This window comes from Phragmites australis, chromosome 15 (genome assembly GCF_958298935.1).
Source record: "Phragmites australis chromosome 15, lpPhrAust1.1, whole genome shotgun sequence".
Taxonomy (NCBI): Eukaryota; Viridiplantae; Streptophyta; class Magnoliopsida; order Poales; family Poaceae; genus Phragmites; species Phragmites australis.
Genome location: NC_084935.1, coordinates 12,696,258 through 12,767,201, shown reverse-complemented (window position 1 = coordinate 12,767,201; position 70,944 = coordinate 12,696,258). Strand labels below are relative to the sequence as shown.

At 46.1% G+C, this 70,944-nt stretch overlaps 4 protein-coding genes across 5 annotated transcripts; 2 read left to right on the top strand and 2 right to left on the bottom strand.

Annotated features, from left to right (window-relative positions):
* Positions 1–11,838: 11,838 nt before the first annotated feature.
* Positions 11,839–16,446, bottom strand: LOC133893229 (uncharacterized). The gene is made up of 4 exons (XM_062334204.1): positions 15,966–16,446; positions 14,443–15,222; positions 13,767–13,814; positions 11,839–13,686 (listed from the first exon to the last, which is right to left on the bottom strand). Exons 1-4 carry the CDS (start codon positions 16,176–16,178, stop codon positions 12,520–12,522), a joined length of 2,208 nt encoding a protein of 735 aa, XP_062190188.1. The 5' UTR covers positions 16,179–16,446; the 3' UTR covers positions 11,839–12,519.
* An 8,106-nt stretch (positions 16,447–24,552) lies between these two features.
* Positions 24,553–51,781, top strand: LOC133893228 (protein GRIP-like). Of its 2 annotated transcripts, none has more exons than XM_062334202.1 (21): positions 24,553–25,211; positions 27,065–27,180; positions 27,464–27,633; positions 27,933–28,026; positions 28,514–28,600; positions 28,690–28,770; positions 29,017–29,142; positions 44,086–44,194; positions 44,270–44,349; positions 45,187–45,315; positions 45,397–45,497; positions 47,645–47,778; positions 47,867–47,964; positions 48,050–48,169; positions 48,611–48,638; positions 48,749–48,801; positions 49,131–49,202; positions 49,293–49,340; positions 50,362–50,467; positions 50,549–50,607; positions 51,352–51,781. In XM_062334202.1, the coding sequence occupies exons 1-21, from the start codon at positions 24,776–24,778 to the stop codon at positions 51,463–51,465; spliced, it is 2,361 nt and encodes a 786-aa protein (XP_062190186.1). In that variant the 5' UTR covers positions 24,553–24,775; the 3' UTR covers positions 51,466–51,781. The 2 variants fall into 2 exon arrangements, with proteins under 2 accessions (XP_062190186.1, XP_062190187.1); XM_062334203.1 differs by having other exon boundaries at positions 25,079–25,211; positions 27,051–27,180.
* A 5,452-nt stretch (positions 51,782–57,233) lies between these two features.
* LOC133893114 (uncharacterized) lies at positions 57,234–59,009 on the top strand. The gene is made up of 2 exons (XM_062334078.1): positions 57,234–57,594; positions 57,971–59,009. The coding sequence occupies exons 1-2, from the start codon at positions 57,486–57,488 to the stop codon at positions 58,660–58,662; spliced, it is 801 nt and encodes a 266-aa protein (XP_062190062.1). The 5' UTR covers positions 57,234–57,485; the 3' UTR covers positions 58,663–59,009.
* An 8,651-nt stretch (positions 59,010–67,660) lies between these two features.
* LOC133893260 (uncharacterized protein At4g14100-like) lies at positions 67,661–69,070 on the bottom strand. The gene is made up of 2 exons (XM_062334241.1): positions 68,502–69,070; positions 67,661–68,026 (listed from the first exon to the last, which is right to left on the bottom strand). The coding sequence occupies exons 1-2, from the start codon at positions 69,007–69,009 to the stop codon at positions 67,818–67,820; spliced, it is 717 nt and encodes a 238-aa protein (XP_062190225.1). The 5' UTR covers positions 69,010–69,070; the 3' UTR covers positions 67,661–67,817.
* Positions 69,071–70,944: the final 1,874 nt, after the last annotated feature.

Genomic DNA, 70,944 nt, shown 5'->3' with positions numbered 1-70,944 from the left:
GGAAGAAGAGCAAAAGAGAAATAAAGACCCTGAGCAAAAGAAGAGGGAGATCGAGCTAGAGATAGAAGCGCACGAGGCACGCATGCCGCGGTGCGATTGCAGTAAAATAGCACACCAGAAATCATTCCTGCTTGCCACAGTTGCTTGGTACTGATGTGGGTGCATGACATCCTACCATGCTACGAATTTTATCTAATTCTTCCCTCAAACAATATGACAAGCCCAGGTGCAAGTACGAATGATACGCGAACATCAACTACAGCTACCAAGAGGTTTAGGCAATGAGTCACGCGGATGTTGAACGACTGAAGATGAGGCTACAGGAACTCAATGAAGAGTGGTAGGATAAGTACCTCACTACATGCGGTAACATGTAGTTTCCTAAACAGTACGTGTGCGGCCTACCGGTTGTGTCGGGGCCTGTGGCACATGGACTGGCACAAGGATACATGTGCAACAAGCCCTACCCCTATGGATGCGACTTCCAAGAGATCCACTGGAAATATCTAGATGAGTAGCCTCCATCTTTTCTACCAACTCAGTAGATATTTTCTTGCACTTGTCAGTCTATCTTTCCATAAGGCATGATTCGTTTTGCAATGGGGTGCTACATACCATTGTAACTTATTGTAGATTATGTACGAGTAGGGTACGAGTCGGTGCATATTGCCTTATGTTCCATAGCCACAGATAGGCAATGAATGTTTACGATGACCCTTATATATGATGTACTTCACTTTCATCAATGAAATAGCCGGGATTTATCATTCTACCAATACATTTTTTATAAGCCCAATTCTTTCGTAAGATTCCCTACCTTACATGCAGAGATAATAATAACTCCTTGCTGAATTTTTACAGAATGAAATGATCACACTAAGCAACAGCTTTCACATGGTATCTCTGCCAAGCATCAATGCCACAACTTCTTTAAATTCCACAGGGAATCCTATGCTCCAACCTCAAGCAAGCCCTACTGCAACTCAATCCATACACCAACTCCCATCCACTATAAATAACTCCATCCTTATCCATAGATAGACCACTCCTTCCTCAACTCTCTCAATTGCAATGTCTTCCTCAGCTCCACCAAGTCCACTCAAAAAATATTGGAGGATTTTCATCCCCTAGGGGGTCGAACCGCTGATGTGCTTCTATGGTGACCCTTGTAGGCTTCACAAGTCTTAGGATATCTCCTGCACCTATGGCCTACGCTTCTTCATGTATCCTCCCAACGCTACTTCACTAAAAAAAATTACTCAAACAATTTTACATCAACTAAATAAAGAAATATCGATAAAATTACATCAAATCAATATTATAAAAAAAATAAACCACACCATGATACCGTTTGGACAACTTTTTGAACAACAAACATTTTCGGTCGTTCAACAACAGCGTGCATCATTGCTTTAACCTACGTGTAGCCTTTAGTTGCTGTTTTCAAAAAAGTTTATCTTCTTTTATAGGATGCACATTAAGTTCTAGCTGTGCCTCATTAAATACATGATACTCTCCTAATTATTAATAATAATATTTCATTAAATACATGATATTCTCCTAATTATTAATAAAAATCAATTAAAAGAGATAGTTGTCGATCTGTAGGAAAAAGGAGTGCCAATAGGCTTGTCGGCCTTCCGTTTGTCGATAGGCTTGTTGGTTGTCCGCTACCGCGACACCATTATCGGTGTCTACCCGGATACCTGTTGGCACGCGGAATGCCGACAGGCCTTTGATCCGCATTCCACGTGCCGACAGGCCCTCGGGCCCAATACCACGTAGGCTTTTGACATGCGGAATATCGACATGTCTCTTGTCATTATTCCGCGTGCCGACAGATACCTATTCTTGCAATTTATTGAATTTAGCTATTATTTTGCAATTTTCCAATAAAATAACATTATTAAAAAATTCGCTTCCATCTACGCAGAGACCGAATTCCATAAAAATGACGCTATTGCGATGACACCAGATTGTCCAGCAGGCGATGATGATGATCTCTCCGAATATTTTTGAACCAAAACTTTGGCACCCAGCCATATGCATATCTGATGTGTAGGAAGCATTAGCACCATTGAGTGAAGGGGCAATTGAAGATTAAGTGGGCCAGCATTTCTTTTGTTTGAGTGTTGCATAACAAACAAAAATAATCTAGGACCATTCCTTTCCTTCATAGGAGATTGTGTGTATTTAATCTGTCTTTCATTAGTAACTAGAAGAACTTTTGCTCCTGCAGCACGATGATGAGGACATCCCTTCCATTGATACAACCATGCCTATTGCACAGCAGGGACCAATGACTCGAGCTCGAGCATGCCGAATCAATTATCAGGTAAAGTCGTTCCTTGCTGTCCAAACAAGTTCCTCTCTGAATGGGGTACTACTAAAGCCTTGTGATGATTTTCTTATGCATAGAAACTTGGGAGACGAACCAGCTGGACACAAGAGTAACCAAGGTAAGCATCAGGTGGATGCTGGTGTAAACAAGAAGATGATCGGACCAAACGTCCAGACTGCACGTTCAGACCTCCAAGCATCACCATTTTGATTTGTCCATATATCTCTGCTCCGGAAGGTGATTGGGGCCTATGAGCACTTGTTGGAAAGATCGCATCATCTACTTTCATATGGATCCAACACCAGCATCAGATTCCATAAGAGCTGCTCAGAATCAGCGAAAGAAAGTTCGGACCTCTAGACTGCACGTTCGGACCTCCAGGCATCATCATTTTGATTTGTCCATAATTCTCTACTCCAGAAGGTGATTGGGGCCCATGAGCACTTGTTGGAAAGATCTCATCATCTACTTTCATATGGATCCAACACCAGCATCAGACTCCACCAGAGATGCTCAGAATCGACGAAAGAACATTCAGACCTCCAGCCATGGGCCTTGGTCCTTGTATCCCGTAGAGCCCACTAGGGGCCCATTCTAAGTTAGGGTTTCTTTCCCCCCCCCCCCACGCCTCCAGGCTGCCTCCTATGTATAAATAGCGCCAGCAGCCACCAGGAAGAAGGTTGGGTTTTGTTTAGATGCAAGATAGCTTCAGCTTCTTCCTTGTACACACGTGTGTCGGCTAGACCACCTGTTTTACTCGATTCAGAACCCTAACTTCGTGTGTATCGATTTCATCCTTGGCAAGGTCTATGCACTGTTTGCTTGTCAACTTGTTCTTGCTTGTTCTTCGATTTGCTAGCAGGTTCAAGATTGTTCTTGGCACGGCAAGAACAGCAACAAATCAGAGTCGGTGTAACTGTCGCTAAGGCGCAGCGCCCCTGTTGGTCGTTGTAGTTGGGCAACACAACGTCGAATCCACCCTAAATCGAGTTATCCCCTCTCACTGAAAGATCAGGACTAGCCCCTGCCTTATCCTGTGGTAATCAGAGCAAGGTTAATCGGTGAGAGTTTTACCCATTCTTTACTTTAACTATAGTCCAAAAATTCCAAAAATAGGTTAGAATCGAAATCCCAAAAACAAATTTTAGCCTTTGCTGTTCTGCTTAGTTCTTGCTTGTTGAGTTTTCAGTTGCATCGTTTGGTCAAGTTGCTGGTTCTTAGTGTCTAATCCATTAGAGTTTCAAGTTTTGCTCACATTTTGGTCACCATCGTTACCACCAGATCCACCTCCAACACCACCACCACCACCACCACCAGAACCGCCGCCATCTTTTCCCCCATATACACCTCCGCTGCCACCGCAAACACCTATTCATTCTTAGTTTTTCATATCGGTCCAAACAGCCACCCAAATAGCAGATCCATTGGGCTACTCTTTTGGTTGTTCTAACTTGTGGACAGGTCCAAACATACCAAGACACCGAACCAAACACTCTCTCTTTGTTCAAAACTGAGTATTCTTACTTGAGAGAGAGAGAGAGAGAGAGAGAGAGAGAGAGAGAAAGTGTATATATGTATTGACTTTCTAATATCCTTGTGAAAAGTTTTCAGATTTGAGCTAGTTGTGCAAAAACAAAAAAAAGAAAGAAAAAAAATCAAAAAAAAGAGGGAAAAGGAAAAGAAAAAGAGGAGAAAAGAAAGAAGGGGTTCTTGCTGCCATTTTCCTTGTACTCCTTGGTTACTTTTATGTGTGACAACGCTTGTGTTCAGGCTCGCGTCTCTAGCACGGATTAGCCTAGGACCAGCACGGTACCATCGTTGAACGTTTATTCAATTTGCATCGACTAACGTGGTTCCAGCTGTACCTTGAATTTTCTTGCAGCCACCTATAGCCTCACAAATTTATCTACAACGTCACAGGTTTGTGCTTGCTGCCACCTTTTGTTGTTGTTCTTGCCGGCTGCCAACACCATCTGCAAAAGCGTGGTAAGAAAGAACATGTAAGAACTTGGTTGTACAAGTCTGAGGGAGAGATGGAGTGATGTCACCTAGTTCCACTAGTTGATAGGCTTAATTTCTTGTGAATTCTTTGTTGCATACTAACCATGTTAGGAGATGCGGATTATACATCTCAATATTCACCGCGTACGAGAGGCATCCTACAACACTTTGAATGCCAAGTGAGGGTGCATGCTGAACACCTTGATGAGGATGTTTGGGTCACCAATGAACGCCTTGGCCAATTGGAGACGGCTCAGATTGACACCAACACCAAGCTGGCCTTGTTGGAGAGCTCTCTTGGGGCTGTTAACATTTCTCTTGCAGGTATCATGGATCGATTGGAGAGGATGGACCAGAATGGTCGTGATGGTTCAGGACCACGCAACAGCAACAACCACAACACCGTGGGCAGCGTCGCGGGTGAGGATGACGTAGAATATTCTGCGGACACTGAGCTTGATGAAGAGGTAAATGGTAATCAACGCAGGCAATAACGCCGCAACCGCCACGGTACAGGCGCTCACCAACCACGACGAGAGGTACGTGCTGATGACTCTTTTGGCAAGATCAAGTTTACCATACCCTCTTTTGATGGAAAGTATAATCCTGACACATACCTCACTTGGGAATTAGCTATTGATCAAAAATTTACTTGCCATGAATTTTCTGAGGAAAAATGTGTTAGGGCTGCCACTAGTGAGTTTACTGATTTCGCTTCTGTTTGGTGGAGTGAGTACCATTGTAAGAACCCAAATAATATTCCACAAACTTGGGAAGCCTTGAAACGAGTCATGCGGGCTAGATTTGTTCCTTCATATCATGCATGTGATTTATTACATAAATTGCAGCAACTAAGACAAGGCACTAAATCTGTAGAAGAGTATTATCAAGAGTTGCAAATGGGCATGCTTTGTTGTGGTTTAGAGGAGAATGAGGACGCTGCTATGGCCAGATTTATGGGTGGGTTGAACCGGGAGATTCAGGACATTTTAGCTTATAAAGAATATAATTCAGTCACTCGTTTGTTTCATCTTGCTTGCAACGCTGAAAGAGAAGTGCAAGGACGACGAGCTAGCATGAGAACTAACATCCCTGCAGGTCGTGCTAGCTCTTGGATGCCTTCCATCACTGTTGCAACATCGACCCGAACAGCTGCACCATCCTCCTCGAGCAAGCCGCGTCCCTCCACAACAAATTCTGCACCATGTCCAACTGAACCAACAAGAGGGGCAGCAGCCACGCCTGCTAAGAGTTCGTCATCGGCACCATTGGGACGCACAAGGGACATTCAGTGCCTACGCTGCAAGGGCTATGGTCATGTGCGCAAGGACTGCCCAAGCACATGTGTTCTGGTCGTGTGAGCAGATGGTGGGTATTCCTCTGCTAGTGATTTAGATGAAGAAATATATGCTTTGCTTGCAGCTAACAATGCAGGGGAAGATGATGTACATCACCAAGATGCAGAGCACATTAGGGCCGAAGATGCAGAGCACTATGAAAGCCTTGTAATGCAGCGAGTGCTAAGCGCACAAATGGAGAGGGCTGAACAAAATCAGCGACACACCTTGTTTCAGACCAAGTGTGTGATCCAGGAGCGTTCTTGCCTCGTGATCATTGATGGAGGGAGCTGCAACAACTTGGCAAGTGTTGAAATGGTGGAGAAGCTTGCATTGGACACACGGCCACACCCGCAGCCTTACTACATTCAGTGGCTCAACAGTAGTGGCAAGGTGAAGGTAACACGGTTGGTAAGAGTTAACTTTGTCATTGGTTCTTATCATAATTATATTGACTGTGATGTTGTGCCTATGCAAGCATGCTCTATGTTGTTAGGTAGACCATGGCAACATGATAAAGATTCCTTGCATTTTGGAAATCAAATCAGTACTCATTTGTGCATAATGGCAAGAAACTTGTGTTGCATCCTATGTTGCCTGAGGCCATTTTGAAAGATGAAATTGCTAGAGCTAGCAAACTCAAAAGTCTTGAGAATGCTAAGACTGAAAATCATATTGTGGCAACTGAACTTGAGAAACATAAAAAGAAAAACATCAAATCTGTTCATGGTAATAAGAATGAGATTAAGCTGAAAGGATCTTGTTTCATTGCTACTAAATCTGATTTGGAGGAAATTGATGCTAGCACTGTTGTTTGCTATGCTTTGGTGTGCAAAGAACCATTGTTTCCACTCGAAGATATCTCTACTTCTTTTCCTCCTACTATCACTAACCTTTTGCAAGAGTACACTGATGTTTTTCCAAAGGAGGTGCCACCGGGGCTCCCACCAATTCGAGGGATTGAGCACCAGATTGACCTCATTCCCGGGGCCTCCTTGCCCAATCGTGTGCCATACAGGACTAACCCGGAAGAAACTAAAGAGATTTAGCGCCAAGTGCAAGAATTGCTTGAAAAAGGTTATGTGCGTGAATCTCTTAGCCCCTGTGCTGTTCCCGTGCTTTTAGTTCCTAAGAAAGATGTAATATGAAACAGGGGTTCCCGATCTTCCGAAAGGTTCTGGTAACTCTCGATTTGGTGGAAACGAGACACAAGTCGATCCGGCTTCCGAACAACACGATCCGAAACCCCGCAATCGCAGCACCACGTCTCCTCTGGTTATCAACCGGCGTTGCACGGTTGACCTCGCCAAGAAGGCTAAAATCCTTGCCTGCGAATCGAAGAACACAAGCAAGAACAAGGAAGAATGCAACCAAATTGCAGATGAATGATTAATCTCACGAGTTGGGGTCTCACAAACCGACGAAACGGCGAAACTGTTCTTGACAGAATAATCTAAGCAAAACCCGCCGTAATGAGAGCGGCGGTGGCTGATAATAAGGGTCTAGGGTCGTCACACCCCCTGGTCACGCCCCCCTAATGGGCTCAACGACGATACACGGCCCAACGGACCAAAAACGGTGACGCAGCACCGGGATAGATTCTGGATGCTGACTTGTTTCGATGTTTCCCGTTGACTCAGAAGGAATTTGAACCTCAAACCAACTCCATTGGTTTCCTTATGAAATTATCTTTCCAACCATATGTGAATCGTCGAAAACGGAGTCCGGATACGTCCTGGGCGTCCGTTTTACTGCTCGCTGGTCCTGGAGGTCGAGGCTGATTCGGACTCGAGTTGGACTGGACCTCCTGCTGTTGTTGGACGTCCTAGCTGCTCCTCCACGCCTCCAAGCCTTCCTCTATGTGTCTCCTTGTCCTCTCCATAATTCCTAAGCAACACATAATCATTAGGTAGTAATCTATTCTCAAAATTATATAAAGAGTTGCTTAGGAACGAGCTCACATCTAAATTTAATTGTCGTGCGCGAGCTCTTGTGATTGGACCTTGAAAGTTCAATGGAGGATCATTGTATGTATCCGAGGGAGTGATGTCCTCATCAAGATGGATCATGGCGCATATGTGTAGATTGCCGAGCAATTAATAATATTACAATCAGATATCATCACCCTATCCCTAGGCTAGATGGTATGCTTGATGAACTAAGTGGCTCAATTGTGTTCTCTAAAATTGATTTGCGTAGTGGTTACCACCAGATTCGCATGAAGTTAGGAGATGAATGGAAAACAGCATTTAAAACTAAATTTGATCTATATGAGTGGTTAGTCATGCCTTTTGGTCTCACTAATGCACCCAGTACTTTCATGAGATTAATGAATGAAGTTTTACGTGCCTTCATTGGCAGATTTGTGGTGGTATATTTTGATGATATTCTCATATATAGCAGATCACTAGAGGATCATCTTGATCATTTGCGTGCTGTTTTCGATGCTCTACGTGATGCACGTTTGTTTGGTAACCTTGAGAAGTGCACATTTTGCACAGATCGAGTCTCTTTTCTTGGCTATGTTGTGACCCCGCAGGGAATTGAAGTTGATCAAGCCAAAGTTGAAGCCATACACAGCTGGCCGGTTCCCACAACGGTCACACAAGTGAGAAGCTTTCTCGGACTTGCTGGATTCTATCGTCGTTTTGTGAAGGATTTCAGCATCATTGCAGCCCCACTGCACGAACTCACCAAGAAGGGTGTGCCATTCACTTGGGCTGCAGCACACAAAAACGCCTTCAACACATTGAAAGATAAGTTAACACATGCACCTTTGCTCCAACTTCCTGATTTCAATAAAACTTTTGAGCTTGAATGTGATGCTAGTGGAATTGGTTTGGGAGGTGTGTTGTTACAAGAGGGGAAACCTGTAGCATATTTCAGCGAGAAGTTGAGTGGGCCTAATTTGAACTATTCTACTTATGATAAGGAATTGTTTGCTCTAGTTTGAACTTTGGAAACATGGCAGCATTATTTATGGCCCAAAGAATTTGTTATACATTCTGATCATGAGTCTTTGAAACACATCCGAAGTCAAGCAAAACTGAACCGTAGACATGCCAAGTGGGTTGAATTTATTGAGTCTTTTCCCTATGTCATCAAACAAAAAAAAGGGAAGGCAAATGTCATTGCTGATGCTTTGTCTAGGCGTTACACCATGCTTTCACAACTTGACTTCAAAATATTTGGTTTGGAAACAATTAAAGAACAATATGCACATGATGATGATTTCAAAGATGTGTTGCTGAATTGCAAGGAGGGTAGAACATGGAACAAATTCGTCCTCACTAACGGGTTTGTGTTTAGGGCTAACAAGCTATGCATTCCGGCTAGCTCCGTGCGTATGTTATTATTATAGGAAGTGCATGGAGGAGAGCTGATGGGACACTTTGGTGTGAAGAAAATGGAGGACATACTTGCTGGTCATTTTTTTTTTGGCCCAAGATGAGGAGAGACGTGGAGAGGTTTTTTGCTCGCTGCACAACATGTCAAAAAGCTAAGTCACGCCTTAATCCTCACAATTTGTATATGCATCTACCTGTTCCTAGTGCACCATGGGAGGATATTTCTATGGACTTTGTTCTATGACTGCCTAGAACAAAGAAGGGGAGGGATAGTGTCTTTGTTGTTGTGGACAGTTTTTCAAAGATGGCACACTTCATATCATGTCATAAGAGTGATAATGCTACACATGTTGCTGATTTGTTCTTTTGGGAGATTGTTCGTTTGCATGGTATGCCAAATATCATTGTTTCGGATCGTGATGCAAAATTTCTTAGTTATTTTGGGAGAACTTTGTGGGCTAAGTTGGGGACTAAGCTTTTATTTTCCACTACTTGTCATCCCTAAACTGATGGGCAAACTGAGGTTGTGAATAGAACTTTGTCTACCATGCTTAGGACTGTTTTGAAAACGAATATAAAAATGTGGGAAGAGTGCTTGCCTCATGTTGAGTTTGCTTATAATCGTTCACAGCATTCTACTACTAAGAAATGCCCTTTTGAGATTGTTTGTGGGTTTGTGCCTCGTGCTCCTATTGATCTTTTGCCTCTTCCAACCTCGAAGAGGATGAATTTTGATGCTAAACGACATGCTGAATTAATGATAAAACTGCATGAGATCACTAGAAAGAACATAGAGTGCATGAATGCTAAGTATAAACTTGCTAGTAGCAAAGGAAAGAAACATGTCACTTTTGAACCGGGTGATTTGGTTTGGTTGCATTTGAGAAAGGATAGGTTCCCTAATTTGAGAAAGTCTAAGTTGCTTCCTAGAGCTGATGGACCATTCAAAGTGCTAGAAAGGATTAATGAAAATGCATACAAGCTTGAGCTGCATGCAGATTTTGGGGTTAGCCCCACCTTTAACGTTGCAGATTTACAGCCATACGTGGGAGAAGAGGATGAACTTGAGTCGAGGATGACTCCAATGCAAGAAGGGGAGGATGATGAGGACATCCCTTCCATTGATACAACCATGACTATTGCATAACAAGGACCAATGACTCAAGCTCGAGCACGCCGAATCAATTATCAGGTAAAGTTATTCCTTGCTGTCCAAACAAGTTCCTCTCCAAATGGGGTACTACTAAAGCCTTGTGATGATTTTCTTATGCTTAGAAACTTGAGAGACGAACCAGCTGGACACAAAAGTAACCAAGGTAACCATCAGGTGGATGCTGGTGTAAACAAGAAGATGATCGGACCAAACGTCCAGACTGCACGTTCGGACCTCCAGGCATCACCATTTTGATTTGTCCATAATTCTCTGCTCCGGAAGGTGATTGGGGCCTATGAGCACTTGTTGGAAAGATCTCATCATCTACTTTCATATGGATCCAACACCAGCATCAGATTCCATCAAAGCTGCTCAGAATCGGCGAAAGAACGTTCGGACCTCCAGGCATCACCATTTTGATTTGTCCATAATTCTCTGCTCTGGAAGGTGATTGGGGCCCATGAGCACTTGTTGGAAAGATCTCATCATCTACTTTCATATGGATCCAACACCAGCATCAGACTCCATCAGAGCTGCTCAGAATCGGCGAAAGAACATTCGGACCTCCAACCATGGGCATTGGTCCTTGTATCCCGTAGAGCCCACTAGGGGCCCATTCTAAGTTAGGGTTTCTTCGCCCCCCCCCCCCCTCCCCCCGGCCTCCTGGCTGCCTCCTATGTATAAGTAGCACCAGCAGCCACTAAGAAGAAGGTTGGGTTTTGTTTCGATGCAAGATAGCTTCAGCTTCTTCCTTGTAAACACGTGTGTCGGCTAGACCACCTGTTTTACTCGATTCAGAACCCCAACTTCGTGTATATCGATTTCATCCTTGGCAAAGTTTGTGCACTGTTTGCTTATCAACTTGTTCTTTCTTGTTCTTCGATTTGCTAGCAGGTTCAAGGTTGTTCTTGGCACGGCAAGAACAGCAACAAATCGGAGTCGGTGTAACTGTCGCTAAGACGCATCGCTCCTATTGGTCGTTGTAGTCGGGCAACACAACATCGAATCCACCCTAAATCGAGTTATCCCCTCTCACCGAAAGATCAGGACCAGCCCCTGCCTTATCATGACGACTTCCACATCCATCTATAAAATGGTGAGGTTTGGCAGACACAGATCAAGCATTTGTAAGTTTTCTTGGATGTGAAGTCCTCAGAATCCCAGATGTAGGACCACTCGTCTTGGGCTCCTTGCTGAATATTCATACTCAGTAAGAGGGTGGACAGCTCTTGAAGTTGGGAGGAGGCAGTAACAGATAATGGGAGACCAAAGTTCAGATATGCATCCTGCCTCATAAAAATCACTGAGAAAATTCTGATCACTTGCAAAGGAGAAAAACTGATGGAGTCTCAATTGCAAGATACCAAAATCCCAAACATCTATCCAAAAAGCTGCCTAACATTTTGTTTTGTGATGCAAAATAATAGCATAAAACAGTGACACCTCAGTTGTTATACTATGATGTCAGAGCCGATACAATATCCTTCCATTAAACGTCTCCACGCACACACATTACCAACAACAATGCCCAAGAGGTAGGTTTAAGATAATTTACGTCAAGACTGAAGAGTGCATGCTGAAGTTAAAATCTGCAACTAAAACAAAATGGTTAGAGAAATAGAGCAAAGCACACGGCCATTTTTCAAAGAATCCGAGCTAAAAGTTTATGTCAATTTGATTGCTGTTCACTACAAAAAGAATCATCAAAGAAAAGTTTATACAACACATTATGTTCCCAGTTTTTACATGCAATCTCACAAGAAGAAACCAAACAAAAATGTCAACCCCCAGCTCCGACAAATGATGATTCGTGTTAGATATAGACCAATCTTTTTTTTTTCTCGGATAGCAGAGTATCAGCAGAAACAAAAGAGTACTGTTGTGTGACTGGTCAGAATACAATTATTCCCTTCCAGTGCATCCACCACATTAGGAACAGGAATCTTCTGTTACTACTGCACGTACACATTCCCGAAGAGACCTCCATATTTAGCCACCAAAAGTACAAAAGAATGTTATGTAATTTTGAGTGTCAATCTGTGAACACTAATCCATTTTGCTCCATGGGTAGAGTGTATATAAGAAATATGTACCTCCGTGTACATTCTGTGGGCAAACACAAAACTTTTTACAGTTGGTAGGAATACAGATATTCGAGAGCACCAGCTGGTACCTGCCAGGTCCTCAATGTGTAGGCAGGCTGGCTCCAGATAAGAGTTATTAACCTGAGTAATCAAATCAATAGTATATATCTAATGTAAAAGAATATGCCTCTCCACGGTAAATAGATATCCAAGCCGGTGAAAACAGGTATTTTGGTCAGCATTAGCATGGGCTCTATCACCGATATCTCCCGATTTGCACTTTACCCATGCTGCTCTCCAACCTCTGTATACTTGCAGCAACACGACCAATGTTTGGTTTGGTATCAACAACATTATCATCGCTGCTGGTGACACTTCCAGTATTAGTCTGTACATCAGCGTTTTTGGTGTCACTGTTGGCATCAGTCCCAGCGTTGGGCTTTACAACAATATTGATGGCATCATTGTTCTTAATGTTTCCACTGTTTGGCTTTATGTTCATACTCTTGCCACCACCCACAGTGGCAATACTTCTAGTGCTGGGCTTCATATCTGAATTATTGGCATCACTATTGGCAATGCCTCCAGAGTTGCACTTCGCATCGAAGTTCTTGATATAAGAATTGACAACGCTTCTAATGCTGCACTTCACATCTCTGTTGAGAACACTGGAAGTGGTGATGTCCACATTACTACTCTTGTCATCTCTGCTGGTGATGCTGCCAGTGTTGGGCTTTATATCAATAGTTTTGGCATTTCTGGTGCTCCCAGTGTCCAGCTTTGCGTTAGAGCTTTTGGCATCACTGTTGGCGATGCTTCCAATGTGAGGCTTTGTATCAGAATTATTGACATCTCTGTTAACAATGGATCCAATGTTCATATTTACATCAGCATTTTTGGCAAGTCTGTTGATAATGCTTCTGGTATTAGGCTGTACATCGGCATTTTTGGAATGTCTGTTGGCAATGCTTCCGATATTGGGCTGTACATCAGCATTCGTGGAAACATTGTTGGCAATGCTTGCAGTGTTGCATTTTGCATCACCACTTTTGTCACAGTTGCCAGTGAGGTTTCCAATGTTGTGTGTCACATCAATATTCTTACAGTCACTGCTGGTGACGATTCCTGTGCTGTGTGTCAGATCAACATTCTTGGGACCAGTGTTGTTAAGAGCCCCACAAGTCTTATCATCATTGTGTTGAAGCCATGGATGCTGTAGGCATTGTGCAGCTGTCGGCCTCTTCTCTGGTGCAAAGTCAAGTAAAGGGCAAAGGAAATTGGCAAATTCCTGGGCATCAGATTCAGAAATTCTGTATTTGTCAACAAGGATGCGCTCGACAGATGAGAATTTCAGCCTTCTTATCCGCTTTAAATCTCCATGGCGGTCAAAATACTCCTTTGACCGTGTTCCCATGGTAGCAATCTGAGCTCATTGAAAAAATTATGCAGGTTAGTTTGATATTTCAGAAACAAAGGATTGATTAGAAAAAAAATTGGCCATACTTTTTTTGGCATCTTGCCAAGGAGCTCCATCATTAAAGCCAAGTGATCCTGCAATGAAGAACCCTCAGTCCTCAATCAAATATATAAAGGTCTACAAGCTAATAATTCAACTGCCAAGGATCCGCTCAATAGAACATCCAAAATTCGCAAAGCTTGGCGCTCATTCTCCTAATGTTCATGAAAATGCTAGAATGCCAATTGCAAATAAAATTTTAATGTCTATTTTGGAACTGGCATTTCAGAACATTGTAGATTAATCTCATTTGTCCAAAAGTTGAGACGACTAGTAACTATTTATCAGTTAGCTTGGCGTAATCCAATTATCTGAAAGGTTTTCCTAACATTTTTTGGGTTTCATATTATTTCTCAAGCAGTGTGTTGGTGCTATTCGGGGTAAACAGGAGTTATATAACTCTTTCCTATGCCAGCTCCAAAGTCTAATGCTAAGTATATCATGCTGATGATGACTACCTTCTGATGTTAGGCATACTCATCTTACAGATGATATCATGCATGTCCCAGTCAATCCTTACTTCTGTTATGCTAACTCTACCTACCTCGTATAGTTTTACTTCATTATATTTATAAAGTTCTCTGGCTGGAATGCACTACATAACTGAAGCCAACTCAAAGAGCAATATCAAATATCAAGAGACATGAGAAATGTAATTCCTACCTCATCTTCGCTGTATCCATGGCCTTCCTTGGGTGTAAATAGCATTTCGCCTGTGGCAAGCTCAAAAGCAATGCACGCAAGCGACCACACATCAACCGAAAACGAATATGCTGCACCTAGAATGATCTCTGGTGCCCGGTACTGCCTTGTCTGAATGAAATCTGTATACTGCTTGTCACCCCAACAAGCATTCCCAAAGTCCACAATCTTGCACGTCAGATCAATCCCATCCAAGCTCCTTTCCGAGCGTGAAGATTCTGCAACTGATTTTCTTCTTTCAGCAAGCTTTGCAAGCACTCTCCTTGCTCTCATCTTTAGTTTCTTCTCAATAGGGTTGAGACCAACTTCTCCATTAGGATTCCCCTCAGGCCTCTCAAGGTTGGGTTTAAGCCCAGAGCGTATGGGGTCCTTCAAGGGGTCAATTGTTGAAACAAGGAGAACATTCTCAAGCTTCAAATCTGAATGGATGATACCAAGCTCACTGTGCAAGTAATCAAGACCTACCAAAATGGATCTGCATATTTGCCTCACCCTATCGAACCCAATGCCATTGTACCGGTTGTACTGTACCAGCTTAAGCAAGCTATCTCCCAGGAACTCAAAGACAAGGCAGATATGCTGCCCATTCGGCCCTGTGTGCTTGAAGTGATCCATCAACTGAATGATGCATTTACAATTGGAAGGGTCCCTCTTGGTGATCTCTGACAGGAACTCGATTTCATGAAGAGCAGCCTGCGCAAACTCGGGCGCACTCTTTTGAATCTTGAGAGCCACATATTTCTGCAGAGAAGAGAGTACAATTATGAGCATGAGTACATGATATCAAAACTCTAGCCATGCTTATTTTTTGCTAATAACATAATTTCTTGTAAAAGAAACCTCCCAACTGTGATTCCCCAGAGCAATGATTACAGGTATCCTTGCAGTAAACTCTAAGCCACATTGTGAATAAAAAAAAGAGGGCAAGCATTAAAAGAACTGCACCCAAGACTAGCAACCGAATTTACTTTTGTATTGTACTAGAAGATAAACCAAAACTTTAATTTGGCATCATTTAAATGAAAGCCAACATGATTAGCCACCATTTCAGTCCAGCGTGTAAAACCTGAGCCAACCTGATTGCTCCGTCATGAAAAGCTAGAGACTTTCCGACGGCAGCAGAAACGGATGAACAAAAATCCCAAATGGGGAAAAGGACAGATTGAATCCTTGCTCTAGTGAAACGAAACCTACATAATCCGACAGCTCGCCCGCCCCATCGCAATCTCAAGCCCATTCCCCTCGCGTGGTGCCCACGGGCAGGGCGCGCGCCAACCCCGCGAGGCGGCAGCGACCCCCGTGATCCGATCAAGCGATCAATCTCCGCTAATCGACAAAGCGCGAGATCTACGGCGGCAATTGCATTGCTCGGAGGACAGGATCGCGGCAAGAGGCGATCTTGGTCGCCGGGGAGGGTCGGAGCGATCACAGCGATATCGGCCGGATCAGGGGAAGGGGAGGAGGAGGGAGGGCACCTAACCCACCTGTGATTGGACATCGAAGGCGAGCCAGACGGTGGAGAAGTTGCCCCAGCCGAGTTTCCACTGGGCGACGTAGCGGCCTGCGGCGAACTGGTCCCCGGGGCGGACGGCATGGTAGCCGCCCTTGCGGTAGCCGTCGACGCCCTCGTCCTCCTCCTCCTCTTCCACGTCCTCGTCGCCCGACAGCGACGGCGACAGCGACGGCACCCGCGACATCCTCCTCCTCGGTTCCTCCTCCTATACGGCTACCACAAGGGATCCGGGGTGGGCCCCGCGTCGGTCTCCGGCGATCCCACCGGCGGCGAGCGCGTCCACCTGGGCCAATAGGGTTGGGAATCGCGGAGGGAGATGATGGCGGGTTTGGTTTGGTTTACTATTTTTCCAGGTGGTGGGGTGGGAGGGATCATCCCCGGAGGAGAGACAGAAGAGAGAGAAGACGCGGGGAGCTTTCCCACGTCGATCCTCCTATTTTGGATGTATTGCATGTGCACCCACGACGACAGCTTCGCACCACCTCGTGCCACTTCCTGATCGACCTGTTCTTCTCAACTTTCTTTTCCTTTTGAAACAATCAAGCTGCAGGGCGAAAGAGAGGTAGTTGATCATGGACATCTTGCTCAAAATTTGTGCCTTCTCACTCTTTAAAAATCTATATAGATTCTCTTTTAAATCTAATGGGACAGCACGAGACTCGGTGCTATGGACATGATCCTAGCATGACACGGCCCAAGAGCTAGACGAGCTGAGCCAGCACAGCACGTCTAGTTGGGTGGTGCCTTGGCCAACGTCGCGGCAAGAAGTGCTGTCTAGCTGGGTGGTGCCTTGGCCAACGTCGCGGCAAGACGTGTCGGTATAGCTGAGCACGGCTAGGCTCGACACGGCCTGTTTAGAGTTATTGGGCACACGACTAGCATGCCAGGCACGAGTAGCCCAGCTGGGTCGGCAGGGGCACAACCTGTTAACGGGTTAAACAGGTTATGCTCGGCCCGTTTAAACCATTAACTCAAAAAATTTAAATATTCTAGCCATTATTTTGACTGTTTGAGCTCCAAAAAATTTAAAAAATTACAAAATTTACCATATTTCATCTATAAATAGAACACTCTCTCATTCCACACCAGCAACAAAATTTACTCTCTTATTTCCTCCTCTCATTCTTCTCTTAAAGTTCTTATGAAATTACGATAATTTAGCAAAATTAATCTGAATTGTTAAAAAAATCCAAAAAAAATCAGTACCGTCATCCTGCTATTTTGAAAAAAAAAACATGGTGATTTTTTCATAGATGTTCTTTCTATTTTTCTCCATTCTTTATAATGTTATTATTTCTTTTTTTAACTCCGAATATTTAAAAAAATTAGTGTCATTAAACATTGGTCATGTACAGCGATCATGATGATACATCCATACATCATGATTTTATTCTTCAATGACTCACAGGTGAAGAAGGACGTGTGTGTTGCAAGTGAAGAAGGACCCGATGATGAACCTTCAGCATGCTTCACACGCACTAGCATCTCTATCGTCAGACTTTACAAGTGCACACACGTGAATAAGCACTGGCTCCAAAAGATCAAGAGGCACTACTTCCAAAGTTTGGTAAAATTTTAATAGAATTTACGTAGAGGAAGACCAGATAAGTGTCAGGTATGATAGAATCTTGCTACTTCGTCGTCTACTTCTGAACTTTCTTTTTCTTTTGAAACAGTCAGCTGCAGGGCAAAAGAGAGGTAGCTAATCATGGACATCTTGCTCAAAATTTATGTGCCTTCTCACTCTTTTAAAATCTATATAGATTCTCTCCCTCATTTTGATCTGCCCTGCAATCTATACGTGGAACCCTGAGTATTGCTTTAAATTCGAGCAGGACTTCTGCTAGTCATTGAAGTGGAGAAAGAGGTATAAATAGAAGTCAAAAGAGTATACACACTGCTGGCAAAGGAATGGGGAATGAACATGATTGTCAACTATAAGAAAAGACTTACGCAGAACTGCTAGATGTGCCCAAGCAACTTCTTGCGTGGCCAAAATAGCTAAAAGGAGTCCAGGTGAGTCACTTTGTTTGTGTAACATTTGGACAAAGGCTCCCAAGAACATACAATAACAATTGTGGCTTCAATCACCGTAACTGGGCAATGGTGATCGTCGAAAACAAGAGATAGCGGCGATGAATCTACCAGTCGGTAACGAGTGCTCGCAAAAGAGGTGCAGATAGACATGGCACAAGGCGACTGTGAAGGACATTGATGGTGGTGAACATGATGGGGAGCCAATGTGGAAACACCTATAAGACCATCCCAATCATATTTTCTTTATTTCGTTCTCTTCTCGATTTGGATTTTGAAAGGGAGTTTGTGAGAGGATGGAAAGAGGAGGAAGTAAAATAAAAGCACACAGGAGATGAATGAATATGGTTTGGATTTTGAAATTGCTCTATCTCGGAACATCGAATCGATGGCAATGATAGTGCATTTAGCTATATTTGCGAGCAGAAAAGTTATTCACTTAAAGAATGTTGCTTTATTTGGATTGGCGACCATACCATTGTCGGTCTCGATCGACCAGAATTTAACCAAATTCAAAGGCTACACAAAGTTGCTCACCTTTAATACTATGGAGTATGGACGAGTGATGCCTTCTTCGGAAAGCTAAACTATATCATAGTTTTATCTAGTAGTGCTAAGATGGACTTAATCCGTGATATATAGAAAAGGAGGAGGTGCTATATGTGATAAATAGCAAGAGCTGTTGCGTTAGAATTCAAGTCAGGTTGGTGCCTCCTGTGCACCTTTTTTGCCACTTCATCATCCTCCAACGTTGTGGATTTGGTAGATTCTTTGCAGCTGTGAACAGTGCAGGCAATCCATCATTTGCTGCGCGGTACTCATCTCAACAATCAACATTCAACCCTAGTGTTCCTCATGCAATTGATTCGTGAATGCTATCCACAATATATTTTAATTTTTTATTTTCATTTTTTGTGCAAAACGTTTACCAAATTTTCTCCATATTGGTTGGAAGTCTTTTTTTTTTGGAACTTAACTAATTAGCCGCTCTTCTCTGAATTCACGATAGCCATGCTATTGCCTTTCGCCATCAGGTTGAGGGAGTCTACCATGCCTATTGTTAGGAAATTTGAAGTTTGCAATTGAGTGTAAGTCTGTCTCGATCTTTTAAAAGATTCGATTCTATCTTTTAAGAGTTTTTGATACTATATATACAAAGCAGAACCTCTCATTGTAAAAGACAGATGAATAAAGAATAAGTTATTTTTCTCCTACATTATGTCTCTTTTGTAATTGTTCTCTCTAGGGATCGCGAACTACATCTAGTAGCAGCGGTTTCTCAACATGTTATCAGTATAAGACTCTGCCAGAGACAAGTTAGAAAATCGAATCACCTCGCTTGCAAGGATTGAAAGGTACGATCAATTCGATGCGATACTCGATGCTACTGTTTATTTTGCGTCAAAATATATGAGAATCACATGAACAGTAGCAAGTTTGCATAAACAGTAGTGAGTTCGTATGAATATCATCGTAGTATCTCATCTTGCATGAATAGTAGCATCCAATTCCTTTAATCGCAACGAACACGGGAAAGCATCAAGGCGTGAACATGGCTGGTGAGGCCCGCAACCCCCACCTCGTCACTGGTCGGTACCGACGGTCACCATCTCTGCACAGATCAGAATATACATGGCATCTCGCTGACATACCAGCCGATGGTTTTTCCCCACTAGTGCTCGCCGCACAGCCACCATGTCGTCAGTCGAATTCGGCGGCCGCCCTCAAGCGCAGTATGCGGTGGCTTGAATGCCATTGCCACAGATCAAAAGAAAAGAAAAAAAGAAAAGGGGATACCACCGGCATGAAGCCGACGGCCTTCTAGCACCCGCGTCGCCCAAAGCAGCGCCACCGCTGCCGCGCTAGCCGACTGCAACCCATCACTTGCCCGAAGCCATCGGGCCACCGTAGCCCTATAGATCCGTCACTCCACCCGAAGCGACGCCGCTGCCCGCCATGCGACCGTCCGTGCCACCCGAAGTGCGCACTGCTGTGCCGCACGCGTTGCCCGAAGCAGCATCGCAGCCTCATCGGAGCACCGCACCACCACCTAGTGTCTTGCCGGCACTGACACCACTGGACCCCAACGACCCACGCTGGCGTCGCCCCCACACAGGCGTTGAGCGCAACAGGCCACTAGTCTGAGTGGCGGCTAGGGTTTTGGAAACCCTAGCCACCCACCCCCTGCTTATGAGAAGCGAGCGAGCCAAATGGGCTGGGCCGGCCCAAGTAGGCCGACCCAATAAAGAAAATCCGGTGAAAATAAAAAAAAAAACTAAAATTTTGCATTTAGACCCTTGGATTTTTCATGTTAATTGAGCCAAATCCCTAAATTTTGTATTTAGGCCCCTGATTGTTCTAAAAATTATCCGGAGGCTCTGTTTTTCGCATAGAAGTACCTCTAGAATTTGAATTTTGTATCTATTTTAGCAATTATGTGGTACTTAATTATATTATCATTGTTTCTATGCTATTAATTATTTTTTTACTGTTTAAATTGCCTGTTATGTGTTTAAATTCAGTAAAATTTGAATAATAGCATAGAAAATATTGAAAATTTGCAGTAATCCTATTTAGCAACATCATGCGATTTTATTAGTAGTAATGCTTACATTATTAAATATGTAGATGACTGGCATCACGAATAAGGAGTTCGCTGAGCTTAGTACAGATGACCGCAACTATCTCACTTAGGCGCCAGATGTCTAGATTGTACTTGGAGCGAAAAGGTTTCGTGCTGCCATTAGCCTAGGAACAAATAGTGCAATGGTTCCTATGGAGGATGAGAATGATCAAGCACTTCATTTTCTCTGCTACTATCTCTCCCACATTTTGAAGGATGAGTACATGACAATGATCAGCGCTAAGGCACTATAGGACACATTGCAGGAGCATTTTGACCGATTTAAGTACACCATCAAAGCTCTTGCAGAGTAAGAATGAGTCCGGCTCTGTTTCTATGACTTCAAGCATGTCAGAGAGTACAACTCCGCGCTGCGCCGTATTTGCACACTCATGTATCTCTATGGGAAAGAGATCACAGAAGAGGAGAAATTTGAGAAGGCTCTCTCCACTTTCCACCCAAATGCGGTAGAATCCGCAGGCAATCATCGTCAATCAAAATACAATAAGTGTTCTGAGCTAATTGATGTGTTGCAGCTTCATGAAGTTCATGACGAAGTTGTAAACAAGAACTTCTTATCCTAGCTGCAAGGAAAGAGCAGTGGCTAGAAGTCAATCATAGCTGTTTCAAAGCACGCAAGAACCGCAATAAGAAGCGGAGGAAGGGAGAAAGAAAAGCGGTAGCAGACAAGGTCAAGCCTGGTGATGGTAATGGCAAGACAAAGAAAGAACTCAAGGCATATGGTGAACAGAATCAAACATGCTATAAGTGCGGTGTTTGGGACCATTGGTCTCGAATCTGCAAAGCACCAAAGCATGTTGTGAAGGCATACTGAAAGAAGAAGAAGAACAACAACAACAACAACAACAACAAGAACAACAAGAAGAAGTTGAAGAAGAAGAAGAAGAAGCAGCCAGAAGCACACCTCACCATTGCAGTAGGGATGAAAATGGACAAAGCAATAGCAGTTGGGGGGAACATCTCATATAGAAGTTGATGATGCTCCCACACTATCAGTAAAAGACCGCCAAATGAAGGATGTAGAGGTCTCTAATTTGCCCTCCTCCACTGCCATAGAAGATGTCATGAAGGATGAAGCAGAAAAAAAAGGCCATTGAAGAAGAAGTGATCGGATATTTCGCAGACTCTATCTAGAATTAGAGTGATTAGCCATTTAATTAGTTGCTAAATTTAAGAGGATTGAATGAATAAATGTAAACTCTAGAAGACTAAGCTTAGCTGCAAACAATATTTTTTCGATGGTTAATAAAGCATTGAGTCTTGTTGCTACTTCCTCGCATGTGAATGATTGATTGCTTTTATTTATATAATGTTTGTGGCACTCATATGGAGGAAGTGTGTATTGTGGATAATGAAATCATAAACACCATCTTAAAAGAAAAGATGTATTTTTAGTCTATTAGAAACAGCTCTGGAAAAGTAAATAATATCAATGTAGTGATAAATGCGTAGTAGGTTCTGGAAGAGCCATAACCATACTACCTATGGGAACTACTTTGCACATCAAAGAAGCATTTTTATATCATGAATCTACAAGAAATCTTTTAAATTTTAAAGATATTCACGATAACGGTTTCCATGTAGAAACTGATGAAGAAGATAGTAGGAAACACCTACTAATCACTAAGCGTGATAGTGAAATGAAAATACTAGAAAAACTTCTCTCCATAAGCAGTGGTTTATACTACACTCACATTAAAGTACTTAAAGTGTTCACTACCTTAAAGACTGTGTTTTGTAGTACATAATTATTCTCCATATGGCATGATAGATTAGGTCACACTGGTCTTAGAATGATGAGTAACATAATTACTAATTCGGAAGGTCATAGAATAAATGTGAAGAATTTTTCAAATCATGGAGATTTTGTATGCTCCATATATGCTACTGTGAAATTAATATAAGATCGTCTACCTTAAGGTACACGATAAAATCCTAGCATTTCTGGACCAAATATAGGGGGATATTTGTGGTCCTATTCAGCTGCTTTCTGGTCCATTTCAGTACTTTATGGTATTGATAGATGTATCCTCGAAATAGTCGCATGTATGTCTATTATCTACCCACAATCACGCATTTACAAAATTGATCTCGCAGATCATACAAATCAAGAATAATTTTCTAGATCATCTCATGAAATCTATTAGAATGGACAACGCTGAAGAATTTACTTCTAAAGTATTCGATGATTATTGCACTGGTATGAGAATTAAAGTTGAACATTTCGTACCACACGTCCACACTTAGAATGGACTAGCTGAATCACTGATAAAATAATAAAATTCATTGCTAGACCTTTGTTGCATCACTATAAATTGCCTGCTACATATTAGGAACATGCAGTCTTACATGCGGCAACTCTCATTAATTATAGACCATCCTCATATAACATCCATTCACCTATGCAACTAGTGCAAGGGGTAATTCCGAAGATTTTCTATTTATGCAAATTTAGATGTATGGTTTATGTGCCAATACCACCGCTACAATGAACAACTATGGGACATTTGCGAAAAGTTGAAATATATGTCGGTTATGAGACTGCATCCATAGTCTGATACTTAGAACCAACAACTGGGAATCTGCATACGACCTACTTCGCTAACTGTATTTTTGATGAAAATAATTTTTCGTCATTAGGGGGAAGAAATATACCATTGGATGAAAAATATCGGGAAATTATTTGGCAGGTCGAAGGAATTGAGGCACATGACCCTCGCACTAGTGAAGCAAATGACGCAGTACATAAAATTATCGATTTGCAGAAATTAGAAAATGATCTACCTGATCATTTTTGTGATTTGAAGAGCGTGACTATGTCGCATGTGCCTACACGCAATACATCGGAGAGGGTGGAAGTACCAAAAGAAGGTACCCCTCATCTTGTCCTAGGAGCTCAAAAAATAATAAAAGGACAAGAAATTTAGTTTCTCAAGTCCCAAATAGCCGGAGACATCTGACAAAAAAGAAAAATGAGAGTTTACCACAGCCGATCACAAAATACCCCAAAGGAAAAAGCCAGTTGAGACCTGACGATTGTATGGAACCTAAGGAAGTAGGCATGCCGAATTTGAATCTTCCCACACTGGAAGAAATCAGTAAAAATGCGTGCACTAAAATTCACACTGTTAAACTAAAGAACCTTGCTCCAAAAGTAATAAATTATGAAGGACAAGATGTAGAAACACCTGAAAGTGCAATCCATGATAAAATAACAATAAGCTATGTAAATTCATGGGAATTATATGAAATATTTTGGGTGGATTGTGATCTTTTCCTCTTAGATAAGTTTTCCTGAAGTTTCTCATGTTAAGGTTGTTAACGAGCCAATTCATATGACCATGTCGTGAGCTATGTATTCTTTCTTTTAATTTTTTGAGAGTTTTAATGAGATATATGCAATTAGTGAGAAGTGCTTAAGAGGAAGTGTTAGGAAACCTGAAGTTTGCAATCGAATATGCGCCCGTCTCGATCTCTTGAAAGATCCAATTTTATCTTTTATTGGTTTTTGAGATTATATAAGATAAAACTTCTCATTATAAAAATAAATAAAAAAATAAACAGTTTTTCTTCTATATTATATCTCCTTTATAATTATTCTCATTAAAGATCATTAAACTCCACCTGATAGGAGTTTCTCAACACCTATAGCCTTACCTATCTGCTCTATCTGCTAGAGGGAAGAACTCGTTCATGGATTTGATTGGACTTCCAGGAGGATGCGTGCAAATGGAATTTGAGCTCTTTCCTTGCAAAATTTGAGGTGGCCTCGGGATTCACCTCCAATTGCACTAACCGTTGCATCCATCTCACGCCACTGCCACAACGCCACCTGACCATCGGGCCCATCTGTCATCCACACTTGGCACGGCCGTGGCCCCCCTTCCCTTCCAGTTCCTCGTCTCTCTCCTCCTCACCACGCCACCGACGGCGACCACCTCTCTCTGTCTCTCTCTCCCCTCCTCCGCCTTCACTGAGGCCATCCGAGATCCGGGTTTCGTTCGCCAGGTAAACCCTATTACAGTCCCCCTTTCCCCCCAATCCGACCTAACCCTCCGGGTCCGGTCCCTCGAGAGGAGCAGATTCGGATCCGGCTCGGCGGGATGGATCCCGAAGAGAGCGCCGCGCCGGCGCCGAACCATGGGGAGGAGACGAGTTCGCCACCGTTGGAAGAAGAGCAGGCGCCGCCGGTGCAGGAAGTGTCAGCGGGGGAGGGCAGTCAGGTGAGCAGGGGCGAGGCGGCGGGGCGGGCCCACGAGGAGGAGGAGCTCACGCGGCAGGTCATGGAGCTCGGCCTCCAGAACGAGTACCTCAGGTCCCAGATCTCCGGCGCCCGGCCGTCGGGCGGCGCGGGGGGCACCGCGGATGAGGGGTCGGAGCTCGTGAGTGGCTTGAAGCAGCAGGTCGAGAGGCTGAGCAGGGAGGTGCGGGAACAGCGGCAGACGCGAGAGGCAGCGGAGGCGGCCCTGGAGCACGTCAACGTGGCCTACGCCGAGGCCGACGGCAAGGTCCAGGAGCTCACTGCCAAGCTTGCACAAGGTTAGCCGCTACTGCCCCTTGAGCTTCCTCCTTTCAAGCTACGTTGTTGCTCGCTGACAACTGATGAACTGGGAATCATCGGGGTGTGTTCGACTGCCGCATCTCGCTGCTCTAGGACTGGAACAAGTGTGATAGCTCTTGTACTGTTGTTAAGCTGATGTCTTTTCTCTTCCTAGTTTGCCACATTGTAGGTAAGAAACTGTCCTTCCTGCTTGTTGCCAGCTGAAAACTAAACCGAACTGAAAATGCCTATCTTTATGTAGCAATAAGGATGCATCCTCACTGCAATTAAGTTAAAGATTAGTCTTGCAAATAATTTAGATCATCTAACATCATTGTCGGTAGAAGGTAGTGCATTTGCCATCAAACTTGTTTCTTTGTCCATATTGTTGGAACAACTTCTCCTCCAGATGTATAACTGGGATGACGTAGCAAAATACAAGATGGAAAAGTACCTATACCTATCACATTGACTACAGACTGTTGATTTTAGAAAACAGCGTTACATAGGGGAGCAAATCCATTCAGCAGACATATTTAGGTTGGAATATCCAGTCGCACATATCCAGCGGACAGACCTCTCATGGAAGACATTTTAGGGGTGAAAAGGGGTTAATTTAAAAGTTCAAAACTCATATTTCATTTCAAAGTGCTAGTCTGCTGGACGATTGTTACAGACGATGTCTGCTGTGGCCAATTTGACTAACTTAGACAGGCAAGACCAAATAACCAATTTATCGTTGACTGTCTTAGAGCTTCCGTTACTGTTTGAAAGGAGGACAAATACTCTCTGCGCTACATTTCTCTAGTCCTCTTGTTATTAGTTGTGTCCACCTTTTGTTCTTGTTCTATGTTTCTAGTCTCTTCAGCAGAACAGTGGCAGTGGCAGATCCGGAAACTTGACTCTGGGTGCGCACAAAAGTTTTCTATCTGCTGTGGCAGACTCATAAATTGATCATTGAGATGGATATATGGCATGCATCATCCAAAACTATCTGTACTGAAATTGAACTGAACCACAGAGCTTGATAGTTTTTACAAAATTTAGGATTTTGTTTTTTCCCGAACTGTTTATGGAAACTCAGTAAGCTCTCCAAATGCCAACACAAACCACTTCGGATATCTTAATGTGTTTTGGTTGTAATAGCTACATAAGGCCTTTTTTTTGTTGTTGGTGATGATCTGAAGTGGCTGATTTATTTTGAAACATAAGTTTACCCTTTTAGATTGAGAAATAATCAATATTGCTATTTAATAATTCTTATCATTACAATGAAATAACTGATCAAGGATTAAGTACTTGTTTCATGACTCATAAGTTTCCATGAAAATATACAAAAGCAAGACATAAATTATAGTCCTGAGAGAGCACGTTGACTTGTGCGTGAGATAGTAGAGGGAGCACTCTGGGCACATGCAAGTAAAAGGTGGTCTAGTTCAGTAGTTCATTATAAAATAAATCCTCAGCACTTTGACTATTGGAAAGAAGGTCCAACACTGAGAAAAGACTGCAAATGCAATAACGATTGGTAGTGAATTGTTAGTTTGTAGTTTCTTTTTCCTGTGTGCTGCTATTCCATCTAGATCTGCCAATGGATAGTGGTACAATGCAATCACTTCTAAATTTGCGGTTGAATCTTTAATTAGGAAAAGTTTGTGTAAATCTTTAAGCTTCATATTGCGATTATTTTTTTGGATTGATGCCAAATTTTAAATCTGGTATTGCGGTAGGTTAGCTTGATCAGAGTACACCTTGTTATAACATTATAGTATGTGATACAACCCGGTCCTTGGTACTACATTTTTGTTTGTTTGTTTTAGAATCTAATTCATCATTAGTTCCATGTTTGTAGCTCAACGGAAAATGGAAGAAGAACTAAAAGAACGAGATGACAAATATGTTGAGCTGGATACCAAGTTCCAGAGGCTTCACAAGCGTGCAAAACAACGTATACAAGATATACAGAAGGTAACCACTAACCAGTTTGTGTTGTCCTACCTGTACATTAACTTGGGACTAATAAATCTTTTACTTCACTGGATTGGTCTTCTCCCTAAGTATAAAGTTCTGTCATTGATCTTCGAAGAATTTTGATAAACTCTTACTATTTGATACAACAATTGCTATTGTGCATCCGACTTTGCTGCCCATTAATGTCCTATATCGATATATTATCGTTACATACTGAAATATTAAACCTTGTGAAATAAGCACCCATTAATTTTTAGTGTTTATCATGGCAAATTTACAGGAAAAAGACGACTTGGAAGCTCAATTTAATGAAATTAATCAGAAGGCTGAACAGGCCACTTCTCTGCAGCTGGCGGCACAGCAGGACCTGGAGCGTGCTCGTCAGCAGGCTAGTGAGGCTCTACGGTCAATGGATGCTGAAAGGCAGCAATTGCGAACAGTGAACAGCAAGTGAGTGATAGCACTAATCCCATTATACAATGCACGTGCCATCTTTTAACATCTTGCAAATGCAGCACTAAACTTTCTTCTCTCTTTTCTTGGGGTGGTGGGACTGAGTATAGTTATATGAATCCTGGAAGCGTTGGACTGCAGCTCCTCGATTATAGTTATAATCCTATGTTTATATCTGTAGCTCCTCTGTTAAAGTTGATGCAAATCACGTTACATTCCTATCCTGAAGGCTTCCTCAGTAGCCATGTTAATTTAATGTAATATATATCTTAGTAGTGAATGCAAACCATGTGTAGGTTGAGGACTAACCTCGATGAGACACGTCTTGCCTTGGAGGCCAGAAACAATTCCCTCGAGAAGTTGCAACAATCAATGCTTGAAAAAGAGCAGGTACGTAAATGTAAAGGTTCTTGTCAAATTTTTTGTTTGATGATCTCAAAAAGTAGAGTTGCATGGTCCATTCTTGATAAAATAATTTCAGGGCACATAGTTGAAATTCTGAATTGTGGCTTTAGGCGAGTAAGTGCCAAGATCTGCTTCTATAGGTCTAGGCATCTAGCATTAGGATGACATTGATTGAGTGAACATAATTGCACACTTGGTTATGTTGCGAAGATGTAGGTTTAGATATCTATCTCTAAGCTGAAATAAGTACGTAGGACTGTAAGAGATCCCTGCTCATTTGAACAGTCCAATATATGTGTTACTTGTTTAACAGGATGTTGATGTATATGTCAGAGCTAGCAATTAACTATTTTCCGGAGCTAAAGTGATCTCAATTTGAATAAAATCTTCCTAACAATTAATCTAATAGTGCTCTCCTATTTAGTTTATTTTACAAATACAACTCAAAAGGACTGATGCAATGTTTGTAAAGATGCTAGAGAAAATTCAAGGATCACTGCAATCTGCTGAAGATAAGAGCACAGCAATAATTTCAGAGCTCACTGCTAAGCATCAGAAGGTAAGAGAAAAACTCAGGAATGAAGTTTCGTAAGGATGAGTTCACACACACACAAAAAAAAACTAACCTGGCTTCTTTTTTGTCCTCAGCAATTAGAAAGCTTGCAGGCACAGCTTGCTGAAGTTTCTGCAGAAAGGTTGAAGGCATCTGAAACGATTCAGTCTCTACAGGTAATAAGTAATATTCCCTGTAGATAGCATCATTTTATATCATTAAACTATATTTTAATTTAATGGAAGCCGTGTTAGGCTATTAGCTAAATGCTTTAGAATATTACCATCTTCTGTTTTGCTTTACTGTTGACAAAGTAGTCAGTAGCTGAAGAAGATTGATCGCAGTATGCTGGGAATAAAAGGTGAATTAGAGTAAACGTTCATACTTGGTTGGAATATTGACATATAATTATACTTTCTCAGGTGGTACTAACGGAGAAAGATTCAGAAATAGCTGAAATTGAAGCAGCATCAACAGGTGAAGCTGCCCGGCTTAGAGCTGCCCTGGAGGAGGTTAAAGGGGAGCTTGCTCATCTAAAGGATCAACATGTATGTTTCTCAATTTTGTACTAATACATGCCATTGTTGTACAAAGTTAAACAAACCATGCCATAAATGCTAAAATGGTGGACCTATGAACAACCGTTGTACTAATGCTGACTAGTGTTTATAGAAACTATAATGAGTTTGAGCATCCTGTAGTTAGATTGATGAAAGTACTGTTTGCTCACATTTAAGGCTGGCATAACCACACAAGAAATACTAAATAAAATGGCATCTCATGTGACCTGGAATGTCATGTGGGGCATTCACTACGGCTGGCGCATCAAGCCCACAAGGACCCAGCAGGAGGCATGAAGATCATCCAAAAAGCTTGCCGCATTAGTTAGGTAGTGTTTGGTTGGAGAGCGAGGTGGGATGGAATGATTCCATTCATATATTTGAGGATGGAATGATTCCATTCATATATTTGAGGATGGAATGATTCCATTCATATATAGATGCTTGTTTGGTGGGTGGGATGGAACGAGTCCATTTTAGTACCTTGAGCCTATCGTTAGTGTCACATTCGAAGTGGGATGGCTGCATTCCACCGTTTTTTGGAATTGCTCCGTTCCGAATCTTTGAAGAATATTATCTGATTCCGAACTATTCCATCCCGCTGCTCTCCATCCAAACAGCTTAAAAATGGGATGGATCCGTTCCGTCCTATCCCGTCCAACGAACTAAACACTACCTTAGTATCAAGATTTGGTTGTTAGCTTCAGATTTGTTAGCATCGTTATCAGATTGTTAGCTTCAAGATTCAATTGAGTTAGTTAGCAAGAATCCTCCCTATATAAGGGAACCAATGTCATTCAATAAAGGCAAGCAAAAAGATTAGTCCAGTTGATTTGTTCTTCGTCTCAATCTGCCTCGTGGGTGCAGTCGCCGATCATGGTGCCACCGCCGTGCCGATGAGGTCTAGGTCCGAGGCCGGTTACTTTCCACGACTACGCCCTTCGCCACCCCTCTCCAACATACCGCTCGCCCGTGACAACTTGGTATCGGATAGCTTTGGTTCCGATTCCATGGAAACCCTCACCAAAGCCTTGACGACCTTGCAGCTCGCATGGCCGAGCTATCCAACCAGTTCATCACCCTAGAGCCACTCATGCCGTTGGCGCAAACCCTCAAGGATCTGCCGGACAAGGTCACCATCCTTCAGGCCTCGGTGTCCGATGGATATGCCGAATAGGTCCAGGCGCTGAACTTGTTCGTCGCCCGCTTGGAGAACAGCCACATGCCGCAGAACGATGCCAGGGACTCGCATGACGAGGAAGTTGGCACCTTGGGCAAATTTGGAGACACGGGCAAATCCTCGGTCCAGCCATCGTTTAGCGGCGCGCGTTCTTCCCGACCAATCCTCCACGATGACAACGGCGACACCTGCTTCCACACGTGCTACCACAAGCTCGACTTCCCCATGTTCGACGGAAAAGAAGATTCCCTACCGTGGCTTAATCGCTGTGACCAGTTCTTCCGTGGTCAGCACACCTGAGGATCGCAAGGTATGGTACGCGTCTCTGCATATGAAGGGCGCGGCTCAGCTATGGTATTACAGGCTCGAACTCAACTTCGGGACTCTATTCGGCCCCGATGACGGATAGCCCGCTAGGGGAGATCGCTGAACTCCGACGGACCGACTCCATGAAAGACTACTACGACCAATTCCTCACCCTTGCCTTCCACGATGCGGAGCTAACTGAGCGACAACAAGTTCAGCTCTTTGTCATCGGCCTCGTCAATCCTCTCAAAACGGATGTGTTGCTGCACCGGCAGGCAACCCTGGACGATGCAATCATGTTGGCTTGCACGTACGAGCAACGCTAGCTCTTACCGGCTCTAGATGCCCTAGCTATGTGAGGTGGGTCGCGTTCTTCTTCGTGCGCGCCCTCATCCCCAAGCACCAATGCGGCAATGACGGCTGGCGCATAGTTGCTGAATTCTTACTCTTGGTAGTAGCTGAATTCTTACTCTCATCGAGAGAGGATGACACTAGGAGTTGGGGCAATTTTTCTGGTTTATTTCTCACACAAATGCCATACCAACCTGAGGGGTTGGGGATACATATTTATACGCTGCTAGCCAGCCAAGCATATGCTAAGATGCTGTCCTAGCTGTCCTAGATGCTAAGATGCTGTCCTAGATGCTAAGATGCTGTCCTAGATGCTGTCCTAGCTGTCCTAGATGCTAAGATGCTGTCCTAGATGCTGTAGCCCTAGAAAAGACCACAAAGACCAGCCAAGGACCATCTGAAGCAGCCCCACAAAGACCATATGCAGCACAGAGACGCAGCACAGAGACTTATCCCATCATTCTCCCCCTAAGTCTTGTGCGTCGTCTTGTGGGAAAGTTGAACCATCCCGGTCCTGGAGCAGAGCTCAAGGAACTTGATCCTCCCAAGAGGCTTGGTAAGCAGGTCCGCGAGCTGGTCCTTGGTGTTGATGTAGCTCGCCTTGATGCTCCCTTCCTCCAAACAGCCTCGGATGAAGTGGTACCTCACCCGGATGTGCTTACTCCGTTCATGGAAAACGGGGTTCTTTGCCAGGGCAAGAGCGGACTTGCTGTCCATCCTGAGCTCCACCGCTCTAGTGTCTCTGCCGAGGAGATCACCAAGCAGTCGAGCGAGCCAGAGCGCCTGAGTTGAAGCGGTGGAGGCCGCTATGTACTCGGCCTCGCAGCTGGACAGGGCCACCACCTGCTGCTTGACCGACTGCCAGCTAACGAGGCACTTGCCGAGGAGGAAGAGGATCCCGCTCGTGCTCTTGCTGGTGTCGATGTCGCCGGCGTGGTCACTGTCGCTGTACCCGACGAAGTGTGCCGCCCCAGGGCACCTAGGGTAGTAGAGGCCGTGGTCGAGAGTCCCCGCAACGTAGCGGATGATTCTCTTCACAGCCTGCTGGTGCTCCGTCGTCGGTCGCTGCATGAACCGACTGACGTAGCCGACGGAGAATGCCAAGTCCGGCCGTGTGTGAGCGAGGTAGCGAAGGCTCCCCACAAGACGCCGGTACTGCGTAGCGTCCACCTCCTCCGTCGTGCTGTCGCGGCTCAGCTTCAGCCTCTCCTCCATCGGAGTGAGAGCTGGGTTGCAGTCGGTGAGCCCAGCTAGCTCAACGACGCGCTTGGCGTAGGTGGTCTGTCGAAGCGTGATCCCGGAGTCATCCTGGTGCACCTCGATCCCCAGGTAGAAGGAGAGAGGCCCCAGGTCACTCATCTGGAAAGTGGCCTTCATCTCTTCCTTGAATGCCGCCACCTCCGCATCCTTGGTGCCGGTGATCACCAAGTCGTCGACGTAAACACCCACCTGCAGAGCATTTCCTCCACTGCCCCGTCGGTAGATGGCCGCCTCGTGCGGGCTTTGCTCGAAGCCCATCCCCTTTAGCGTGGAATCCAACTTGGCATTCCACGCCCTCGGTGCCTGCCGCAAGCCGTAGAGGGCCTTGCGCAGGCGGAGCACCTTGCCCTCCTTGCCGGGGATCGCAAATCCCGGCGGCTGGTGCACGTAGACCTCCTCCTTCAAGTCGCCGTTAAGGAACGCCGACTTGACGTCCATGTGATGAACACGCCAGCCCTCCTGGGCAGCTAGCGCAAGGAGGAGTCGCACGGACTCCATCCGTGCCACGGGAGCGAAGGCGTCGTCGAAGTCGACCCCCTCCTGTTGCACGAAGTCTCGTGCCACCAAGCGAGCCTTGTGCTTGACGATGGCGCCGGCTTCATCCCTCTTCAGCTTGTACACCCACTTAAGGGTGATCGCGCGGTGACCACGAGGAAGGTCAGCAAGCTCCCAGGTGCGGTTCTTCTCAACCGCATCCATCTCCAACTGCATCGCGGCGCGCCATGCCGCGTGTCTCTCGGCCTATGCAAACGACCGAGGCTCGCCGTTGTCACACGCAAGGTGCAACTGTGCCTCCAGGTCGTGAGGCACCAGTCCCGGCACCGGCTGGTCGCCGAGAAGGTTCTCTATCGTACGGTACCGCAACGGCTCGCCGTCGTGGTACGCGTCGATGCGCTCCTCGTCGTGAGAGAGCGGAGTAGCGAGCTCAACCGGGCTGTGCTCGACACGAGCTGGTGTTGGAGTAGACGTGCCCGGAGAGGTGCCTGTCGGTGCTGGTGCCAGCTGTGGTGGAGCCAGCGAAGAACTCATCGCAGCCGAGGTCCTGGCTGGAGAGTGTGGTGCTGTCGGAGTAGCAGGCGCCGGGGTCGGTGAAGGCTCGGGGACTGGGGTAGACGTGCTCGTCGAAGAAGAGCTGCCTACTCCCCCAGCTTCCTCGAAGTGGACGTACTCGACAGTGAAGTCGTCGTACGTTAGTATCAGAGCCGTAGTATCCTGTAGCCTGAGCATCTCCTGCTCACCTCCTTTCCCAGCCGCGCAACAGCCCCAGCTGGGAGCAGCAGCAGCTCCGGCCGCTCCTGCTCACTTCTCTCCCTCTGCGCAGACGAGCAGCAGCTCGTCTGAAGCAGCCCTCTCCCCACGCAGCAGCCCCCGGGTAGCGCGTCATGTCCGCAGGGCAGTCTCAGCGCTCGGTCGTCTCGAGCACGCGGCGTCGGCAGGAGGCCGAACTTGCCGCGGCAGAGGAACGCGAGCGAGCGGCGGCAGAGACCGCTGCGGCGGCGGCAGAGACCGCTGCGGCGGCGGCAAGGGCGTCGAGGCTGGCAGCGGTGGAGCTGGCAGCAGTCAGAGCGGAGGCGGAAGCAGCGGCGGCGGCGGATGCAGCGCGTGCGGCGGCAGCAGAGGTCGAGGCTCTGCGCGGCAGCATCAGCAGCTCCGTTTCTGCTGACGACAGCGCCGACGCGGACCTCGAGTTGCTGGGGAGGGAGGCAGCGCGAGCGCGGGCGGCGCAGTGGGCAGCCGCGCACGCCCACGAGCGCGACGGCAGCCCAGACAGACGCGGACGCGTCGGCGGCGCTCCTGGAGGAGGCGCGCACGGCGGTGGCGCTCCTGGAGGAGGCGCGCACGGCGGTGGCGCTCCTGGAGGGGGCGAGCACGGCAACGGTGGCGGACGGGCCGATGGAGAGCGCGGCCTTCACAGGCAGCGTGGCTCTCTCTCCCCGGATCGGTACCGTGGTTACCACGGGCTCCAGGCTGTTGTCAGGGACGTCGGCCCCGGCGGTGGGTGGCCTACCCTCACTAAGACCAACTAGGTCGAGTGGGCTGCGGTGATGTGGGTAAAGCTCCAGGTGCGGCACATTGTGGGAGGCAGTCCGGTACGGCGACGTCAACTACGACCAGGATCGACGGGCGCTAGATGCCCTCATCGCTGCAGTCCCGTCCGAGATGCAATTCTCGCTTACCAATAAGCGGACTGCCAAGGAGGCTTGGGACGCCATCGCTGCGGCACGCATCGGCAGCGACCGCGCCCGCAAGTCCACACTGCAGGCACTTCGCAAGGAGTGGGAGAACCTGGCCTTCAAGCCAGGTGAGGACGTTGATGACTTTGCTCTCCGTCTCAACACTCTGTTGCAGAAGATGGTGCAGTTCGGCGATGACACCTACGGCGAGGAGAGAGCTGTCGAAAAGCTCTTCCGTTGCGTCCCCGAGAAGTACAAGCAGATGGCTCGCTCGATCGAGTCCCTGCTGGATCTCTCCACGATGTCGATCGAGGAAGCGATAGGTCGACTCAAGGTCGTCGACAGCGATGAGCCACAGTCTCTCTCGGGGCCCATCACCACTGGCGGGAAGCTCCTTCTCACTCGGGAGCAGTGGGCTGCCTGCCAAGGTGACCGGAAGAAGGGGGAGCCTTCTTCCGCGACAGGCGGCCGCAAGCGTGGCAAGCCGCGCAAGGCGCGCAGAGACGCCCAGGCCGGGGCGCGAGGACGTGCCGAGGGTGATGCCCGCGGAGGCGCCTAGGGCGGCGCCGCTGGCAAGTACAAGCCAGCACGAGACGACACCTGCCGCAATTGCGGCCAGCTTGGCCATTGGGCCAAGGACTGTCGACAGCTACGACGCGGCCAGGCCCATGTCGCACAGGCGGAGGAGGAGGAGCCGGCTCTGTTCATGGCACATGCAAGCATCGAGCTACCTCCAGCGGCACCGGCCGCAGCGGCTCTCCTCCACCTTGACGAGCTAAAAGCACACGCCCTCCTCGGCGACGGCTCCGGCAACGACAAGACTGACGGGTGGTGCCTCGACACCGGCGCCACCCATCACATGACCGGTCGACGGGAGTTCTTCACCGAGCTTGACTCTAGCGTCCGAGGCTCCGTCAAGTTTGGGGATGCCTCCGGCGTGGAGATCAAGGGCGTCGGCTCCGTCATCTTCACCGCCGTGTCTGGTGAGCACAGGCTGCTCACCGGAGTCTACTACATCCCCGCGTTGAGGAACTCTATCATCAGCTTGGGACAGCTGGATGAGAACGGTTCGCGCGTGGTGGTTAAGGATGGAGTCATGAGGATTTGGGATCGCCGTCGTCGCCTTCTTGCCAAGGTAACCAGAAGCGCAAATCGACTCTACGTCCTTAACGTGCAGGTGGCACAACCCCTTTGTCTCGCTACTCGTCGGGATGACGAGGCGTGGCAGTGGCACGAGCGCTTCGGGCACCTTCACTTCGAGGCCCTGAAGCGGCTCAGTGCCACGGAGATGGTGCGAGGCCTGCCGTGCCTCGACCATGTGGAGCAGCTCTGCGACGTCTGCGTATTGACGAAGCAGAGGCGACTCCCCTTTCCCCAGCGGGCGAGCTTTCGAGCCAAGGAGAGGCTCGAGCTTGTGCACGGGGACTTGTGTGGTCCGGTGACACCGGCCACACTGGGAGGACGACGCTACTTCCTGCTGCTCGTCGACGACCTCTCCCGCTACATGTGGGTGATGGTCCTCGGCAGCAAGGGAGAGGCTGCGGACGCCATCAGGCGTGCGCAGGCTGCTGCAGAGGCGGAGTGCGGCCGCAAGCTGCGCACCGACAACGGCGGCGAATTCACGGCGGCTGAATTCGCGTCGTACTGCGCTGACAAGGGCATTCAGCGCCACTACTCCGCGCTGTACAGCCCGCAGCAGAACGGCGTCGTCGAGCGACGCAACCAGACGGTTGTGGGGATGGCTCGGGCCCTCCTCAAACAGAGGGGGATGCCGGCTGTCTTCTGGGGAGAGGCGGTGGTGTCGGCCGTCTACATCCTCAACCGCTCGCCTACCAAGGCGCTCGACGGCAGGACGCCGTACGAGGCTTGGCATGGGCGCAAGCCGGCGGTCTCCCACTTGCGAGTCTTCGGCTGCCTCGCGTTCGCCAAGGAGCTTGGCTACATCAGCAAGCTCGACGACAGGAGCACTCCGGGAGTGTTCATCGGCTACGCGGAGGGCTCGAAGGCCTACCGCATCCTCGACCCGAAGACACAGCGTGTGCGCACGGCGCGCGACGTTGTGTTCAACGAAGGGCGAGGATGGGCGTGGGACAAGGCGGTGGACGACGGCTCTGCTCCAACGTACGACGACTTCACTGTCGAGTACGTCCACTTCGAGGAATCTGGGGGAGTAGGCAGCTCTTCTTCGACGAGCACGTCTACCCCAGTCCCCGAGCCTTCACCGACCCCGGCGCCTGCTACTCCGACAGCACCACACTCTCCAGCCAGGACCTCGGCTGCGATGAGTTCTTCGCTGGCTCCACCACAGCTGGCACCAGCACCGACAGGCACCTCTCCGGGCACGTCTACTCCAACACCAGCTCGTGTCGAGCACAGCCCGGTTGAGCTCGCTACTCCGCTCTCTCACGACGAGGAGCGCATCGACGCGTACCACGACGGCGAGCCGTTGCGGTACCGTACGATAGAGAACCTTCTCGGCGACCAGCCGGTGCCGGGACTGGTGCCTCACGACCTGGAGGCGCAGTTGCACCTTGCGTGTGACAACGGCGAGCCTCGGTCGTTTGCAGAGGCCGAGAGACACGCGGCATGGCGCGCCGCGATGCAGTTGGAGATGGATGCGGTTGAGAAGAACCGCACCTGGGAGCTTGCTGACCTTCCTCGTGGTCACCGCGCGATCACCCTTAAGTGGGTGTACAAGCTGAAGAGGGATGAAGCCGGCGCCATCGTCAAGCACAAGGCTCGCTTGGTGGCACGAGGCTTCGTGCAACAGGAGGGGGTCGACTTCGACGACGCCTTCGCTCCCGTGGCACGGATGGAGTCCGTGCGACTCCTCCTTGCGCTAGCTGCCCAGGAGGGCTGGCGTGTTCATCACATGGACGTCAAGTCGGCGTTCCTTAACGGCGACTTGAAGGAGGAGGTCTACGTGCACCAGCCGCCGGGATTTGCGATCCCCGGCAAGGAGGGCAAGGTGCTCCGCCTGCGCAAGGCCCTCTACGGCTTGCGGCAGGCGCCGAGGGCGTGGAATGCCAAGTTGGATTCCACGCTAAAGGGGATGGGCTTCGAGCAAAGCCCGCACGAGGCGGCCATCTACCGACGGGGCAGTGGAGGAAATGCTCTGCAGGTGGGTGTTTACGTCGATGACTTGGTGATCACCGGCACCAAGGATGCGGATGTGGCGGCATTCAAGGAAGAGATGAAGGCCACTTTCCAGATGAGTGACCTGGGGCCTCTCTCCTTCTACCTGGGGATCGAGGTGCACCAGGATGACTCCGGGATCACGCTTCGACAGACCGCCTACGCCAAGCGCGTCGTTGAGCTAGCTGGGCTCACCGACTGCAACCCAGCTCTCACTCCGATGGAGGAGAGGCTGAAGCTGAGCCGCGACAGCACGACGGAGGAGGTGGACGCTACGCAGTACCGGCGTCTTGTGGGGAGCCTTCGCTACCTCGCCCACACACGGCCGGACTTGGCATTCTCTGTCGGCTACGTCAGTCGGTTCATACAGCGACCGACGACGGAGCACCAGCAGGCTGTGAAGAGGATCATCCGCTACGTTGCGGGGACTCTCGACCACGACCTCTACTACCCTAGGTGCCCTGGGGCGGCACACTTCGTCGGGTACAGCGACAGCGACCACGCCGGCGACATCGACACCAGCAAGAGCACGAGCGGGATCCTCTTCTTCCTCGGCAAGTGCCTCGTTAGCTGGCAGTCGGTCAAGCAGCAGGTGGTGGCCCTGTCCAGCTGCGAGGCCGAGTACATAGCGGCCTCCAACGCTTCGACTCAGGCGCTCTGGCTCGCTCGACTGCTTGGTGATTTCCTCGGCAGAGACACTAGAGCGGTGGAGCTCAGGGTGGACAGCAAGTCCGCTCTAGCCCTGGCAAAGAACCCCGTTTTCCATGAACGAAGCAAGCACATCCGGGTGAGGTACCACTTCATCCGAGGCTGTTTGGAGGAAGGGAGCATCAAGGCGAGCTACATCAACACCAAGGATCAGCTTGCGGACCTGCTCACCAAGCCTCTTGGGAGGCTCAAGTTCCTTGAGCTCTGCTCCAGGACCGGGATGGTTCAATCTTCCCACAAGACGACGTACAAGACTTAGGGGGAGAATGATGGGATAAGTCCTTGTGCAGCACATGGTCTTTGTGGGGCTGCTGCATGGTCTTTGTGGGGCTGCCACATGGTGGTCTTGCTGCCCATATGCTTTAGGACAGCATCTAGGACACTAGGACAGCACATCTTAGACTAGCATCTTAGACTAGAGGACAGCATCTAGGACAGCATCTTAGACTAGCATCTTAGACTAGCATCTTGGCATATGCTTGGCTGGCCATGGGCCTATAAATATGTATCCCCAACCCCTCAGGTTGGTATGGCATTTATGTGAGAAATAAAGAAAAAATTGCCCCAACTCCTAGTGTCATCCTCTCTCGATGAGAGTAAGAATTCAGCTACTACCAAGAGTAAGAATTCAGCGACTAACAAGTGCCTCGTTAGCTGGCAGTCGGTCAAGCAGCAGGTTGTGGCCCTGTCCAGCTGCGAGGCCGAGTACATAGCGGCCTCCACCGCTTCAACTCAGGCGCTCTGGCTCGCTCGACTGCTTGGTGATCTCCTCGGCAGAGACACTAGAGCGGTGGAGCTCAGGATGGACAGCAAGTCCGCTCTGGCCCTGGCAAAGAACCCCGTTTTCCATGAACGGAGTAAGCACATCCGGGTGAGGTACCACTTCATCCAAGGCTGTTTGGAGGAAGGGAGCATCAAGGCGAGCTACATCAACACCAAGGACCAGCTCGCGGACCTGCTTACCAAGCCTCTTGGGAGGATCAAGTTCCTTGAGCTCTGCTCCAGGACCGGGATGGTTCAACTTTCCCACAAGACGACGCACAAGACTTAGGGGGAGAATGATGGGATAAGTCTCTGTGCTGCGTCTCTGTGCTGCATATGGTCTTTGTGGGGCTGCTTCAGATGGTCCTTGGCTGGTCTTTGTGGTCCTTTCTAGGGCTACAGCATCTAGGACAGCATCTTAGCATCTAGGACAGCTAGGACAGCATCTAGGACAGCATCTTAGCATCTAGGACAGCATCTTAGCATCTAGGACAGCTAGGACAGCATCTAGGACAGCATCTTAGCATATGCTTGGCTGGCTAGCAGCCTATAAACATGTATCCCCAACCCCTCAGGTTGGTATGGCATTTGTGTGAGAAATAAACCAGAAAAATTGCCCCAACTCCTAGTGTCATCCTCTCTCGATGAGAATAAGAATTCAGCTACTACCAAGAGTAAGAATTCAGCGACTAACAGTGGGCACTTCCGCGTCGGCTTCGGCGTCATCTGCTCCCGCGAGCAGCAGCAAGTCCACCGCCCTCGCACAGGCAATGCGGCGAAAGCGGCTCATTCCTGCAGAGATGGCGGCACGGAGGCAGCAGGGCCTATGCTATAACTGCGACAAGAAGTACACCTTCAGACACCGATGCAAGTGGCTATTCATCATCGAGATCATCGGCTTCGACGATGCCTACGCCGACGACACGTCGGTCGCCTCATTGGCGATCGTAGTACAGGAGGAGGAACCAAGCATCTCGCTGCACGCCTTAATCGGCATTTGCGCACGAGTCACCAACACAATGAAGGTCTACGCTCATGTGAGGTCTGCTGTGCTTACAACCCTGCTCGACTCGGGCTCGACACATAACTTCATGGACGACACGACGGCGTGCATGGCGGGCATCCCCATCGAACCGTGTTATGGCCTTAGTGTCACAGTCGCCAATGGCGATTGTGTCACGAGCCCGGGCAAGCATCCGCACCTGAAGACATCCATCAGCGGCAACGTGTTCGACATCTACTTCTACGCGCTCCCTCCAGGGGGTATGACATGGTCCTAGGCGTCAAATGGCTCGGCTCGTTGGGACCCATAGTCTGGGATTTCACGCGTCACTTCATGTGCTTCGTATGAGATGGCAAACGCTTCCGCTAGTCGAGCGTGGACGCACCATCTCCTCCAACACTCTGCGTGGTGACCGAACCAAGCACCACCCTTCTGGACGCCCTCCTCGACGAGTTTGCACCTCTCTTCGCTGAACCCTAAGGCTTGTCGCCGGTGCGCCATATCAGCCACCATATTCGGCTGGTCCCAGGCATAGCATCAGTGGTCGTACGCCCCTACCACTACGCACACATCTAGAAGGACGAGCTCGAGCGCCAGCGCGACGAGATGCTACGCCTCGACATCATCCGACCTAGCACATCTGCATTCTCTTCACAGACACTCATAATCAAGAAGCGCGATGGCTCGTGGCGTTTCTGCGTCGATTACTGAGCGCTCAATGACAAAACCATCAAGGCAAGTTCCCGATCTTGGTGACCGAGGAACTCTTCGACGAGCTTCGCGGCATGCGTTACTTCACCAAGCTGGACATGCGTTTCGGGTACCATCAGATGCTCATGTTCCCGCCCGACATTGAGAAGACGGCTTTTCGAACGCACCAAGGCCTTGTGGTCATGCCATTCGGCCTAACCAACGCGCTGGCCACTTTCCAGGCGCTCATGAACGACATACTTCTGCCCTTCCTTCGCCGGTTTGTCCTTGTATTCTTCAACGGCATACTTATCTACATCTCCTCACGAGCATCCCTGCCATGTTCGCACAGTGTTTCGCATGTTTCAGGACAATCAACTGTTCTTGAAGCGCTCCAAGTGCGCTTTCGGCACATCAACAGTGGCTTACCTCGGCCACGTGATATCAGCGGACGGAGTCGCCATGGACCAACAAAAGGTGCAGCTGTACTGGACTGGCCACGACGGGCCTCAGTCCGTGTGGTCCGTGGCTTCCTTGGCCTTGTGGGGTACTACCGCTGCTTCATCAGAAATTATGGCATAGTGGTGGCGCCCATCACCAAGCTTTTGCGCAAGGATGGCTTCACTTGGACTCAGGAGGCCACAGAAGCGTTCCAAGCCCTCCAGCGCGCCCTGGTCACCGCCCCGGTCCTCCAGCTCCCAGACTTCATCGCCGATTTCATTGTTGAGTGCGATGCGTCTGGAACCGGTTTCGGAGGCGTTCTTCACGCTAAGCTTCAGGTAGCAGGTCGCGCTTCAGCACGCTAAGCTCGCCGCATATGAGCGAGAGCTGATCGGGTTGGTCCAAGCCGTCCGGCACTAGCGTCCGTATCTTTGGGGGCACCGATTCGTCATTCACATAGACCACTATAGTCTCAAATTCCTCATCGACCAGCGCCTGACGACCGTGCCACAACATCAGTGGGCTAGCAAACTCATTGGCTTCGACTTCACGGTGGAATATAAGACGGGTGCCTCCAATGTTGTAGCTGGCGCCCTGTCTAGGAGGAACGAGGAGAGCGACATAGCTGCAATGGCCCTATCCGCGCCGTCCTTCGCCCTGCTCGATGAACTACGTCGGAAAATTGCATCCGATGTTGCACTCAGCGAGCTGCGTACCACGTTTCTTAGTGGAAAACAACCAACACAATGGGGAGTCATCGATGACTTGATCACGTTCAACGGCCGCATCTATGTCCGACCATCCTCGCCAAGCTTGCAATCCCTCATAGTAGCAGCGTACGACATGGGTCATGAAGGGGTGCAAAAAACCCCCACCGGCTGAGAGCAGATTTCCATGTACCCAACGACCGAACTATCGTACAGGACTATACCTGTGCCTGCGCCACCCACCAAAGGAACAATAGTGAGCACTTACAGTTAGCTGGCCTCCTTCAGCCCCTGGAAGTGCCGTCAACAGTATGGGCAAATATTGATATGGATTTCGTCGAGGCTCTTCCCCGCGTCAACAGTAAATCAGTGATCCTCACCGTCATTGACCGCTTCTCCAAATACGCGCACTTCATCCCCATGGCGCACCCATACACGGCCAACTCAGTGGCACACATCTTCTTTGACACCATCATCCGGCTCCATGGCATTCCGAGCTCCATCGTCAGCTACCGCGACTCAGTGTTCACAAGCAACTTCTGGACAGAGCTGTTCCGCCTAGCCAGAGTAAAATTGCAGCTCACCTTGGCATTCCATCCCCAGTCAGACGGACAAGCAGAAGTGACCAACAAGATCATCGCCATGTATCTTAGCTGTCTCACAGGGGACCACCCATGTCAATGGCTCCGGTGGCTGCCCTGGGCGGAGTTTTGTTACAACTCCTTCTACCAGGCTTCGTTGCGCACTTCCTCGTTCCGTGTTGTCTATGGTCGTGACCCCCCATCGGTGCGTGCCTACGAACCGGGCGCCGCGCGCCTTCTAGCAGTTGAGCACACCATGCAGGAGCGTGATGAGTTCCTCAGTGAAGTCCGAGATCGTCTGGAGCAGGCCTAGCAGGTTCACAAATTGCAGTATGATCGCCACCACCGCCGGGTCAAGTTCGCTCCGGGACAGTGGGTCTAGCTCAGGCTCTTGCACCACCCAATTGCTTGGCTGGACGTCCGTGGCCGCTCCAAGCTTGGTCCCAAGTTCTTCGGCCCATTCCGGGTGATTGAGCGCATCGGAGACGTTGCATATCGCCTCGAGCTACCGCAGAATGCCTGCCTGCACGATGTCTTCCACGTCGGCTTAAGCCTTTCCACATCACGCCGCCGACATCGACTCCTCCACTACCCCCTAGTCCATCATGGCAGGGTTGCCATCAAGCTAGCGGCTGTCCTAAAGTGTCACTTGGCTCGTGGTCAACGCGAGCTGCTCGTCCATTGGGAAGGTTTGGCCGCCGACTCCTCTTGGGTTTCGCTAGATGAATTCCGCAGCTACTATCCTGACTCCCAGCTCAAGGACGAGTTGCTTGTCGGGGGGGGGGGGGGGATGTCATGTGGGGCATTCACTACGGCCGGCGCATCAAGCCCACAAGGATCCAGCAGGAGGCGTGAAGATCATCCAAAAAGCTTGCCGCATTAGTTAGTATCAAGATTTGGTTGTTAGCTTCAGATTTGTTAGCATCGTTATCAGGTTGTTAGCTTCAAGATTCAATTGTGAGTTAGTTAGCAAGAATCCTCCCTATATAAGGGAACCAACGTCATTCAATAAAGGTAAGCAAAAAGTTTAGTCCAGTTGGTTTGTTCTTCGCCTCAATCCGCCTCGTGGCCGCGGTCGCCGATCACGGTGCCACCACCGCGCCGGCAAGGTCTAGGTCCAAGACCGGTTACCTTCCACAACTACGCCCTTCGCCACCCCTCTCCCTCCAACATACCGCCCACCAGTGACATGGAAACTCTGCCTATTATTTTGGGCGGACCAAACATATGATCGTTTTAAGTAGATGATGGTAACCATAAGTTTAAAAAGTTTGAAAAAGCTTGTGAAGCTCATATGAATTTACCATGTTACATGTTCTTTACATGCGACCTTATTTCTGTGTATGCCTATGCCTTGCTTTATTCAGTTCTCCTGTATATTGACTTGCCCTATAATAAATTAATTTGCATTGCAATCAGTTGATTTGAAAAGTGACCGATTCCCGTAGAAGAAAAAGGCATCATTAGTATCAGCTCTTCTACAGTTATATTATTTTACTACTCCATCGCTATAATATTTCAATTTTTAGTTGAGCGACTGTTGAAACTCGAAATTGCTGCTGTTTGATCAGCAGATCTTTAAAGATGTCTTGGAGGCACTAAATAAAGTTTGTCTAACTTGATAATTACTCAGGAAAAAGAAAGGCAAAGCTGGGAAGCTGCTTCTGAATCTCTTAGGTCAAAGCTGGAAGCATCAGAAAGTGCATGCCTTAGATCTGAGATAGAATCTGCTAAAGTTAAAAGTGAGTTTGCCCAGACTTTCTGTTTTTATTTTGGAGCAACATTAATACATACAAACCTGTTCGGATATTCTGCAGGTCAATTGGAGTTAGAGTTGTCAACACAAAATCAATTGTTGCAAACCAAATGTTCTGATCTAATGGCTGCAAAACACGAGGTATATTGTTATGATGAGCTTAAAACTTAATGAACATGAAGCAAAGTGAACTTGTCCTGATATCTTTACTGTAAACTTTGCATGGTTCATATAGGTTGTAGCTCTGCATATACTAGAAGAGTCCATGTAGTTCATTCCTCAGTGCCACTTTATAGTTGTTAGTAGTTTCAACTGTTCTATGTTTCATTCCCTGCTTGTTGTACACAATATGAACTAACAGGTTGGAAGAACCTTCTTTCGTTCTTGCATTGTGGTCCTGGGTAGATCAGTTGTATTAGGTGGCCAAGCTACACATGATTTTCAATATTACACTTTTATCACGTCGCTCATAATATTATATTGGTGACACCAAGATTCTATGTCATGCATATCTTTGCATAATTGCATGTGCATTGTGTTTCCTGGGCATTTATGAGGAGCTTCTATGCTGGGGGTTGGAATAGGGGAGAGTACAGAGGCAGGATGAAATAAATAACTGGAAGCTCCTCTGAAGTCTGAACTCATTGATTAAATACTGCAGTACCGAAGTGTGTATAGGTGTGCTAGATAAATTTGCACTAACGATGACTTCTCCCTTAACAGCAATGGAGCTTTATGGTCCATTTTTAATTAATGAACTGACTAGGGAGAGGCCTGGAGCTCTGTCACTGCTGGCTTGGCACACAGATGACAATATTTAAGCCTACAAAATGCATTCGAAATTGTCTTGAATCAGTTAAGGGGGGCTGCCTAGTTTTATAAGACTGATTTCATTGACACTTTCAAATGGAAATGTGCCATGTCCTGCAAATTGATAGTTATAAAAAAGCACCAAATTAAGCCTTTCAAACTTTGCAGATTAGTCGACTAGAAAGTGATTTTTCCACGTACAAGATCCGGGCACATGCGCTTCTGCAGAAGAAGGATGCTGAGCTGAATGCAGCTAAAAATTCAGATTCGATGAAAGCACATGAAGAGGCACTAAGGGTATGCCATCCTTTTATCTAGATATCTGATGTAACCAAAGATTTGGACTGGCTTGATTGATTGCTAATGCTTTTAATGAAGGAAGCTGAAAAGGAGGTGGCAGCTGCCTTAGCGGAACGAGATAAAGCAATCCATGACCTTCAAAATGTGCAATCCAGACACGGTGAGGAGATTGAGGCAAGGTAGGGTGGCTTAACTTTCTAGTGTCTAGGCAGCAAAATCATACCTGATGGGCGTCCTCAGTGTTTGATGTGCTTGACATGAACGTCAATAACAAAAATTATATTTCTCCAGTGCAATTTGTCAAATATGCTATCTGCAGTAGCTGCAGTTCTTTTAATTTTAACTACTACTTGGAGGTCACTAGCAACTTATTTCTCACTTTGAAATGAACAAGCTGCATAGCCTGCATATTGTCAGCAGTATGGATTGTAGCTGTTAGGAATAGCAGCTTGTATTCCATAGAGGCTATAGGCCAGTATATATACATGTACAGGTGAGCAATATACAGAAAGCCCCTTATATCATAGGGATATTACACAGGCACAATATATAACAATAAATAACTCTTAACACCTCCCCCCAAACTCATGGGGGATCAACAACATTGAGTTTGGAGAGATAGAACCCGTGCTGAGCTGTACTCTTTGCCTTCGTGAATAAATCCGCCAACTGAAGCTCTAAAGGAACATATTGAAGAGCAATAACCTCATCCTGTATATGTGTCCGTGTGTAAGAAGCATCAACACCAATATGTTTGGTGAGCTCATGCTTCACTAGATCTCGAGCAATAGTGATAGCACTTGTACTGTCAGAGTAAAGAGGACTAGGTGCAGGAGATGAAACACTAAAATCCTTAAGTAATCACCGTAATCAATTGGGCTCTGTTGTCAACAACGCCATGGTTGCAACTTAGCCTCTACGATATGCTTTTTAGTCTTCCAAGCAATGAGAGAACCACTAAGGAAAATACAATAGGCAAAAAGAGACTGGCGATAAGAAGAATCACTAGCTCAAGTAGCATCAAAATATACACGAAACTGTAAAGAGCTGGAACGTGGAAAGAATAGACGACGAGAGATAGTCCCACGAAGATAGTGCAAAACATGTAGAAGATGGGTATAGTGGAGCTGAGTGGAACTGAAGATGTCCACTGTATGAGAAATGTCAAGACGAGTAACACCAAGGTAAACAAGACTTCCAACAAAATGACGGTAGCAGGTAGGATTTGCAAGAGGCTCATCATCAGTGGGCCGAAGATGAAGGTTAAGCTCCATGAGGGACTCAACAGTGTGCTCATCAGTGAGAAGCATGATAAAAAAGATTCTGAATGTACTTCTTTTGGGACAAAAAGAAACCCTTCGATATAGAAGAAATCATAATCCCAAGAAAGTAACGAAGAGAACATAGATCGAACACAAGAAATTGCTCATTGAGATGAGCCTTCACAAAGGCAATATACTCAGAATCATCTCCTGTAATGATTATATCATCAACATACAAGAGAAGAATCTAACCACTAGACGAAGTGTGGCAAAAAAATCAGCATCAATGATCACAGAAGAAAAGTGTTCAAACCAAGCACGAGAGGCTTCCTTAAGGCCATGAGAGTCTAGCTAACGCCACACTGGTGACATATGAGCGTAGAACACATCAGCAGTGGCATCACTCTACTGAAGGGACAACTCCTGGCGAACAACAGGCTAGTAGAGAGCATCCCTAGAAGGCTCATAGTTCTAACGAAGATAGTCCATATCTGAAAGGCAGCAGAGAACTCAACAATCAGAGGAGAACCAGGGCTCGACACTAGCAACCAGAATGAACGTTGCAGGAACATCATCATTCATCCACTGAGCATAATCAGACAACTAATCGCGGTATAGTTCCAAGGCATCCTGGTAGGCGGGGACATCCTTATCATAGGCAGCGGTGACAGCTTCAATAACTGATTTGTCTATTTTGTCGGTGGAAGGATTTACAGGCTCCGTCGGAAGAACAGGGGAAGATGGACAATGAATGTCGCCAGTATATATACACGTATTCCATGGAGGTTATAGGCCAGTATGGATACATGTACATGGGAGTAATATGCAGAAAGCCCCTTATAGCATGAGAATATTACACAGGCATAATACATAACAATGAATATCTCTAACAGTAGCAATCTTGCGATTCTAGCATGTTATTATCGTTGTACTTTGGTTGTTAACTTATTGTTATTCACAGCACTAATCTGTGAGCTGATGCACTGTATGTTATATTATCTACTTATTCCTTGTAAGCCCTTATTGTTTGTCAAGTATTCATTCTTTCCCTCATTTTATTTCAGAGATTTGGCTCTTGCTGATGCTGAAAAAAAGCTAAAGAATGTAATGAAAAAATTGGATTCTGTTACTTCAAATTTCCTCTCAGAAAAAGAATCGTGGGAGAAAAACTTGGCAAGTGTAGAGGAAAACTGGAGATGTAAGATGCGTTAAATGCTATCTACTTTGGAATTTTCTCCTTTTCTTTTGATAGGAGCTGATGACAATTGTGAAAGTGGATGCTGCAGTGAAATGCGAGTCCTTGAAGGCTCAGAGCAATGGCCATGTTGACGATCAACTTGAGAAGAATTTAGGGGAGTTGAAACTAAAATATGAGAAATTGAAGGTATCTTCCTGGACATGGCTCATGTCATCTGCATGCCCTTATTATGTCTTTGATCTGGGATTTTAATATATGCTTGGTTTTGTAGGAAGAGCATGAATCATTCCGCAATATTGCTGATAGAATGATTGAAGACAAGGAACAAGAGATAGCTAAACTCCTCAAGGAAAACAGGGATCTTCATCATTCTTTAGAGGCTAAAGCAGCAGTAAGTCATTTACCTTAACCCACTCACTGCTCTCTTTGTGACCTATGTTTTATTAGCAAATGACATGGGTGCTAGGAGTTCACTGGTTAAGTACCACTGGCAACATGCCACTGGTATCCACTACGTGAACAGAAAGAAAACCATAAGCACATGTAAGGTGCATTCTAATCTTTTTTGTATAATAGTAACTAAAGATTCTTTGAGGAACATAAATGATGTTTCCCTATTGAAAGCTGCTATGTATCCTGTAATTACCATCTGGCACATCAAATCTAGAATATAATGATGAAAACACTTACTATGTTCGCCATGGTACTGCAGAACTGTCTTCCCTTTTGATACTTTGTACTGTACAAATTTTAAAATAGGAGTTATTAAATTTTAAATTAGGATTTATCATTTTGAAATTATGCTGATGAGATTATTGCGGTGATGTCACAGGTTAGCAACAATGATTATAATAGTCGAGGTAATTGGTTGTGTCAATATTCTGTTTTATTTTCTAATCTCTCTCGTGTTCTTCCTCTGAGCTGAATGGCTGAAAATGTTTCACTAGTTATCATTGATTTGTATTTGCAGGACCTGTTAAGCAGGATACAATGAATGTTGAATTGGCTGAGCAGCAAATTCTGGTAATTTCAATTTTGCAATAAGACATTCCCCTGAAAGATGAAGTAGGAAATGCCTAAAAAATGTTGCAATTGGAACTAATGGATGTTGTAACTGTTGAAGTATAAGTGAATTGCCCACCTTTTTCCATCAGCTTAGGCTTTTGGGTGCAACTAGTTTAAAATAGTTACATTACTTGAATTGGACTTTTACCCTGTATTTTGTACTCTTCTATAACTGATTTGGTTTAGATAATGTTCTGATATTGTACTAAAATTTTCAACTATTCGTTCAAACTAGAACGTTTTGGTACTTCGTGATGCATTGACCGAATGAATAACTACATTTTCAGCTTCTTGCACGACAACAAGCACAAAGAGAGGAGGAATTGGCTCAGTCACAGAGGCATATCTTAGCGCTTCAAGTAAATTACCAGCTTAGCAGGCATTCCTCACTTTCTTCCCCCATTTTGTTGTCAAGTGAATAAGCTTTTGTTTTTGTTTCTTTTCTTCAGCAAGAAATTGAGGAGCTGGAGCGTGAAAACCGTCTTCATGATCAACAAGTGGGTCATTTGAGTTCTTAACACCTTTAGTTAGTTGCATAACTCCGATTTAATGTGTTGAGTGATTTGGCCATACAGCATGCAATCTCTATAGTCATGGAATTCCAATTAGGAGTAAATTTGAAAAATTTGTACCCAGATTTCTTCAATGGAAGACCCATAGTGTGTAGAGTATGTGTGCTAACTTATAATTTCTTGATGTTACTCCTATAACCTAAAGTAGCTTTGCTGAAATCTGAAGCCTATTTGGCCAATTGACTTATACACCAGTGTTGCAGTAACTATTGTTCTTCTGCTACACTCCAGCTGATACTGAAGTCATGTTTGGTAAACTACTTGGCTATTTGGCCTTGCTGTTGGTAAGTTGCTGCAGAAAAAAAATGTTTAAATGGTTAAGAAACTGGAATACAGAGCATTGGGGTAGATTGGTCTACTAGAGGCTTAATCCTTATGCCATAAGCTCTGGAATATCCCCAGTTTGTGGAATTCCAGGTTCTGTAGATCTAGTATTTGGAGTTTTACATGAGGCAATGAATGAGTAACATAAGTATGTGCACATTTAATGTTCACTCATGTTTTCGAACCTTGTTTGAACCAAAAAGCTTTTAGTGCTTTCAATCGCCATATTAAAAATAAGCTGGGTTGTATCAGATGAGAGTTTGGAGAATTCACCTTAGCATGCTCTAGAAATCCAGTAATAGATATTTAGTTATAAAAAAACATATAAAATGATACCTTATTTCACTTTAGATCTTTGTAATAATTAGCTTCAGTGTGCAAAATGACTATGTTGGTCTTGTATGTTTATGGAATACTCTGATTTTTGTTTGACAGGAATTACTCTGATTTTAGTCTTGTTATCGATAGTCTTTCTGGTATTTGTGACCTTGTATGCTTTGAATATATCTTATTTTGTGACGATGAAACTGGAAAAGGACTTATGGGTTTGTTGATTTGACATATCTTATTGGTAAGAGGCCTCAATTTAGCATCCCTTATTTTGTCTAATTCTTTATTTCAGGAAGCAATGTTGAAAACTGAGCTTCGCAATATGGAGAGATCACAAAAGCGAGAAGGAATAGATATGACATATCTCAAAAATGTGATTCTAAAGCTTCTTGAAACAGGTAATGGAAACTTTTTATTGCCTCTAGTTGCTGCACATTAACAGATGATATGAAACATCAATTTGATTTCATTTGTCACAGGGGAAGTGGGGGCCTTGTTGCCTGTGGTTGCGACGTTACTACAATTCAGTCCTGATGAGGTAAAATGGTTATTTTCTCATAGAAGTTGGTTCTTGTTGCCGATTGCTTCTGTAGCTTCTGATATGGTTGTTCTTACATGTTATACTATGTCTAGGATGTCTTAGAGAGACAGTTCTATTCTACTACGTATTGAATTAAGCTAACTCAGGTATTGTAAGGATTACAAAAAGATGTTATATTCATTAGGAGCACGAGGAATTACTAAAAAAATCCTGTGACGTGTCTGTATAATATATGCAACAACAATATTATGTGTAAATATTTCTCCAACAGTTGCAATATTATCCTTTTTCTAACGTAAGAGCATCTTAGGTTTCATTTACTGCACAAAATGATCTGTTTAACTGATGATGCTGTCTGCTTGCTGGTTTCATTGTGGGTAGAAAACTATAATCCACGTAGTTGTTGGGCTGGTTTAAATTCACGAGCTGCAAGTCTTGATTCGTGAACCTGAACCTGCTCTGCAGTTGAGCTTATGCAGCTTCATAATGGCTAGAAGTGTTCAACTGACACATTCTATGGCTAGACCATTATCTCGTATTTTTTTGTGGTTCAGGAATGTTGGAACCCTGCATCGTTAGCTTCATTATTGTTGAATATTTGGGGTGTTTAGTTTGCAAAAAAGAAAAACTTGAGAGTACCTCCCATGGCCATCATACTCCTGATGTTGGAAAAAGTATACTAATCGTCAATTAGGTCATTTTTGAATGAGAGTTTGACATTCCTTGTTTGAAATTTGGCAGCTCAAGAAGTGCCAGCATGGTGTCCTTTCAAGTGTGGCTTCGTCACAACCTACTGCTGCAGTGTCAGATGGTGCATCCACACCGAATTCGTTCTTTTCAAGATTCTCGTTCTAGCGGAGGTACATGACATTGCTTTTGAAGATCCACACTCTAAATTGGAGGAGAGGATGTTTTAAGCCTACAGATTCACAGTTTTGCTGAGTGTAGAAGATGCTATTCATTTATTGTTTCCAGGCTTCTTACCTGGTCACCTTTTGTAAAAGTAGTGTGTATAGTTACAAATACTTGTGCTACAAGCAAGTAATGATCAAAATGAAATGGGGAATAAACAGTGGGATTACCATAGGCTTAAGGGGGAAAATGGGTGCATAGACTGTTGTATAATTACATTGGATATCTTGAGAACTCATGAATGGTGCTTTGGAACAAAGTTTTGCGGTCTACGGTCCTGCATTTGGTCTATCAGTGCAGTTTGCGATTAGTTGCTCCTCACATTGAGCTTTCTGTTTCCGGACTTTTAACATTGGCCACTCTAATATGCTGATTGTTGAATAACAGTTAGGGCCTGTTTGTTCACTACAAACTGTAAAAAATAGTTTTTATAAGTTGGAGTGAAAACAAATGAGTAGCTTTTATAAGTTGTATTCTAGGATTTGATTGTTAGATTGTCATAATCCTACAATTCACTCTTCAGCAGTTTTTTTTTCAGCTTTTGATTTGTAAAAAGACTAGATTATCCATCGATGTTAGGTGAAATTGACGTATCGTTACCATTACAATCTCAACGAACTGGGGTTAGGTGGAATTTACCTATCATTATCATTACAATCTCAACGAACCGTTTTTCCAAGTCTCTCTCCCTGAGACGGTTTGGTCATCATCGTCTTCCTCCCCTTTGGCTTCCCTCTCTCTGGTTGTCTCCCTCTTCTTCCCCTCTGGCAGCACTTAAGCGTGTGTAAGGCCTGACGACAAGGTGGCGGCGTTGTGGGAGGCTGTGGCGTGTTAGCGTTGTTGGATCACGGACTTGCAGGAGGAGCTTGAGGCGAAGTGCGGCGCGACTGCGGGCGCCACCAGCGAGGCCATCTCTCTCTCTCTCCCCCCGACCTGTCTCTCTCTCGCCTCCATCTTCTCGCCTGCGGCCTCTTCTTACTCCTCGCCGGCCTCCTCTCTCCCTTCGGCCTCTTCCTCCCTGTGAGCCGCACGACCACACACACTCCCTTCCTCTCTCTCACACTAACGAGTCGGGCGGCAAGCACCTTGGGTCGGGCGACGTGGGTAGAGGTCAGGCGGTCGACGACAGAGCTCGAACGAGCGGCACACGGGCAGAGGTCGGGCGGCCGACGACGGAGCTCGAGCAGGTGGAGGTTGGGTGGCCGGTGGCAAAGCTCGAGCGGGTGGCGAGCGGCGAAGGTCGGGCGGGCATCGAGTGATAGAGAGAGTTGGAGGCAGAGAGTGTGGAGAGAGCCGATAACAAGTAGGCCCTACCAAACCTCCAACCCTCTCACAATCCAGCTAGTCAAACATCCCTTAACTTTTGGTCCTCTAGCTTTTCACAATCTACAATTTAAAAACGATTTTTTACAATCTCTAGCTAAAACAAACAAACCCTTACATACTTCTATATCTTGGATTGTGGTGCATGTTTCCGCATTGTTGCTATATTGCCTAAAACTATACACAGTCTGGATTTTAGTCCGATACAGCGTTTGTGCATGGTAGACATCCCTGTGAATGTGAAACGTCTGGTTCTGTGACAGTTGCAGCTCAGCCTATGAAATGGAGGAGGGATAACAACCAAGGTGTAAGACGGTACACTTCTATTCTCATCCCTGCTTTGGTCTGTTTGAAATGTCGGAGGGATTGTTTAAGTTTCACAGAAATCTACTTAGGGCTGTTTGAAGGTTTGCTGGAATTGTTCAATTTTTGCAGAAATTGGAAAGATTCTCACCCGGTTGAAATTAATATTAGTTGGCTCTTGTTTTCAGCTGCACTGGGGATAGTGGGGATTGAAAGCTGCAAAAATAATAATATATGAATTATATACAACAAACTGAGAAAATTTTTACAAAGCACAAGTACCTATATATTACAGCCTTCAGTCATAAATAAGTGTCAATTTAGATATCGACATGATCCTCAAGAAACAACTTTGATTATTATTTTTTATGTAATATATTTATATAATATAGCAAAGTTATACTTTTATAAAACTTCTTTTCGATACAAATCTACCCATATCATTTTTAAATATCCAAACTCAGTACATAAAGGCTCATTTGTTGCCAAAATTTGAAAATATTGACAACACACAATCCAAAACAAAACTTATTTAATTTAGAAAAAAATCCATTTTACTCCCATGAAGTATGCCCATAGTCCGGATCATCCTTGAACTTTAAAATCATTTGTTTAACCCCTAAAATTCAAATACCGGATCATATAACCTTCTAAAATTGGTTTTAATGGTAGTTTTACCACCATGGCTATCACGCCACCTGGGTTTTGCCATATGGTTACCACGTCACCTCTCTTCCTCTCCCTCTTTGTCTCCATCTCTCTCTCTCTCCACCACCACTCCCTTCCCACCATTGTCGCTGCCACCAGCTCCTCCCTCGATCAAACCCTAGCCATCGCCCTGGCTTCGATTCTGATCCTATGGCGTCCGTCAACGACCAGGCCGCGACCGTCGTGCTGCTGGGGGTGACCCATCGGTGTTTGACACGCTGCTGTCGACGCTCTTGTCGTCCTCCAACGCCGACCGCGTTGTCGCCAGGGCCGCCTTCCACCACCTCCGTACCTCCCACTCGGAGGCCCTGGCGGTGTGGCTTTCCTCGTCGCTCGTCGCGCCCGCCACCCCCACCGACCTCTGCGCCATGGCGGGCGTCCTCCTCCGCATGGTCCTCTCCTCGACCCCGTCCTCCTCCGACGTCTCTTCCAACTGTGCAGCGTCGCCGCCTGTGCCGCTCTGGCCACAACTCTCAACCGCAGGCCGAGTGTATTTCCCGCAGGATCCCTATCTCTCTCGGCCGAATTTGATGCGCCGACGCCTTCTTCCTAAGCGCTGGCAAAACTTCTCCGCTGCTCACCATTGCGCCGTCCCTTAGCTGCTCCGTCTCCCAAATCTGCACCTCGATGAGCTCCCCCGTACCCTACTGAGTCCTGTGCGCACGTCGGTTTGGCTCCAACCCGACGCCGGCATTCCCGTTCGCATGAGCCACCCGCCGCCTCTCCTCTGTGCTCACCGCCAGCCACCTTCTGACCGATTGGGCCACCGCTCACCACCGACAAACTTCACGCGCATGCACTGCCACTGATCCCTGCTAGCCTCCCTTCTCCTCTCCGGCTCCCGCCCCCTCTCTACGCATCTCCTCCCGCAACCGGTGAGCCCTGGCGAGTCCGTCACCGGTGAGCTCCTCGCCCCGGCCAACATCCCCCTCTCCCCACCTATAGCAGATTAATTTCTAGCAGATAAACAAGACTATAGACAAGCTAGAATATAAAATTCTACACAACTACACCCTAGAATGACTATCGTCACACCAATCTCCCTATACCCACTATCATCACAGATCAAAGAACCCATCAATAATAGAATGTAATTACTCTCAATATCAGCACACATACAGACACATGATATAGCAAATTGATGCTCAATTGAAAAGACAATAGGAATGATATTACTTTTAATGCAGAGTCTGAAGGCAACACACACAAAGCGTTGTCTCAGAAAAAGACACATCCTCTGTGCCAAGATCATAAGGGTGTTCATTCACACTATGACAAGCACTCTAGAAGCAACAATCACCGCAACAGCAAGAGCCCTAACTCCAAGCACGCTCACGGGACACGGCTGGCATGCACAGATGCGCACTCACGCACACACATAGGAGCACTCACACGCACGTGAGACCAAGAGCCGAGCAGACGCCGGGTGCAGCGTCCATAGGCTAGGAACACCAGAGAGTAGGCACGCGCGACCGGATCGCCGCGAACAAGCCCATTCTGTGAGTCCTCCACCTGCAGAAAAGGCGCACTCGAAGATGTGCACAGCACAACACTACCACAAACAACAGCGTGCTCCCGACGAATACAGCCCGCCGGATAGCGAGCAGCCAAGGTCGAGAAGCCCCACCGACCGAGTCTCCGACAACCTCCGATGTGCGGCCGGTGCAAAACATAGATGGACCCACCGGAAGGCAATGCACAACCCTGTGCGACACCAGCGCGCCGACGAGAGAGGACCAGCCAGGAGCAGATCGGCAAAGGGGAAGAAAGCACCAAAGTTCAATGGAGCTAGAGGTGAAAAATCCGTTCGGATCCGTGGGAAGAGAGGGAGAGTCCACCAGAGAGAGAGATAAATCAGGATGGCCCCGTCCACAACGGCCTTGTGACCGAGTCGAGGGCATCCTGCTCGGGTAGGGCGGAGCACCCATGGTGGCACCGCCGCGCCTAATCCCTTTCTCTCCTGCGAATAGATGAGGATGCCCGGTTCCCCTGGTGCAGGGCTGCTCGGCCCACGAGCCTTGTAGTAGCCCAGTGCTTTTCCTTCTCTCTTTTTTCTTGTTTTTTGGATTTCTTCATAAATCAAAATTTGACTCTATTCAAATTCAAATTTAAAAGGGGAAACCCCGTAAATTCCAACGGAGTCTCCTCCTGTGTGCCGGGATGGGCGCATCGCCCGGGGTCTTCATGGCGACCATGACGGCAAGGATGGCGGCGACCAACTATTGTGTTGATGTTCCACAAGTGTTCACTGTTGCCAGTAACGCCACCCTTCCGGAAGATCTAGCTTGTTTCAATTGGATCCGGAAGATCCAGCTTGGATCAATTGGACCCGGGAGGGGAGAGACCTAGGGCGGGGCACGCACGAGGAGCGAAGACGGGTGGTGACGCTAATGGAGGAGGCAAAGAGCAGCTGGAGAGACGTGTGGTCACGGTGGAAGGGACGCGTTGGGAGTTGGTGGTGCGAGGCAGATACGCTCAGAGAGGAGACGGAGGCGACGAGGGAGTCGGTGAACCAACTGGGACGCAGAGGGAGGAAGAGGTGAGAGTTAAGGGGGAGCTGAACGTCAGCGTTTGATCTGCTGATTTGAAGTGGAGTTGCAAATTTAGTCGTACTAGAATCCAACGACTATCACGCTAATTGCTAACGTGGCACGACCTAGGAGATAGAAAATGATGCGTTTTAGATATCAAAGATTGTTGGCAAATTATTGCTAGTTTTTTTTGTCACATTTTGAAAAGTTGTTGAACTAGGTTTCAAAAAATTCCCGACGAGTTTTAAGAAAATTTTAAACTTGGTTCAGAAATTGTTGAACTAAGTTTCAAAATTTGTTGCCGGATTTTCTCATAAATATCGAGGGGTGTTCGCTAGATAATCAACCAGCGAACGTTAACCATATAGGACCTCCCATCTTTGTCAAGAGCATCACCATTGCAATCCCGGGTAGCAAAGGAATCCACCATTGTTCACTTCACGGATCTGCTAATTCATTTCACCATCACTAATACACAAATCGCTTCCTATCTTTGTCAAGACTCAAGAGAGGTTAAAGAAGGGATTCAATGCAAAAATATATTCTGATCACTGTAACAACCATTCTATTCAGGATCATCACCACGCATAAACAGCATGATTCTGCCCAAAAAGACCCTCAAAGGCCCACTCGCTAGTGGCGTTAGATCATCCTCAATTATTTTATCTTCATTTTGTTTCCTTTCTAATTCTCTTTCTCGTTTACATTTCTTTTATTTTTTCTTATTTTTAACAGCTTACTTTCAAATAAATTCATAAAAAAAAAAAGAGAGAATCCTGTCCTGAAAAGAATGATATTAAAAATTCATTCATGAAGAAAACAATAAAAAAACTGTTAAAACATTAAAAAAAACGAAAATCTCCTTCGTAAACAAATTTTGAGTCACCAAAAGAATCTATTAGGCATGTCTTAACAAACGTCGGTTCGGGTCGATTCGAATCCAAATCGAGAAGCAGTCGACCGTTGGAAGGAGGAGCCGTCCTCTTGCCCACGCCGCTTCAAAAGCCTCTTCCCCTGGGGGAAGAGAGAGAGAGAGGAGGAGCAACTGGGCAAGCGAACTCCTCGTCTTCGTCTGCCAGGGAAGGGATCGACCGACCGATGGACCGCCGGCCGCCGCTCGCCGTCTCCCCGCGCCGCCTCCGCCCACGCCCGCACCGCGTCCCCCGGCCGCCCCTCGTACCATCCTCCTCCGTGAAGACACCGCCAGGTACGGCGCCTGATCCCCGTCCCACTTCGTGCCGCGCTGACGGAAACGGTTCCCGGTTGATCTGCGGTCTGGGAAGATCGATGAGATTTTCGCTTCTTCAGATTTCCAGTGCCAATCAAGAAAAGAAAAGAAAAGGATTCAGCTTTACTTTGCTGTTGCCGTTCTCTGTTTCTCGAATCGGCTTTGTTTGTTTATAGATAGGAATCTCTAGTTCTTGATGGCTGAAAGACTTATTTCCCATGGTTTTCTTGTCCATGAAACTTCTTCTTCCTCTCCCCTGATTTGATCTGGTCTTTAATCTGAAGTAGTAGGCTTGATTGATTGATCAACAAACGATCTGTTTCTGATTCGATGCGTGTTCCTCTGAACTCTCCAGGATCGATCAAGAAGGCGGCGACCCCGATGCGCGCATCCATCTGCGTCATCCCGTCGCCGATCCGCCTCGAGCCGAGCCCGATGCGCGCGTCCATCTCGGCTCTCCCGTCGCCGATCCGCCCCGAGCCGAGCCTGATGCGCGCGTCCATCTGCGCCCTCCAGCCGCCGCAGCGCTTGGAGCCGAACCCGACGCGCGCGAAGCTGGACTTCCCTGCCTCCGCGGCGCAGTCGCCCCCCGCAAGGGCGGCCGGGAAGGAGAACCTCCCCGCCGGCGTCGTCGACCACGACGAGGCGGTGGCGCTCGACCTTGCCGCGTTGGCCAGGGCGGCCACGCCGGTTCCCGGCCCGCTCTTCGTGCGGGGCAGGCTCTACGACCTCTACTCGGCGCGGCGCAACGAGCGACTCAAGCGCAAGCACGGCTTCCCCTACGCTGGCGAGTGGGAGGCGTCCGCGGAGGCGATGGCCGAGGACCCCTGCGTCGCCGTGGAGCTGTCCAAGCGCCGAGTCGCCAAGAAGGCCGCCACCACCGGCGCCGAGTCCGTGAGGAGGTCCATGGCTGGCCGGACCAATGGCCTTGGGACGAGGTCCTCCCTGAGGAGCAGCAAGGAGATGAAGAAGGCCTCCGGCACCGTATCGGTGGTGGCCGTGAAGGAGAGGAGGGTCAACTCCAGGTCGTCGGTTCGCAGGATCTGATGCTGCAATGTCACATCTGAATTGTGATCTCTCGGAGGTGGTGGTGTTCTTGGCTTCTTGCTTCCTAACACTCCGGTTAGTAATGTGGATATGGTGAAACTATCCATCTAGTATATGTCAGTAAGAAATATTGGTAGCTACTGAGTTGAGAAGAATACTGCTGTGGAGCTTGGAATTGTTTTGGGGGTAATATTTTGCCATACACTCTGGTGAATAAGCTGAATCACCTGTTAGTGAGTTCAAAATCTTTTTGTTTGGGGGTAATATTTTGCCGTACACTTTGGTGAATAAGCTGAATCACCTGTTAGTGAGTTCAAAATCTGGTCATAAAAATATGTCATTTTAGATAAAACAAGATCTTCAATACATAGTTTTGATCAATATTTTCTATTAGAATATATTTATAAATTTATTGAATTTGTGATATTATGAAAGTATTGTTAAGATAATTTTGCACACGATTTTAAGTTTTCAAAACTAAATATTTTGAAAGCTATTAGTAGTCAAAATTTTAAAAGCATGACTGAGCCTTTTGCAAAACGAGATGTATTTATGATGGAATGGAGTAATACATTTTTAGGTACTGTTGCCAGTTATACTCGTATTCTGACTGAAATGTATCAAGAGGTGTCGTTATTTTAGGTTTGCTGGAGTCAAGCAGTGCTCTGAATTTGGTACTCGGAATTAATGGGCGGAACATCATTGCCGCCATTTTAGTCTGTAGTTAGATCTGCCATTTTGAATGTTTCGTGCTTGCTAGCCCGAAGCAATTTTTTTGGGGGGATTTAACATGAGCTTTGGCACGCGCGTTTGATAAAGTGTTAAATGTGAAGCACAAATTATCACTAATTTAATTTCCTTCAATGTTATTTGCAAAATAAAGTTGTACACATGAACTAGTATTACTAGTGTATCGTAAGAGACTAGTACCGTTGTAGCCAAAACTACAAGATAATACGCTAGGATAATAACACTGATTAGCCTTACATTAACCAGAAAGCTAGTATTGCTAATTATGCATGTAATCATCGATGCTAACCGAATGATCATACCATATACAACTAAACTAGCCATGCCGGTATGACTTCAATCTAGTAGACAAGCAGACCTTGACTAGGAACAATATACTAGTCAATCACTACTAGTGAGGCCTGAGAAAAAGGATGGACTCATTATTTTCGACGATGATCTCACGCACAATATAGTGCTGGATAGAAGCAGTGCAACATCTCGATCAGCAGCGACAAGTGGATGATATAGTTGAAGTAGTCGTGTTCATATGATGTCGAGCGATGGTCGTGGACGACTTGCCGAGGATGTCGAGCGATGGTCGTGGACGACTTGCCGAGGATGTCGAGCGATGGTCGTGGATGACTTGCCGAGGATGTCGAGCGGCTGTGCACTCGGTGCCCTGTCCAGAAAGCTCTATGCCGCCCCTATGTGGCGAGGGCTCAAAGATACACCGCTTGCCAGGATGCCGTTGCATGACGAGTGGCATGGCCAGCTTGGAACGTAAGGTGGCATAGCTCTATGGCAATGGATGAGAGAGAGAGTAAGAAGACAGGTTGTGAGTCTTGTTATGTTCCTGGAAGGGACGTCTCCCTCCCTTTTAAAGTGCTTTGGACGGAATGTGTGACTCCACGATGCTCTAATAATGGACGCGGATCCTCTGATATTGATATCACGGTGATTTCATCGCTTACGCGTGAGTTTGACTTTATGCGTCAGTGATGACGCGCGACATTAGGGGGTCCTCGACATTAGGCCGTTGCGTGACGCTGCTTGCTTTCACATACACGTGTATACTTCATGCAAGCCTCGGCTTTGGAATTCACTGGATAAATGTGTATACGCATTATTGGTTGGAGGGGCAAAAATGAAACAATAGACAACATATGTCACCGTATTTACTAAAAGAGATAACATATTGGCATATTTATAAATCTAACACTCGTATTCGGTACCTCAAATTTTAAAAAATGTGGACCAGGACATATTCGGCATGACAAATATTTCCAGGAAACAACGCCTTTTTGAAACATGGACAACGACCTCAGGTGCCGAATGCTCATATTCGAAGCCTCATGTGCCGAATATTTCCCGTATGAGGTGCCAAATATGGACAATAGTGCCGTATTCAGCACCTCAGGATCTGAATACGGCTTGCATGCTTTCGGCGCACATGGTGCTGTCCATGCTTTTGGCGCACATGGTGCTGTCCATGCTTTCGGCGCCCTATCAAATCGGTCATATCGTGTCATGTCACTGTCACTTTTTGTCTCTCTACTCTACAATATAAAATGAGGGCAGCTGATGCACATGCATGAGGCTAGTTGCAGGGTGAGACGAGAACAGAAGCGTGAGAGGAGAGCAGAAGTGCAAAGGAGGAGAGGAGAGGAGAAGCAGTAGCGCAGCGCGTGGAGAGAAGAGGAGAAGCAGTGCGGGGTGAGAAATAGTTGCAGCGCGAGTAGAGGAGAATTAGCCCGAGGCGAGGAGGAGCAGCAGCTCGAGATACAATAAGTACTTAAATTATGTTTTTAATTAGTACTTGCAGCAATAATAGTAATTAGAGTGTTTAACCCGGTAATTACATTTGTTCAATTATTTGCTTAGTTTGATTATATGAATCTGATTATTTGCTTAGGTAGTGTAATAGTAATTAGCATGAATTTGTATAATAGTAATTAACATGTTGTTGTGTAATAGTAATTATTTGTTTAGATTATTAAATTGTATAAAAGTAATTAGCGCGAATTTGATTAGTCAAAAAAACTCGGGGCACCTCAGCTCAGCTCACTCAGCGCAAAAAAAAAATCTATAAATAGGTTAATATATAGTTTCAATTTATAATGAGATTGAATATTTACTCAATGTAACTTTCATGTTAATTTAAATAATATTTTAATTCAATATTGAATATTAATTATTTCATTTTTATTCAATAATGATGATTTAATTAGCATTGTTAAGTACTTACATATTTAGCATGTGTATCTTGCAAACATATAAGTAGTAATTTTATTAGATGTATATTTGTTTACTATACGATATGGCTTTTCATATTTATTATGGAGAACGTCCCGCAGTTTTGCACGGGAGGCTCGTAACAATTCAAAATTGTCAGCACATAGAGAGTTCGGTTGAGATACCTAATGACCTAGATGACCTGAAATCACATGTTATGAGCTTTTTACGTGTAAACCAGTAATCCCATACTGTTGTTCTGGAGGGTATGCGGCCATGGGTTATTCCTAACAGCTCGATCATTGTTCATACGTTGTTCGAGATGAGAAAAAACAATGCATAGGTTTTATACTCATGCAAGGCATTGGGGGAGAACTTTGATACAGGGGTATATATAAATATAGTGCCACAACTAGTACCACGACAATGAATATAGTGGAGGCATTTAATAATGCCTTAAAGGGAGTACGGGGCCTCCCATTGCGTGTCATTATTGAGCTCACATTCTATAGAACGGCGTACTACTTTCGAGACCGTGATAATACTGCTATGAATTGCAGCATGCGGTTCGCACCTAAGGTGGAGCTAATCTTATCGAGAAGGAGGAGCAAGGCATATTTTCATCGAATGAGGATCTACGACATGGCCAACAATGACTTTGAGGTCATGTGCTGCTATAGGTATGCTTCAGGGTATAAGGGGATACCATGCATCAATGTCAACTTGGACCTCACGAGACGAAGTGCACATGCAATAAGCTAAAACTGCACTATATCCTGTGCTCGTATGTCTTAGCCGCTTGCAGGGACATGAGCGGTAATGACGGATCACAGTACGTAGCATCGTACTTCATGATAGATGCATTGAGTAGCACATGGCTTCTAAAGATACGCTCCTTCAATATCGGAAGCAACTACAAAGCGATCGAGGGGCCTACATGGGTACCGTATCCCCGAGCACGACGCATGAATCCTAAAAGGTCTAGATCCATAAGGCTGCAAGGTGACATGGATGAAACAAATGCTGTTGATGACCTACACAAATGCAAACTTTGCAAACAACCTGACCATGATCGGAGGACATGCCTGACCCGGTAGTAAACTATCATGCGCTATCAAACTGTAGTGTTTTAGAGTTGTTGCATTTTATTGAACCATGAAACTTATTTTTCACCTATTTATTGAACCATGAAGCTTGCAACATATTCAAATTTATTATTCACATACTTATTGGACCATGAAGAGTGTAGTATATTCTTTTTTGTTATTCATATACGTATTGAACCATGAAGCTTGTAATATATTCATATTTGTTGTTCACCTACTTATTGAACTATGTAGCTTGAAATTATTGTCATGGCTCATGCTGGTCTTCCCGAGCTTCTTTAGAAGCGGTACGATGAGAACCATAGAGGATGGATGATTTTTACAGGGCAGCAGGTACCACGAATATATGTACTTTTTAATTGCTAACATAATTTGCTACTAAAGTAATATTTTTTAATTTGCTACTACATAATTTGCTAACATAATCTGGTGGCAAAGCCCCCGCCCCCAACCCCCAATCAATCCCTCACCGGGAACCCCTCACCGGCGTGTGTTCATGGGAGGAGTCTGAAATGTAGGACTGTGATAAAAAGTATATGGAAAACTCCTATGTTCCCATTTTTCTGCGCAACCCAAATTGCAGTTAACAATCCCAAATCACACACAGACGATTCGCACGGTTTCGATGCGAAATTAATTTCATCTTGGGATTACTAGAACCGCTTGCAAAGTTAATTAAATCTTCGGATTACTGGAACCTCACCTTCGCTTGGATTAGTGCTGTCGCCATCTAACCCATAGTCCCTGCCCCTCCTCTGTGTGCAATGTAGATGGGATGGGACATGCATCGTTGAGCCCTTGCTCGCTTCCCGCACCACAGGTCCACCCAACCGAACTTTGCGAGGCAACCTGCATTCACCAGCGTCAGCCATGGCCCCGCTGGTACCCACGGCGGCAAGTACGTCCACTCCCCCCACCACGCGCCCGACAAGACATAAATAAAAGAAACAAAAATTCCAACATTCCTCCCTCTTGCACACATCTCAAGGACTCATCAACGGTTAAGATAATACTGGCCACTAAATCTAACTCCAGAAAATCCACTCTCGAATAAAAACTCACTTTTTAGTTCATTTCGTGGATTTCTTATACCAACAAATGAACTAAAGAGGGTCATAGGGCACCCTAGGGTTCATCTAATTGCACCCCAAATTGGGGGACAATATAACTAAATATTTTATCTGTTATCATACAGATAAACTCTATTGACAAATAGGTCGGATTAATCTTTGAGGGCTTGGATATACATAATGAGGCATTGGCTGAGAAGTACTTGGGATTGCCCACAACTTTAGGGCAGTCATCGAAGGAGGCTTTTGAGTACACGTCGAGCCATCTCAGGAGCCTCATTTATGGGTGGACCAAGAAGGACCTGAGCTATGCCGATAGGGAAGTGCTTATGTAATTAGTGGCGCAAGCTGTACCAACTTATCCCATGAGTTGCTTCAAACTCCCAGCAGAGATATGCAAGAAGATGACAAGGATGATCTCCAACTACTTGTGGGGTAGCTTCGCAGATAGCTAGAAGATTCATTGGCAAAAATGGGAGCATCTTACTAATCCAAAATGTAGTGGTGGTACGAGCTTTCTTGATCTTCGACTGTTCAACATATCAATGCTTGGGAAGCAAGGCTGGAGATTGCTAACCAATACGAACTTGCTATGTGCACGGGTGTTGAAAGGTAGATACTATCCATATTCTGATTTCCTTTCGCCTACAAGGAAACAACATGCAAGTCATACATGACATGCAATATTGGGTGGTCGCGATGTTCTCCAACAAAGTTTGATTAAGAGAATAAGAGAATTGGAAACAGATACACCACAAAAATTTGGTTGGACCATTGGATTCCGGATAATTTCAATGGTACACTAATTACCCTTGCTGATGGCCAAGAAGTGCAATTTGTAGCTGACCTACGCACAACCTGTGTATAGTGGCCAATGGAATGAATATCTCATTAGATAAGTGTTCTTGCCATTTGATGCTAATGCCATTATGAGAATCCCGATTAGTCATTCTGAGGAGGATTTTCTAGACCTGGTCACTGGAAAGACATGGAGTTTACTCTGTTAAATTGGCATACAAGTCACTGTTGGGAGTTCGACAATAGCGGGATGGAAATTTGTTGCCGGGTGGTTCCTCTATTGAAGATTGGAAATATTTGTGGAAACTGGAGGTTCCCCTAAGGTGAGAGTTTTTTGGTGGAGAGTGATCCATGAATTTCTATAGGCAAGGAGTGTTCTACACAAAAGACACATTGATCCAGTTGCTTTCTGTGAAGTTTGTGGAGCTAAGGCTAAGAGGAAAGTATTAGATATGTACTGATAGATTGCTCGGTGGAAAAATGTTTTTGGAGTTATACAAATGAGCTTATAGGGGTGAAACTTTTGAAGTTGCACCCACTGACATGGGCTTAGGATTTGTTGTTTAATGAGGTATGCTCGAAGCAAGAAGTTGCCATCATCTTGTGCGGAATATGGACACTATGGATGGCAAGAAATAATAGAAGGCATATCGAGGTAATGATGTCTATGAGACAGGCAATATACTGGGCCCGAGATACATCATTCAACCTCTGGCAAATGCTCCATCATACAAGTATTGAGAGACTGAGACCTTGTCAATTCATGTGGGAGAAGCCTCATGTAGGGTGGATCAAATGCGATGGTGCGTTCTATGAGAACCATACTGGTGCGGTGGGTTGTGTGCTTCAATATGAGTATGGAGACTTTCACGGCGCAACTGTTGTTTTGTATGCGAATGCACTAAGTGCATTGACTATGGAGGGATGGCATGCAGAGATCGTCTGTTGTTCGCTATCCGGAGGGGGGGGGGTGGTAACAAAGGTGATCACGGAGACGGACAACAAAGTACTCGATGACCTTCGGCACAACTCTCAGCAATAGAGGTTTCATTAATCCTCGATGATATCAAGGAGCTTAGCAGGAGGGTTTTAAATTTTTCTATTTCTTATGCTAATCGTGTTTGTAATAAAGCTACACATTTGTGCGCAAAACAAGTATCATGTATTAGGGTTAGTGGTGAGTGGCTTACCTTATCACCGCTACCGGTACAAGAGTGTTTGCTTTCAGATTGTATTCTTACTGGAAACTAGTAAATGAGGCTCCTTGATTAAAACAACTCTATTGACAAATTTATAGTCTTCTTGGGTGCTTGGCTACTCATTTCTTGGGTCAATTGTCATACAATGTTACATGAGTTAGGGTCATATTCTTATTGTAATGTAGTATGATGAAATGTTATTTTAGGTTCGTGCATTGTTCGTGTTGAAATACATGGCTGCTCATATTTCCTCCTTGTAGCATTTGATTTATGATGGGACATAGTTCCCTCATTTTCATACATTTGATTTATTCCCTCATTTTGAATTTCCATTGAATAGTTTTATCCGCATGAAACATTTCTTAGGACCTAGATCTTAGTTTAGTGTTGCTAACAAGGACATGCCACAAATATTTGATCCCTATTTGATATGATGATAGCCATGGTGCATCTTCAGGAGTTTGATTTATGCTGGTTGCTTCTATTGCTAATGGTATTGTACTATTTAGATTGAGATCCTCTGACTGAGGATTTTAAAGTCAGGTGACTTTATATGCCTTTGAGCCATTGGATGAGAGATGGACGCATCAGATCTGGCGCTACAACTTTTGGTGAACAGTACAAGCATGCTAAAAAACTGATGAACAATGCATTAGCTACGATGACCGACTGCATTTTATTGTAGCGCAAGGTGTAATTTACTGTTTGCCTCTGCCTTGACAGGCCTGAAATCAGAGGATTCGTGTCTGTGCTATTCAGTGGTCGCAATTGCTCACTTCATCAGATCATCCAGTGCCGCCCCTGCTGCAATGAGTAGCAACCTTTTATGTGTCAGCGTGTGTGGTTAGGAACTAGTTTGGGGGTAATATAGCTGCATATTGTGATACAGCTTATTGAATAACGTGAATCAGCTCTACTGAAAGTTCATAGCCTGTTTTCTGCACATTTCTTCGGTACTGTAAGCTCATGGCCGGTTTTCTGCACATTTCTACGGTACTGTTATGATTTTGGGGCTATTCTGACTGGAATATTGTATGAGATGTTATTTTGGGTTGGTTGCCAGTTCGGGACTGTTCTGAATTTGTTACCTAGAATTGATGGGTGGAACATATAGTTGCTGCAGTTTCAATGCTTAGTTTTAAATCTGTCATTCTGAATGTTTCTCTCTTGGTGACAGGCTGTCTGAACTTCGTCCCTCTGTTGTTGAAATTTCTCTTGCTCTTTGGACAGTTTGATGTGCTTCAAATTATTATGCTCTTCAGTGGCTTAAGATTTCTCGATTCGTTGGCCCTAATTAATCACTTGTGATATTGTCCAGTGCCGTTATTCGTACCAATTCAACATTTCTTCAGCGTGTGTTCTCTGCTTTAAGAAGCAGACGATCAAGCTGTCGAGGATCGCAACCCTAAGTCCTCCCCTCCTGAAATAAAAAAAGAAAAATTCCGAAAACGACAGATCACAACACCAAGATCTTTTTCACGAATTTCAATTCTCAACATAGGTCAAAACTGGCAATAATCCCACTACTATTTGCTCCCTCCAGTATAAAACCACTTGAATCACCTATACAAAAAGGTCAGAGTCTTTTTGGTTTGCTCATTGGGTACACATTTGTTGGGCATTTTCACGAGTTGTGGTCATATCCTGAAATTACAATGTGGTGCATAAGGTGTTGTTACTTCTGCTTGTTGACACGAAACACTTTCTTTAGGACTCGGATCTTGGTTTAGCTTGCTAAAGACACGGATTCGAAAGCTCGCGGTTCGATTTCAGAACTTACCGACATAACACACATCTCAAAGCAGCTGCTTCCTGGCCCGGCAAAACTAGAACTAGCTTGATTCATCTTTGCAGAGCTTGCTAGTACCAGATCAGATGCGCCTCTCATTAGTCATTATTGGTTCCTGCATATATAGATGCGTCTCGGAGCATACATCTGATCTTTTCGACAGCGACAACAAGAGAAATGGAAATGTGTAGGCATATATAGATGCTGCATAGTGCACACTAGAACACAATCAAGACAGTGCAACTCCTGCAAACTTCCTGAGTAGCCTGGCCGCCTCAAGCCCATCCCCAACCTCCTCCTCACTGCTACTTGCGAAATCATCATTGCCCTCTCCTTGTTCATCATCGTCCGGGAAGCAGTGCGCGGGCGCCTGCCACTGCGAGCCCTCCAGCGCCACGCCGGGCTCGTAGCTCATCACGAACTGCTGGATCCCTGTCACTGCGCAAGGTGCAATGCAATTAGGGATGCAAATGGATATCTAATGAGCAGTTCTAGATCACTACTCAGCTCAATTTTTTTAAATTAATTAAGTAGAGGTGAATCTTTAGTTTACTTGTTGAGTTTTGGATCAATTTAATGACAAAAAATACAAAACTTACATCTCTAAATGCAATCAAGGACGGTTTGTCTTAAATATCAGATATACCGAATAAAATTGAAACAAATTTAAATAAAATTCAAAAAAAAAAAAACCAGTAAACAGATGAAGTTTTATGTCCCATTTCTTTTGAATTTTCGTCACTTACTATTGCACTGTCATGATTCAGGGGAGAAAGCTGGATCGGACACAATATGAAGAATGGAGTTAAGAAATATCACCATGTTTTACAATTCGTCAGTTAGTTCTGCAATCTGCTTCGTGAGATTATCCTAGCAGATATTCGCACTTGATACGGCTATATTTGCACTTTACCGTCGATGAAGTTCCAGCGCACGGGCCGCCCCGTGCTGGCCTCCTCGTAGTAGACGATGAAGCCCGCCTTGCCCCACACGTGGCAGTCGATCCCGCCCGTGCTCTCGCGGCCCATGTACTCGGCGCCGCCGCCGGAGAGCCACCAGGGCGGCAGCACGCCGACGGGGAACCGCTCCACGCGGCACGTGGAGGAGTCGAAGTAGAAGGTGGTGCCGTTGCCCCACTCCACGTCGTAGAGCGGGTCGGCGGAGAGCTGGTGGCGGACCAGGTTCAGGTTGCGCCGGCGCGGCCAGTCGTAGTAGAGGTCGGTAATCCGGAGCGGCGGGCCCGTCGACGCCATGGAGTAGTTGGTGAGGTTCGTGAACAGCACCGCGTGGAACCGCTCCGGCCACGGCGCTGGGGAGATTGGGGGTGGGCCGGACGTGCTCGTCGTTGTCGCCGTCGCGGCTACGGCACAGGCGAGCAGGAGGAGGATGGGCAGGAGCGGGGGCCATCGGGTGGGCGCCATGTCGCGAGCTGGGAACTGTACTGGGCAGCCAGGCAGCGTTATCTGCAGCTGGAGATCTGGAGAGCTGTGACCACAGGCGAACTTGGACAGCGGTAAGGCAATCCGAGCCGCACAAGCGTTCTCGAGATTCGCGATTGTGTGCGCGTGACGTGATCTGGCATTTTGGGACAAAACTTTTTCTCCTCGATAATGCAGTACATAATCCCCAATTCAGCCACAATTCAATAAATATTATACACCAAGTGCGCAAATGTATAATAAAGGTAGCTTGTAGACATCCTTCTCCCCCCTTCCCACCCCCCACCTGCTTCTACTCTTCCCTCACGTGCCGTGTTGCCTGAGATCCTTCCGCTCTAGGCATCAATGATGCTTGTCTCCCCTCCTGCCGCCGCGTCACCACCTCCTCCCACACCGTCACCCGCCACCATCCTATACCCTTGAGCCGTCATGATGCAGTAAGCCCTAGTCGGTGTATTGAAGTAGGGTGTATTTGGACATGAGGGAAGAAAGGTGGGGAAGTTGAGGGAGAGATTAAAGTGGCAAGCGGCAATTAATTAGTGCCATTTGAGCGGCATATAGGGTGTGATTAGTTGCCTAGGCTAGCATTGGTCAGGCTTGGATCTAACCCAGGCTATCCCAAACCAGTAATGTGAAATGCAAAATGCTAGTGTTTAGTTTATCAGCATAGCCAAACACAAGCTTGTGTTTGGTTGCATGGATAGAGAGTTAGATTTGCATTAGGCGCACTAGGCTACCCTCGCGCGCCTGCTTGCACAGGCCAGGCCAGGCCACACTAACGGTCGTGCTAAGCTTGACTAACATGCCACTTTTGCATTGGGCTAGCCTAACAGTTTGCATTACACAAGCTTGGATAGGGCCCAATTCAAACAACCAATCACACCTATAGGTGTCCCTTACATAGCCATTTAATCGAATGTAGGGATGGCAATAGGTTGTGTCAGGCACGGTGAAGCAGATCAATATACCCAACTCGCCATCCGAATTGTCCTACCTGACCCGTGTCCGCGAAGGTTGACGAGCGAAATTTCGTACCCATGCCTGTCGGGTACTCGAAATCCGCGGGTCACCTGTAAATAGGCGAACAACAACAATTCACAAACAATTTAACAGAAATCTTATGATCTTCTATTCTTGCTATTGGTAGATACTATATAAATTACAAATTGATAAAGAAAATGTTAAAGCAATATGTTCAACAGATCCATCAGACACCGTGTATAGCACCCTGGAACCTCATCTGATGCTGCCCAAGCAATAGTGCGCAAAGACTATTGCGTGTAGAAAAGCGTTACCCAGAGGTAGGAAACAAAAAATGTTTCCCTAAACCAAGGCTTACATTCCAACATCCATTTCTCACATCTAGAAGCCATGGCTTCTAGCATAGGCAGTAGAACGATTTGCATGCTCTTCACAAAATCAGATGGTCTTGGATCTCCCAAGCATTTACAAGATCTGGCTTGCACAACTCGCACTATACAGAGACCTCCAAACTGAACTATGAAAAGATTCAGAGCTGTGCGGTCTGATCTGTCTATGATCTGTTAATCTATACCGATGATGTATTGTCAGGATTAGTCGTTGATATGTAACGTATTAGCTCCTAGTCTTAGGCTAGTGCTATTCCTTAGGCTAGCAGGTAGCTCACGTTCACCTGAATGCCTAAATTCTAGGATCGGCAATGAGAAGTATGCCAACTATGTTCTTCGGATGAATTTAAACCTACACATAATATTAATATTATCCTTTGTATTGAAAATCTTCCCTGTAGTTACCTCTAAGTTCAAATATTTTAACTTTTCAATGATGACCATGCACTGTCACACCAAAATAGGCTAAAGCGACAAAATATTTGGAACAAAATATACAAGGTTTTACTATTCAAAATGGAAATTACTATTCAAAATACTTTGTTAC

What these genes read in the sequence shown, in the direction of transcription:
- LOC133893229 (XM_062334204.1), bottom strand. Translation starts at nt 16,178, where the DNA reads ATGTCGCGGGTGCCGTCGCTGTCGCCGTCGCTGTCGGGCGACGAGGAC. An exon ending in CCTTCGATGTCCAATCACAG is followed by an intron (nt 15,223 to 15,965) that starts GTGGGTTAGGTG and finishes TCTTCTCTGCAG; the next exon opens with AAATATGTGGCTCTCAAGAT. An exon ending in ATGGATACAGCGAAGATGAG is followed by an intron (nt 13,815 to 14,442) that starts GTAGGAATTACA and finishes TCTTCATTGCAG; the next exon opens with GATCACTTGGCTTTAATGAT.
- LOC133893228 (XM_062334202.1), top strand. Translation starts at nt 24,776, where the DNA reads ATGGATCCCGAAGAGAGCGCCGCGCCGGCGCCGAACCATGGGGAGGAG. An exon ending in CAATGATTATAATAGTCGAG is followed by an intron (nt 48,639 to 48,748) that starts GTAATTGGTTGT and finishes TTGTATTTGCAG; the next exon opens with GACCTGTTAAGCAGGATACA. An exon ending in GGCATATCTTAGCGCTTCAA is followed by an intron (nt 49,203 to 49,292) that starts GTAAATTACCAG and finishes TCTTTTCTTCAG; the next exon opens with CAAGAAATTGAGGAGCTGGA.
- LOC133893114 (XM_062334078.1), top strand. Translation starts at nt 57,486, where the DNA reads ATGGACCGCCGGCCGCCGCTCGCCGTCTCCCCGCGCCGCCTCCGCCCA. An exon ending in CTCCGTGAAGACACCGCCAG is followed by an intron (nt 57,595 to 57,970) that starts GTACGGCGCCTG and finishes TGAACTCTCCAG; the next exon opens with GATCGATCAAGAAGGCGGCG.
- LOC133893260 (XM_062334241.1), bottom strand. Translation starts at nt 69,009, where the DNA reads ATGGCGCCCACCCGATGGCCCCCGCTCCTGCCCATCCTCCTCCTGCTC. An exon ending in GCGCTGGAACTTCATCGACG is followed by an intron (nt 68,027 to 68,501) that starts GTAAAGTGCAAA and finishes CACCTTGCGCAG; the next exon opens with TGACAGGGATCCAGCAGTTC.